This window comes from Canis lupus, chromosome X, assembly GCF_048164855.1.
Source record: "Canis lupus baileyi chromosome X, mCanLup2.hap1, whole genome shotgun sequence".
NCBI lineage: Eukaryota > Metazoa > Chordata > Mammalia > Carnivora > Canidae > Canis > Canis lupus.
This window is the reverse complement of record NC_132876.1, coordinates 37,878,037-37,950,125: the sequence shown is the minus strand read 5'-3', so window position 1 is coordinate 37,950,125 and position 72,089 is coordinate 37,878,037. Positions and strand designations below refer to the sequence as shown.

Below are 72,089 nucleotides of genomic sequence, written 5' to 3'. Positions count from 1 at the left end.
TACTTATAGAAAGGCCCACCATTGACCACCAAAACATAAACAAGTTAAAAGAGGGGGGCAGAATGGGAAGGAAGAGAGAATATAATCTCACAGAATGAACCAGCACAGTATACCACTTGGTTCTGGGTGCATGCTGGTCATGTTTTAGAAGGTATTAGCTTCTACCATTGTAGAACAAAATGAGGCAGAAAAACAAACAAATAAAAAAAACCCCACAAAACTAAAACCCATGTCTCCTATATCTACCAAAATTAAATCAAATACTTTGAAGGGAATCCAGAAGTGGAAAATATATCTAAGACATGTAATGGTTTAACTATGAAAATCAAAAGGGAAAAAACTTAAAAATGAAGAGCTGGTAAAATACTATAGTCAAGGTGGGAAAAGAGAAAAAATATTGGAAATTTTTAGTCTGATATAAAAAATGAGTCATAATGTAAAAAGAAAAAAAGAAGGCCCCTCTCATTCTATACAGTATTTTCCCCTCAGTCCTGGAGCTTTCCAGTGCTGCTTGGTCAGAACTTGCTCTTCTGCTCTTGGAGCTGGTCTTCTGGGGGAGGGGCTGCTGTGCTGATTCTCAGGTGTGTGCACATGGGGGAGCTGCCCCGACCCCTGTCGGGAGGCAGGCTCAGTGGGAACTGTTTATCTTGTGATGCCTCTGTTCCCTGGTGGCCTCCCCCTACCCCAGGCACAGGGTGACACCAGGAAGGACAACCCCACTGGTGACGACCAGCTCTCCAGCCCTGAAGTCAGCTCCCGCAGTTACTCCTGCAGCTCCCAGTCCACATTGGCCTGGATGCTCCGGGGGTGCAGGGGGGGGGGTTGCTGAGCTGCATAGCTCTGGGGTGCCCTGAGGCATGAGTGTCCTCACTGTCCTGTGCCCTCCCTGCCTCCACCTGTCCTGGGGGGAGCTCAGGATCCTGGGCTGTGTCCCCGGGCACCCTGGGATCTGGGGCCGGTGCTTCTGGAATCGCACTTCTGGTCCGTGCAGCCCCCTCCACCCGAGCTGCCGCCTGAGCTGCTCCCGAGGCCCCACTGGGCGTGGGCTGAAGCCCTTTAGGGAGCTGGGCCCGTGGGGTGCTGGGCGCTCTCCCCCGGGGCGCAGTTTCTCCATTAGTGACTCTGGGACACTGGAGGCTCCACCGCCCCTCCCGTGATTCTGCTCGATTTCCCTGCTGAGCACTTTCTGCAGGAAGAATCCGGTGCAGATTTTTAAAGTTCCCCCCCTCTCCGGGGCTGGGCTTTCCCTTCCTGAAGACTCTTGTGACAGGACCTTAGCCCGGTTCCTCGCGGGGCCCCTCTCCCATTGGATCCTTTTTTATTTTTATTTTCCACCTCCCTACCTTGCTAGAAGTGCAAACCCTTCTCTCTGTAGCGTTCTGGCTGTTCTCTCTTTAAAATCTCAGGTCGAACTCGTAGGTGTTCAGGATGGTTTGAAAGTTATCTAGGTAAGTTGTTGGGGCCAGGCGAGCTGAGGACCCTACTCCTCCGCCATCTTGCCCTGCCCTATCCCAATTTATTTAGAATGGACTGTAGTGCCCTTCGTCCTTTGTTTCTTTTAACATATCATGATGTGTTTCTGTTTACATGTGCCTAGGTAAGTGAATTTATTGGTAATATAGTCTAGTTTTAAATATATTCAATGTTACAAAAAGGAAAATCATCTAACATTCTTATAAAAATATTTGATTTTAAGACAATGCTAATAATGTAAATTGAAATGAAGAAGCAGAAATGGCAGAGCTTACAATATTAGTCATAGTGCAAACTATTTGTCAGTCATACAAAGCAATAAAAATATGTAATCATATATAAACAATATTAATCACATAAAAAGAATGACAATGTAACCAAATGTGAAGTCAGCTAAAAGAAGTTCCATATTATCAAGAAAAATATTTTAAATATAGTTTCCATCTACTGTTATAAAAAATGAACTTGGCTTACGTGTTTGTTTTGCCTTGAGATAGTAATATACTAGTATAAAGTCATAATGATTAACAAGACATTTAATAACTAAACATTGAGAACATGTAAAAATGGTAATAATAATTGCATCCATCATAAAAATTATAATCCATATCATTAAATTATTTCACTTCTTAAAATTTCTATTCTCATCAAATTTTAATATACATAATGTTTAGTAGAACCGAACTCCGATAATTTAGAAATAAATAAACAACATGTTTATTGAGGATACATGCCTAAATTTTTTTGTGGTAAGAGCAGTAGTAAAAAATTATGTAGATCGTTGTTCTAGAGGATAAATATAACTTGTTAGTACTATTTGTTAGTACTAAGATATTCGAAACTAAACATACTCTAATTTGTCATCCCTGACCTTATATCTTCATAGGGAATAACTCCCTAACTTCTGCTCTCTTCCCTCCACCCTTGTCCCTGAATGTTTTAGATTGGCCTTAATGATAGCTATTCTTTAAATATATTCTACTCCTTTATGGATTTCTTTTAAATCCAACTTTTCATCTTCTCCAGGTAAACATTTCTTTTAAGACTCCTTTCAAATACTACTTTTTTTCCCCAAAGGCTTTGACCTAGCTTTAAGTGCTATATTAGTTAATATTGTTTTCACATTGTAAGCGCTTAATGGAGGGCATTTAATGTCTTTGTTCCCTTTTGGCTCCTACTACTGGCTTGGAATTTATATATATATATATTTTATTTCTTTTTACTCACTACCATTAAGTGTTTTACATGGGACGCTTGGGTGGCTCAGTGGTTGAGCATCTGCCTTCGGCTCAGGGCGTGATCCCGGGATCCAGGATGGAGTCCCACATCAGGCTCCCTGTATGGAGCCTACTTCTCCCTCTGCCTGTGTCTCTGCCTCTCTCTCTGTGTCTCTCAGAAATAAATAAAATCTTCAAAAAATGCTTTACATGCATATTTCACTTGACATGATGTAATATTATTCAGTACTTCTACTCTCTTGAACAATACATGTCCTTAGGATGATTTAACTTAGGCCACTTATTTCTTTCATGTTATGTCTAATATTTTAGTTTCACATTGTATTTATTTATTTATTTACTTTAAAGATTTATTTATTTATTTATTAATGAGAGAGAGAGAGAGAGAGAGAGAGAGAGAGAGAGGCAGAGACACAGGCAGAGGGAGAAGCAGGCTCCATGCCGGGAGCCCAACGCGGAACTTGATCCAGGGACTCCAGGATCATGCCCTGGGCCAAAGGCAGACGCTAAACCGCTGAGTCACCCAGGGATCCCCTTCACATTGTTTTTACATCTTCTCATCTGTCATTAGATTTTTGCTCTTGTTTTAGGCAAATATTGTTTCTTCAGATTTATCTACATTTACTGATGTTTTTTAAACGTTGTTTTGAATATGTCTCTTTGTCTGAATATATCGTTTTTGGCCTCATTTTTAGATACTGGTTTATCTTGACATAAAATTATATATTAGTATTTATTTTCCTTAGCACATAAAGTTATTGTCCCTCTGTGTTCTGGATTCCATCCTTGCTGTCCAAGTCGCCTATCAGCCCAGTAAGCAATCATTTGAAATAATATGCCTTTTCTTATTAGTTGCTTTTAAGATCTTTATCTTTGAGTTTCTTTAGCTTTGCTATGATTCTTCCTGCCTTAATTCTAATCTCTGATCAAAACGTCACATTTATCTTCAATCTAAAGATCAACTTCTGGGCAGCCCCAATGGCCCAGCAGTTTGGCGCGACCTTCAGCCCAGGGTGTGATTCTGGAGACCCAGGATTGAGTTCCACATCAGGCTCCCTGCATAGAGCCTGCTACTCCTTCTGCCTGCATCTCTGCCTTTCTCTCTCTCTCTCTCTGTCTCTCATTAATAAATAAATAAAATCTTAAAAAAATAACTTTAAAAAATAAAATAAAGATAAACTTCTTAGCAAATTCTGGAAAGTTCTACTTTATCCACCACTTCCAGTTGTTTTTAGAAAGAGATTTAAAGTTGTATAATCTGCTTTATTACCATAAACTGAACTGCTCTATATAACTTACATTTCAAAAAAATTTTAAACATTTCTTTTCTGCTGGACTATGAGTTAAGTGGGGGAGAGATGTTTATACCTTTTTGTATTCTTAGCATCTGTCATACTACCATGGGCATAGTAAAGTTCAATTATGTTAATTTAAATACTGTTTATTGGGGGCACTTAAAGCAAAACAATGCTTTTTCTGTATTACCCAAATGTTTATAACAAAGCAGGCTTGCTTTTGTTGTCTATTACTTGTGCCATTTCACTGATCATACATTTTATTTTGGCCATAAAGACTTTGATTGAATTTCTTTTCTCCCCTATTTTCATTTGTATGTAACAAAGTTATTACATGGTTATAAGTAGAATTGATAGTTCCATCTCTACTTAATGATATATTTTAGCCTCACAGAGCAACTGAAACTTGTTACAAAACTTTATTGGCAAAATAACATCTTCATTTATTTTAGAGAGCAAAAAGAACACAAAACTTATCTCTAAAATAAACAAAAGAAGATAGATTTTAGAAGCATTTTCTCATACTGTTTGGAAGTTATTATCATACTCTAGTCTGTCTTTTAAAGCTGTGTTATTCTATGCATATACACAGGTATTGATAACTAGAAAAAAACTCTTATTAGTATTTATTTGAAACAATAGTTCTTCATGCCAATGTGTTCAGAAGTCTATTACATCAAATGTCATTTGTTGAACTAATGTCTAATGACCTCTCTTTATGATTCCATTAGTTATTACTCAATGGAAATTATTCATTGAAATGAAAATAAGGAAATAAAATTCATACATGGCAGCTGTTGATTCAGTACTGCATCAGAGCTTTAGCACATTTACAAAATCAATAAAGTTGTTCTAAATGGCTATATTTTCCAGAGCTCTAATAGCACATTAAATGATACACATCTCTCTTTCCTCATGCAAGCTAAGGATATGTTATTTTCCAGGTGCTTTTCTCTGTTTTCATCAGAATATGATATTCAATTTAAACTTCTATACGGGTGAACAATTAAGAAATTGGCACTTCAGTAAGTTTTTTTTTCCACAGAGTTTCTCAATTTTCTTCAGAGAAGAGCAAAATAATATATGTGTGAGAACAGACTTCATTTGTGAATTAACAAAATACAACTGGGTATCTACCCTGGACAGCAGAACCAACATAGAGGAAACTTTACAACTGTAACTTTGGTCAAAATAATCCTCTACAATCTGATTACAGAAAGGCAAGAATGGCAGTGGTATAGTTATAGAAAATTTATATGATGGCAGTAGAATCCTAGGTCAAAACAGTGGGTACTTACTAAATTCTTTCTAAATGTCCAACATACTGTTTGCAGCAGAGGAGGACATGAGGTGTTTTTTTTTTCTCTCAAAAAGATTAAGAGAAAAAAATGTTAAAGCATGCTGTGTATGTATCAACTTAAAAATATATATGTGTCAATTGGAGAAGGACAAACATATGGTCTCATTCATTTAGGGAATATAGAAAATAGTGAAAGGGATTATACGGGAAAGGAGAGAAAATGAGTGGGAAATATCAGAGAGGGTGACAGAACATCAGAAACATCTAACTCTGGGAAACGAACAAGGGGTAGTGGAAAGGGAGGTGGGCGGGGGGTTGGGGTGACTGGGTGATGGGCACTGAGGGGGGCACTTGACGGGATGAGCCCTGGGTGATATGCTATATGTTGGCAAATTGAACTCCAATAAAAAAATAAAAAAAGAATATATATGTGTGATATTACCTAGACAGTTCGGTGGATGACCATATCAAAGTGAGGTGGTAGTTGAGAAGTGGTAGTTGAGAAAAGGTATTTGAGAAAAGCTTCTTAGAGGAGGTAGTAATGCTAGGATAGAGTGAGATATTAGTAAAAGGAAAGAACTTAGTGCATTGAGTATACAATGTATGGAGCAGTTTGGCTGAAGCAGAAACATATGAATTGGAGAAATAGGATTCCTACTTAAGGGTCAGTTGGAGCAGATTATAAATGACTTTAAGCAGCAAAATTAAGAGTCAGAATATGGTTAGATAGTCAGTAGTAAGCCATTGAAGGTTTCTTTGAGGTTTACTATGTTAATGCAGAATTCTTTTTTTAAAGATTTTTTTTTAATTTTTTTAAATTTATTTATGATAGTCATACAGAGAGAGAGAGAGAGAGGCAGAGACAGAGGCAGAGGGAGAAGCAGGCTCCATGCACAGGGAGCCCGACGTGGGATTCGATCCCGGGTCTCCAGGATCGCGCCCTGGGCCAAAGGCAGGCGCCAAACCGCTGCGCCACCCAGGGATCCCCTAAAGATGTTTTTTATTCATGAGACACACACACACAGAGACAGAGACCGAGACAGAGACATAGGCAGAGAGGGAGAAGCAGTCTCCTTGCAGGGAGCCAGATGTAGGACTCCATCCCAGATCCCAGGATCATGCCCTGAGCCAAAGGCAGATGCTCAACCACTGAGCCACCCAGGTGTCCAAAACCATGAGGCCTGCTTTTAGCTGAACCTTACCTTATTTTATTTATTATTTTTTAAAGTAGGCTCCATACCCAACCCAATGCTTGAACTCAGGACCCTGAGATCATGACCTGAGTTGAAGTCAGGAGTCAGATGCTTAACTGACTGAGCTACCCAGGTGACCCTTGTCAGGATTCTTTTTTTAAGAACTGGTCTCATCTTGAATATGTGTATGCTCATGCACACACACAATTTTTCCTTCTCAATCCTTCCTCCTTCACTCACCACCTCAGAACATTGAACATGGAATGTTTGATTAGAATGATGTGGCATAGGAAAGAACGAAGTTGGAGCCAGAGCACTGGTAAGAGGGAGCAGGTCCAGATAAGGCAGACTAGACCAGTTAAGATCTTGGGGAACTAGTAAGTTGCATGAAGAGAAGAATATTATATCACCTACTGCCCAACCAGGAAAGAGGATTTAAAATTTTTAGTATGGGCAGCCCGGGTGGCTCAGCAGTTTAGCACCACCTTCAGCCCAGGGCATGATCTTGGAGACCTGGGATCAAGTCCCACATTGGGCTCCCTGCACGGAGCCTGCTTCTCCCTCTGCCTGTGTCGCTGCCTCTCTTTCTCTCTGTGTCTCTCATGAATAAATAAATAAATAAATAAATAAATAAATAAATAAATAATTTTAGTATGAATCCAGAGAATTGGACTTCTTTCTTTATCTCAAAGAAAAGATCATCTATCCTATGGAACTTTGCCTTTCAGCTCCTTTATAGGTAATTTACTTGAGTTACTCTCTACTTTATGGTGGTAAGAACATTTAACATGAGATCTGTCCCTTCATATATTTTTAAGTGTACAATATAGTATTGTTAACTATAGTCACTAAATTGTACAGATCTCTAGAACTTGTTCATCTTGTGCAACTGAAATATTATGGTCATTGAATAACAATTCTCCATTGACTCCTTCCTCCAGCTCCTGGCAACCACCATTCTGTTTTCTGCTTCTGTGAATTTGACTATTTTAGATACCTCATGTAAGTGGAATCATACAGTGTTTGTCCTGTGAGTGGGTCATTTCATTTAGCATAATGCCTTCCAGATTCATCCTTGTTGTTGCATGTGGCAGAATTTCCTTCTTTTTTAAGGCTGAATAATATTCCATTATATGTATACACCATATTCTCTTTATTCATTCATCTGTTATGGACATTTCAGTTGTCTCCATGTCTTTACTATTATAAATTATGTTGCCGTGAACATGGAGGCACAGATACCTCTTCCAGATACTGACTTCATTTTCTTCAGATATATACCCAGAAGTAGGAGTATACCTAGATTGTATGGTAATTCTACTTTTGATATCTTGAGGATCCTTCATACTATTTCCCATAATGCCTGTACTAATTTACATTTTCATCAATAGTGTATAAGGTTTCCCCCCCTTTTTTTTACACCCTCTCCAGCACTTGTTTTTATTGATGATAACCATCTTAACAGATGCAAGGTGATATCCCATTGTGGTCGTGATTCGCATTTCCCTGATGATGAGTGATGCTGAGCACCTTTTTGTATACCTACTGGCCATTTGTATTTTCTCTTTGGAGAAATGTCTATTCAAGACATTCCCTTTTTGGGTATTTGTTTGTTTTTGCTATTGAGTAGGAATTCCTTATGTATTTTGGATATTTGGACCCCTTATCAAATATAAGGTTTGTAAATATTTTTTCCCAAACCGTAGGTTGCATTTTAATTTTGTTGATTGTTTCCTATGCTGGGTAATATGATAAAACTTCACATAAAATTTGTTTCTCTCACATCCTGGGAAACACTAAGCACAACCTCTCACATTAGCATAATGTTAGGAGGCTTTAGCCACTTTACCTTTACTTTATGGAAAGTTAATGAAAATTTAGGATGCAGATAGGTGATGCATCAATTCTTATCTATCAGGGAGGTAAATTATGAAATTGATGATCAAATGGTTCAGATATATATCTCTTCAGAATTTGGCATCATATGTTACAGTATATTGTTGTAGGATAACTTTGGGAATAGGTAACTGGTATAATACATTTTACTAACAATAATCTCTGCATAATCACTAACTGTATGATTTTCCATGAGGGATAGGGTGGGCTATAAGATTGATTCCCATAGCCTAGTGTGAAAATTTTAGGAAAGGGAATTAAGGATAGCTAGCAGAGACAATATAAAGGCAAGGGCTTTTGGGGTTTTTGTTCTTTGTTTTTGCAAATTTTACTGTCAAACAAATAACCAGAAAAGCAATCTAGTATCAGAGTAGGAAGTACACCATAACACTTGTCACTTCAGAGTGTGATCTGAAAAAAAGCTTCTGATTATTTCCCCCTTCCCTTGTTTTACCTCCTCTTCTTAGTCTTTTTAGCTTTCTTCCTTCCTTCTTTTACTCCCCACTCTCTTTATTCTCTCTTACTGCTTGCTATTTACTCTGGTAGTAATTTGGACATTTATATTAACCCTTATGAAGACAAAGTTGGAAGGCATAATTAAAATGAAACACAGGGGGATCTCTGGGTGGCTCAGCGGTTTAGCACCTGCCTTTGGCCCAGGGCGTGATCCTGGAGTCCCGGGATCGAGTCCCACATCGGGCTCCCTGCATGAAGCCTGCTTCTCCCTCTGTCTCTGCCTCTTCTCTCTCTCTCTCTCTCTCTCTCTCTCTCTCTCTCTCTCTCACACACACACACCCACACACACACACAAATAAATAAAATCTTTTTTTAAAAAAAAGATTAAATTTAAAAAATAAAATGAAATACTGGAGTCAAAGCATTATTTTTTAAGCAAAACCAAAACCAAAATCAAACCAAAAAAAAAACAAAAACAAAAAAAAAAAAAACAAAACAAAACTGCAGTAGTGACTTCCTTATGGATTGCGTGCTTACATCTAATCTACATAGTCCTGGGATAGAAATAAAACTTAAAACTCAGGGTACAATCAGATTGCTCAAACTTGGCTTTAATTTGCTTTTTTCAAATGACTAAAACATTCACTAGTTCCTCTCTTACCTCTGTCTCTTCACAAAATCTTATTCCCTCTATGTTTTGACCAGGTAAGGCACAGACACTAAGGCACTGACTTACTTCTATTCTTCCAGGTTCTAAGAGTACTTTGACTTCATAAAACACTTCAAAAGGCTAAAAATTATGTTAGCTGAAGTCTGTCCATAACAATGTTGTTTGGTATTGTCTTTGGCTATATTATTCACCTTTCGTTGAATAGAATATAGCTAATATATTAAACAGTCTTTTAGTGCCTGCAAAATAGTATCAGAAGGCATGCTCTTGGAAAATATACTTTTATGAGGAAAGGAATAAAGGAGGTGGCAAATTTTCTGGATATGGTCACCAACAGTAAAATGTTTGCAGCCATATTTATGGAAATCTAGAAGTCAGTAGATAAATACTGCAGCTGTAATAAAAATTCATTATTGCACAGAAAAAGAATGGCAATGACAGTAATATTTTCCCCAAAAGCACTTTATGATACAATCTTTATCTGTACCAAAACCCAGTGAGGGAGATTGTTATAAATGCTTAAAATGCTTTTTCAAGTGGAAAGCAGAAAAGGCCCTTCTTACATCCTAAAACCTGAATGGGAAAATTCTTGGGGGTTTTTGCCGGCTATATAAAACAGAGTTAATGTGAATGGGAAGTGAGCAATGTTTTTTCTCACATATCAGTTAGAAATCTTGAGTTTGCATATCTAAATAGAAGCTCCAGAAAAACATTCCTATTTTTCAGATTAAAAAAGAAGTGGGCTGGGACGCCTGGGTGGCTCAGTGGTTAAGCATCTGCCTTCGGCTCAGGGCATGATCCTGGAGTCCCAGGATCGAGTCCCACATTGGGCTTCCTGCATGGAGCCTGCTTCTCCCTCAGCTTCTCATGTGATTCTCATGAATAAATATAAACTCTTTAAAAAAATTGAAAAGTAGTGGGCTATTGAGCCCTTTTCTACCATGGATGTTTCAAGGAAATATTTAGTCCCATGTGGGGAACTAAAGGTGGCAACTTGCAGGGGCTGCTTTTCTTTCTCTGACCTTAGCTTGGTTCATTGCCATTAGAGACCCATCAGAAATTAGCCATTAAGGTGCCTACTGAAGTTTTGGAGAGTTTACCTGAAGTGATTATTTTACATGCCATGTGTGGTGCTTTAGGGGAATTTAGATGTTAAATGGGTTTGTTTGATTTTCTTTTTTAAAAAAGATTTTATTGGGGATCCCTGGGTGGCGCAGCGGTTTGGCGCCTGCCTTTGGCCCAGGGCGCGATCCTGGAGACCTGGGATCAAATCCCACGTTGGGCTCTCGGTGCATGGAGCCTGCTTCTCCCTCTGCCTGTGTCTCTGCCTCTCTCTCTCTCTCTCTCTATCATAAATAAAAAAAAAAAAGATTTTATTTATTTATTCATGAGAGACAGAGAGAGAGAGATTGAGAGAGAGAGAGAGAGAGAGAGAGAGAGAGAGAGAGAGGCAGAGACACAGGTAGAGGGAGTGGCAGGCTCCATGCAGGGATCTCGGGTCTCCAGGATCACACCCTGAGCTGAAGGTAGTGCTAAACTGCTGAGCCACCAGGGCTGCCCCTGGTTTGATTTTCAATTTGTGAACTTTTCTCCTGAGCTCTTATCTTTGGGTTCCAAGGCACTGAACAAACTGCTTAGGGGAAACAAACACCTATGCTATTGCTAATCATATCTAACAATGTTGCCTAATAAAAAACCTCTCTGAGCTATCAACTAGTTATTAGGTATGCAAAGTTATTATTCATCAGAAATTCTTTTTGAGTACATGAACAGTAATGCTGACATAGGACTGTTTTGAAGGCTTATATAACTCTATCATTCATTTATTTGTTTACTTAACACCTACCTTGTGCCAGGCATGGTGTTAGAAATGGAGTATAAATCAGTGAATCAGACATTTTTAGTGTCTGACCTCATGGTGCTTGTAGTTTACTGGCAGAGACAGGCAATAAATATGTGATTACAATAATGTTTGATAGTGTAACACTACAGAAATGACACAGTACCCTGGGAGCACATAGCCAGGGAGCTTAAGCTAGTATAGAGTACAAAATATATCCCTAAGGAAGGAATCTTTAAAAGAAACCTAAAGCATAAAAAGGTGCTAGCTATATAAAGAAGGAACAGGGATAGTATTTCAGGTAGCAACAAGAATATATGTAAAAATCTCGAGGCGAGAGAGCGCAACCTGTTCTAGTGACTTGTGATGTAAAAAATGGCAAGAGGTAGTTAGAGACTAGATTATGCAGGAAATTGCCAGCCACATAGAGAAGTTTTGACGTTTTCCTAATACTGGCTGCTTTTGTGGTTGTCATCTCTCTGACAGTGGTATATATGCTTAATGACTTTGGAGCCACTTTTTTTACAAGGGCTGTACAAGGGCTGTCAGAGGATGATCTACTCTAATTATCTTGCATAATACTGGGCTAACTGCATTTTTTAAAAGAATTAACTGTTTTTTAAATTTATTTTTTAGATTTTATTTATCTGAGAGCGAAAGAGAGAGAAAGCACATGTGCAGGGGGGGAGGAGCAGAGTGAGAGGGGAGAGAATCTCAAGCCGACTTTGAGCTGAGCGCAGAGCCTGACTTAGGGCGCAATCTCAGAACCCTGAGATTATGACTTGAGCAAATATCAAGAGACAGACCCTCAACTGACTGAGCCACCCAGGTGCCCCTGGGCTGGAAACGTTTTGAGGTGGTGGTTAGAAAACGCCTAGATGGCTTCAAGGTTTTTGGTAGAAATATGGACATTGAAATAGATTCTGGTGAGAGCTCAGAAAGAAAGGAGAACAGTGGAGAAAGTGTTTTTCATCTGAGAGAATCTCTATTTCATTCATTATCATGATCATAATCATGAACAGAATGTTGCTAAAAGTAGGATTGTTAGAGGTGCTTCTGGTGAGGTCTTAGAAGGAAATGAGAAACATATTTTTGGACACTGGAAGAAAGGCAATCCTTATTGTGAAGTGAGAGAATTCTTGTCTGAACTGTGTTTTGTTGGAAGGAGGGTATCCCTTGTAAGCAGTACACTTGGATATTTAGTGGAGGAAATTGATTTCTAAGCCAAGTGGTAAAGGTGCAACCTAGGTTCTCCTAGCTGCTTACAGTAAAATTTGAGAAAATATAGGTAAATTGAAGAGAGGATTGTTAAGCAAAAAGGAAACAGAACTTGAGGAGTTGCAAAATTCTTGGCCTATCCACATCACAAAAAATGAGAAAGCATGCTTTCCAGAGAACTCCAGTTCAGAGGCCAGTGTGGCTGCCCATGCCACCAAAGGCCGAGAGTGCACAGCTGGGGGCTAGGACCTTCTCTGCCTCAATTCTAGATGGCAAGGCCACCTTCTTGGTATGGTGTGCCCAGAGGACAGAGCCTCAACCCAACAAGGAGTATTTTTGATCCTTAAAATCTAATGGAATTGCCTCGCTAATTTTCAGACGTGTTTGAGACCCATTACTCCTTTCTTCTTTCTGATTTGTCCATTTTGGAATGAGAATGTCTGGCCTGTCCCACCACTGTATTTTGGAAGTATATAACTTCTCTGCTTTCACAGGTTGGTAGATGGAGAAGTATTTTGCCCCAGGATGAATCATATTTCAAGTATCACCCATACGTTATTTAGATAATACTAAATTTAGAGTGGACAATGGAATGGGTTATCTTTAGGGGATGTTGTGATTAGGTAAATGTATTTTGAATGTGAGAAGGAAATGAAATTTGGAGGGTCCAGAGGGCAGACTGTTGTAGGTTGAATTATGTACCCCAAATATATATGTTGAAGTCCTAACACCTGTGCCTAAAGACTGGTTTTATTTAGAAATGGGGTCATTGCAGACATAATTAAGATTAGGTTATACTGGAGTAAGGTGGGCCCCTAACCCAATTCACAGGTGTCTTGACAAAAAATAATGCCAGATGAAGAGACAGATGATGTTAAAACATAGAAGAAAAATATAAAGACCAAAAGATGCCTGAGGCTACCAAAGGCCAGGAGAGAGGCATGGAACAGATTCTCCCTCATAGCCCTGAGAAGGAACCAACTCTGCCAACACTTTGAATGTGGACTTCTAGCTCCTAGAACTTTGAGACAATAAATTTGTTATTTTAAGCTACTCTGTTTGTGGTACAGTTATATACCTCTAGGAAATTAACACAGGTGGTATTTGGCCACAAATCTCAAGAATGTTTGATTCTTTTCCAATTGCATCTTTTCTAACCTCCCATCCCTATAAGGTTCCTGCATAAGAGCTATGTACACACAGTAGTACTACTTTAAAGGTATACCAGGACCTTGTACCCCAATTTTGAGATTTCTGCTGAAGATGAACCAAAGTGTTTAACTTAGCAAAAGTTAAGCAGAATTTTCACATATCCCTAAAGGCAGAATCCACTTTGTTGCATCTTGCCATCTTTTGGCTAGCTACATGGGTAAAGGGGTTAAAACAGCGACAGGACCTGATAAGGATAGGCTTCATTTCCATTTATTGTGAAGTCAAAGAAGAGGAGACATGAAAGATTGTGAGCTAAGAATAGAGTCCTTGCCTTTAAACATATTGGGATCAGTGCTAGAAAATCTAAGTCTCAGCAAGACCCTCAATCTCAGGAGCGGAGAAAGTTGGCAGGGAGGTATGTAGAGAAATACATCATATGGATAAAGTGGTGTTGCTGACAGTTCCTTTTTTTTCTATATTCCATTAATATTTTTTTCTCTTCATCTGTTGGGATTTGTAATCAATTTTATGGGAAAACAAAGATTTGACTCTTCCTCTCAGAGAATGAGGCCAGCAGATAATTTCTTCAGTTCTAGGCTGGCTTAGTTCTGGGCTGGCTCCCAGAGGACTCTAAATGGAACAAAGCAGGACTTAAGTTTAAGGCCATGCCTTAAAAACCAAAACCCATCACCAATTCTATTCCCCTACTAAAATTTTGCCAAACCATTATTGTCCAGTTTATTTCACCATAGATTTTACAATGATCACCACATGATAATGTAGCCCTATTCACGCACTCACAGCATTATAAAGAGGCCCACAATGTGAATGTGTACATTTTGAATATGAACCACCTTGATCTATTAAAAGGCTACAGAAATTACGGTGACAAATATAATTTTTTTTCCCCAGAGAGAAATTGATATGCCAATGAAATTAGAAGAAAATTCTCTCATCACAATTTATGATTCTGCTCAGATTCAGCCAGGAGAGTCTTTTCATAGATATTTGAGTGGAGTCTAGATTTTCCTTTTCAGCAGTCACAACTTTTATTGAGATGGATAGCCCCGTTAGTACCTCCAAAGCTGAATTTGTTCAACTCTAAGTTTCTCATTGTGTTCTACTCTTCCATAATTCCAAAAAGATGTTGGTACAAAGTAACATCACAGCCAGGATGTGTGAAACCTCCAAATGGATTCTTCTTTTCATGACTGTTCAGTGTCATGAGTTTTTTGTTTTTGTTTTTTTTCTTTTCAGGGTCCCTTGAGTTTCCATGTGAGTTTTAAGTTCAGCCTGTTAATTGCTGAAAAAAAAAAGCAGCTAGGATTTTGATAGGGATTGTGTTGAATCTGTAGATAAATTGGGGTCTATTGAAATCTTAACCATAAGTAACTTTTCCAGTTCGTGAACACAGGATGTATTTCCATTGATGTAGTTCTTCAATTTCTATCAGTGATCTTTTATAGTTTTTATTATTTTTATTTATTTTATGTTTTTTTATTTTTAAAGATTTTATTTATTTACTCATGAGAGACAGAGAGAGAGAGGCAAAGACACAGGCAGAGGGAGAAGCAGGCTCCATGCAGGGAGTCTGACGGGGGATTCGATTCCGGGTCTCCAGGATCACGTCCTGGGCTGAAGGCAGGCGCTAAACTGCTGAGCCACCCAGGCTGCCCTCTTTTATAGTTTTTAGTATACAAGACTAGCACTTATTTTGTTAAATTTACTTTTATGTATTTCATTCTTTTTGATGCTATTTTAAATAGAATTGCTTTATTTTTTTAGTCTAAAATGATTTTTTTAATTTAAATTCAATTAGCCAACATGAAGTACGTATTTAGTTTCAGATGTAGTGTTCAATGTTTTGTCAGTTGCATATAACACCAAGTGCTTTCTTACTTTCTTTTTCAGATTGTATATTTCTGGTTTATAAAAATATCAATAGATTTTTAAAAATTGATATGATATTTTGCAATCTTGCTGGGCTCATTTATTAGCTCTAAGTAGTTTTGCGTGTATGTGTATGTGGAATTCCCTAAGATTTTCTATGTACAAGATCATGTCATCCACAAATAAAGATAGCATTATTTCTTCCTTTTAAATCTGGATGCCAAAAAAAAAAAATCTGGATGCCAAAAAAAATTTTTAAAAAATCTGGGTGCCTTTTATTTCTTTTTCTTATGCCCTGACTAGAACCTCCAGTGCTGAATAAGTAATGAGAGCAGACATCCTTGTCCTGATTCTGATCTTAGGTGGAAAATGTCTAGTCTTTCACCAGTAATTATATTACCAGTGACTTTTTCATAGGTGCTTTTTATCAGGTTAAAGTTCACTCTATTCTTCATTTTTTTACTGTTTTTATCATGAAAGGTGTCAAAATTTGTCAAATGCCATTTCTGTATCTCTTGAGGTATTCTTGTGTTTTAAAATGAGAGAGAATTCACATAAATAAAACTCACCATTTTAACTAATTTAAAGTGCACAATTCAGTAGCTTTTAGTATAATCACAATGTTTTGCAACCATCACCACTATCTAATTCTAGAACATTTCCAACACTTCAAAAAGAAATCTTGGGATCCCTGGGTGGCGCAGCGGTTTGGTGCCTGCCTTTGGCCCAGGGCGCGATCCTGGAGACCCGGGATCGAATCCCACGTCGGGCTCTCGGTGCATGGAGCCTGCTTCTCCCTCTGCCTGTGTCTCTGCCTCTCTCTCTCTCTCTCTCTCCTCTCTCTCTCTCTCTGTGACTATCATAAATAAATAAAAAATTTAAAAAAAAAAACAAAAAACAAAAAGAAATCTTGTACTTGCCAACTACCTCTTTTCATCAATCCTTGAAAACCAATAAACTACATTCTTCTTCTAATGGATTTACCTAATGTGGGACATTTCATATAAATGGAATCACAAAATAGGTGACCTTTTGTGTCTGGCTTCTTTCACCTGGCATATTTTCAAGGTTCATTTATGTCTTAGCATGCATTAGTACTTCATTCTTTTTTGTGACTGAGTAATATTCAGTTGTATAGACACACTATATTTGTTTTTCCTTTCATCTATTCATGGACATTTGGGTCATTCCACACTGTTATGAATAAATAATGTTATTAGAAACATTTATATGCAGGTTTTTGTGTGAATGTGTTTCCAGTTCTCTTGGGTATATACATAAGAGTAAAATTGCCATGTTGTATGGAAAACCTACTCTAAATTTTTGAGGAACTGCCAAACTGTTTTCCACAGTTGCTTCACCTTTTTGCATTCCCACAGCAATTTATAGGGTATCAATTTCATTACACCTTTGCCAACATTGACTATTTTCCATTTAAAAAAATTATAGCCATTCTGGTGGGTGTGAAATCTTGTGTAACTTTGAATTACATTTCCATAATGACTAATGATAATCATCTTTTTGTGTGGTCTGGGACATTTGTATATTTTCTTTGGAGAATTATCTATTTGAGCCATTCCTTGCTCATTTTAAAAATTGAGTCACTTATATTTCATCATTGGGTTGTAAGAATTCTTACTAAGCCCTCACCACATATTTGCCAGAGTTTTCTCAATTCTGTGGATTGTTGTTATTTACTTTCTTGTCAGTGTCTCCTGACATGCAAAAACTTAATTTTTTAAAAAGATTTTATTTATTCATGAGAGACAGACACAGAGAGTCAGAGACACAGGCAGAGGGAGAAGCAGGCTCCATGCAGGAAGCCCCCGGCATGGGACTCGATCCCGGGGTCTCCAGGATCAGGCCCTGGGCTAAAGGCAGTGCTAAACCGCCGAGCCACCTGGGCTGCCCCCAAAACTTAATTTTTAAGAAAACATTTATTATGTATGTATTTTAATTGGTTTCTTTTTCATGTTTTTATTTAAATTCTAATTAGCACACAGTGTAACATTAGTTTTGTGTGTAGAATCCAGTGATTCATCATTTACATACAACACCCATACGCATCACAAATGACTCTCCTCTTAATACCCATTACTCATTTAACCCGTCCCCCTGTCCACCTCCCCTCCATTAACCCTCAGTTTATAGTTAAGAGTCTATTTTCTGGTTTTCATCTCTTCTTTTTTCCCTATGTTCATCTGTTTTGTTTCTTAAATTCCATATATGAGTGAAATCATGGTGTTTGTCTTTCTCTGACTTATTACTCTCTAGCTCCATTCATGTCTTTGCAGATGGCAAGATTTCATTCTTTTTTATGGCTGAGTAATATTCATCATATACTACCTCTTTATCTGTTCATCAATTGATGGACATTTGGGCTCTTTCCATAATTTGGCAATTATTGATAATGCTTCTGTAAGCATCACGGTGCATGTTTCCCTTTGAATCAGTAGTTTTATATCCTTTGGGTAAATACCTAGAAGTGCAATTGCTGGATATAGGTTCTATTTTTAACTTTTTGAGGGACCTCCATTTTGTTTTCCAGAGTGTTTGCACCAGTTTGCATTCCCGCCAACATTGTAAGAGGGTTCCCCTTTCTCTGCCTCCTCACCAGCACCTGTTGTTTCTTGTGTTAATTTCAGCCATTCTGACTGATATGAGGTGATATCTCATGGTAGTGCAAAACTTAATTTTGACTAAATTAACTTATCTATATTTTCTTTTGTTGCTTCTACTTTTGGTGTTCTATTTTAAAAATCATTGACTATCCAAGGTCGTGGATATTTATAACTGTTTACTTCTAAGAACTTTATGAATCTAATTGTTCTCGCATTAAATCCTTGATCCAATTTGAATTACTGTTTGTAAAGAGAGTAAGGTAGGGGTCCAAATTAATTATTTTACCTGTGGATTTTTGTTTTTTTTTAAGACCATTTATTAAAAAGACCGTTTTTTTTCCATTAAATATCTTGACACTCTTGTTGAAAATCAATTGACCATTAATATGAGGATTTAGTTCTTAATTCTATTCCACATATGTATCAGCATCTTATATATGTCCTATATAAATATATGTATATTTATAATACATATGGCATATATAAGATGATGTATATAATGTATCTAGGTCTAGATGTAGATGTGTATCCTTTGCCTGATCCATATTATTTTGATTATATTGTCTTTATAATAGGTTTTGAAATTGGGGAGTGCGAGTCTTCCAACTTTCTTTTTCTTTTTCATGATTATTTTGGCTATTTGGGTCCCATGTGAATTTTATTATCAGCTTTTCCATTTCTACAAAAAAGGCAGCTAGACTTCAGTAGAGATTGTATTGAATGCGTAGATCAATTTGGGAGAATTGGTATCATAACATTATTAACTATTTCACTCTCTCTATATATGGGATATCTTTGCATTTATTTAGTTCATCATTAATTTATTCCATAAACTTTGTAATATTCAGTGTAGAAATCTTGGTTATATTTATTCTAAAATATTTTATCTTTGTTCATTCTAATGTACATAGAATTGTTTTCTTAATTCATTTTTAGATCGTTCATTTCTAGTATATAGAAATAAAACTAAATTTTGAGTGGTGATCATATATCCTGCAACCATAGTGAACTTGTTCTTTATTTCTTTATTTGTAGAATGTATAGAGCTTTTTATAGAGATCACAAAATCAGCAAATAGAAGTAGTTTTCCTTCATCCTTTCGAATCTGGATACCTTTTATTTCTTTTTCTTATTTCATTTCTCTGGCAAGAACTTCCAATACAATTTTGAATAAAAATGGTTATAGAAGACATCTTGTATTGTTCCTGGTCTCATGGGGAATGCTTTCAGTCTTTCACTATTATGATATTAACTATGGGATTTTGATAGATGTCCTTTATTAAGGTGAGGAAATTCCCATTTATTTCTAGCTTGTTTAGTGTTTTTATCATGAAAATGTGTTGAATTATATGTAAAAAATTTTTTCTACATGTATTAAAATGATAGTGAGTTTTTTCATTATTTTATTAACATAGTGTATTATATTGATTGGTTCTTATATGTTGATCTGTTTTTGCATTCCTGGGACAAATTCTAATTAGTCATGGTATATAACACTTTAAATTTGCTACTGGATTCAATGTGCTGGTATTTTGTTAATGATTTTGGCATTTATGTTGGTAAATAATTTTCATCCATATTTTTCTTTAAGTAATATCTAGTTTGGGAATCAGGGAAATACTGGTCTCATAAGTTAGGAAGTGTTTGTTTTCCATTTTTGGAAGAATTTGAGAAGTATTGGCATTAGTTCTCTTTAAATTTTTGGTAGAATTCATCAGTGAAGCCCTCTGCTCCTATGCTTTTCTTTGTTGGAATTTTTTAATTACTGACTGATAATTACTTTAATTACTGACTTTAATTACTTTACTTGTTATAAGTCTGTTTGGTTATTAATATACTCTTGAATCAGTTTTGGTAGTTTTGTTATTTCTTGGAATTTATTTTATCTAGGCTACTGATTTATTATCAAACAGATTCCATTTTATTCTTATTATCCTTATTATTTTTATAAGGTAGGTAGTAAGTAAGGTTCCTGCTTTCATTCTCAATTTTAGTAATTTGTTTTTTCCTCTCTTTTTCTAATTGTCAGTCTAGTTAATTTTGTAAATTTTGTTGATCTTGCAAATAATCAAATTTTTGTTTTGTTGATTATTCGCTTTGTTTTTGTATTTTCCCATTTCATTTTTCTCTGTTCTAATTTTTACTATTTATTTCCTTCTTGTTTGCAGTTTACTGTGTTCTTTTCTAGTTTCTTAAGTTAGAGGTTAGGTTATATATAGACTTGAAATATTTCTTGTGTTTTAATGTAGACGTTTATAGCTTTTAAATTACTTCTTAGAACTCATTTCAACCATTATTTCTCAAAATATTCCTTCTGTCCTGTTCTATCTCTCTTCTGTTCCTGGGACTCTCACTATGTGTATATTGTTAGATCTGATGGTGTTCCACTAGTTTCTGATGCTCTGTTCATTTTTCTTATACTTTATAATCTCAATTTAGTATCTTCAGACTCATGGATTCTTTTTCTGCTAACTCAAATCTTCTGTTGAATCGTATTATGAACTGACTTATTATCCCCTCCAAAATTCATATATCGAATCCCTATTACTTTAAAATGTGATTATATTTGGAGATAGAGTCTTTAGAGAGGTAATTATGATTAAATGAGATCATAAGGCAGTACTCTGATCCAATATATCTGTTATTTTTATAAGACAAAGAGAGCATGTAAGAATATAGTGAAAAGACCAACTTTGCTTACACTCGATCTTTGGCTTCTAGCCTCTAGAATTGTAAAAAAATAAATTTCTGTTGTTTAACCCATCCAATCTGTGGTATTTTGTTATGGCAACCCTAGCAAAGTAATATAAACCCCACTAGTAGATTTTTCAATTGCTGTAATTGTATTTTTGATTCCAGAATTCCTATGTCTCTTAAAAAAGTAATTTGTGTCCTCGTTGATATTTTCTATTTGGTGAGACGTTATTTTCATACATTCCCTTAATTATTTAGGCATAATTTTCTTTAGTTCTTTGAATATATATACTTCATTTAAAATTTCTGTCTAGGGGTTCCTGGGTGGCTTAGTCACTTGAGTATCTGACTCTTGATTTTGGCTTCGGTCATGATCTCAGGGTTGTGAGATTGAGCCCTGTGTTGGGCTCCACCCTGGGCATGCAGTCTGCTTAATATTCTCTCTCTCATGATCCTAATTTTATTTAAAAAAGAAAAAGTAGTAGGAGCGCCTGGATTGCACAGTGGGTTAAGTGTCTGCCTTTGGCTCAGGTCTTGATCCCAGGGTCCTGGGATGGAGCCCCACATTGGGACTCTGCCTATTGCTTCCCCTGCATGTTCTCTCTCTCTCTCTCTCTCTCTCTCTCTCTCTCAAATAAATAAAATGTTTTTTTTAAAGGATTCTCTCTCTCTCACTGCCGTGTCCCTTGCTCTTTTTCTCTAAAAAAATAAATAAAATATTTGTCTAGTAAGTCCAACTTTTGGGTTTGCTCAGATATAGTTTCTGTTGGCTGCTTTTTCACCTATGTATGGACATACTTCCTGTCTGTCTGCATATTACAGAATCATTTTTCATTGTTAAAAACTGTACATTTTAAATAGTAAAATATGGCAACTCTAGATCTAGATCTTCTCTGTGTTTGTTGTCATTGGTGTTTGTTGTTATTGTGGCTGCTCTTTTATTGCTGTTGTTTAGTAATTTTTATTAGCTAATTCAATAAGGTCTGTATTCTTTTTCAAGTGTGGCTACTGAAATCCCTGCTTGGTGAGTTTAATGGTCAGTAATGATTGGAAAGATATTTCCTTAAGTCTTTGCAATCAGTAATTCTCCAAGTCTTCACCAAGAGGCTTTGTGTGTGGGTTGAGACAAACTTTCAATGCTAAGGCAGACAGGTTACAATCACACCTTTGTCCTTCACTTTCTAATTGTACATTACCTCAAGGTCAGCCAAATCTGAGAGGTTAGGGCCTCCTCAGGTCATTCCTGAGCATACACACAGACTTGCATATGTGCATGGATTACTTCATCCACAAGAATTTGCCTAAGCTTTTTCTTTTCTTTTTTTTTTTAAGATTTTATTTATTTATTTGGGAGAGATTGAGAAAGAGAGAGAATGAGAGAGAAAGCACAAGTGAGGGGAGGGGCAGAGGAAGAAACAGACTCCCTGCTGAGCAGGGAACACAATGTGAAGCTCTGACTCCAGGACCCTGAGATCATGACCTGAGCCAAATGCAGACGCTTAGCCAACTGAGCCACTCAGGTGCTGCTGCTTCAGCTTTTGCAACATCTCATTCCCCATGATTTCTTAAGATTTTCAGTTAGGTTAGTGTTTACTCCAACTGTTATCACCACCTCAGGCAGTGCTGTAGTTAAACAATCATCACTGCTTGTCTCTCTTTGATAGACACTCTCAGGAAAAGGCTGTTTCCACTAGGTGACCTGTGGGTCAGATCAAATAAAGAAAAGTTTTGTGAGTGAGATTTGTCAGGGAACTGCCAGACAGGTCCAATCATGTCAAATAACTGGAAATCAACCTTTGGAGGGGGTCGAACCCCATTTGGCCCCCTCGAGTGGCTACTAGACTGGTCATTTTATACTGTGATTGTAGAGTATTGGTTTTTAAGGCTACCTCATAGCCAAAAGAGGGAAATAGGACTTGGACAGTGGAAAACACCACAGGGCTTGCTTTTCTTACTGAGATTCAGCTGCTTCTCTTGAATAACCACTCCCTGGGTTTTTGCAAGCCTTTCGTTTATTTCTCTAACTTTAAAAATGTTCATTTGGTATATTTTGGGGGGCCAATGTCCTTGTTATTTTTATAAGGAGAGAGTTTTTGCATATGTGCATGGTGCATAGGTGTTCTTTGCCACTCCTGCTGACATCACTCCTATTGATTTCTAATTTAATATATTTGTGGACATAGAATTTATTCTTTATCCTTTCAATCATTCTACAATTCCTGAGAACTAGTTTATGGCTTCTTATATGATCTATATTACTGAATATACTGTGGATAGTTGAAAAGAATTTGGAATTTTGCAATCAGTTCTAATGCTCTTTTATGCCAAATTGATTGTTAACATTGCTACTAAAATATTCAATATTGTTACTAATTTTATCTAATTATATCAGTTCATGAAAAAGGAATGTTAAAATTCTTATAATTTTAAATCCATTTGATTTTCCCTTTAGTTTCATATATTTTTTGCCTCACATATTTTAAAACACTGTTATTAGGTGCATACATTTGTATGTATTCTTGATCATTTGATTCTTCTATCATTGTAAGATGTTCCTCTTTATCTCTAGCAATGCTATTTCTCTTGAAGTGCATTTTTTCTGATAATGACATAGCACACTAGCTTTTTTTTGCTTAGTGTTGCTGTGCTATAAATATTTCTACCCTTTTACTTTCAGCCTATGTGTGTCTTTATATTCAAGCATGTTTCTGTAAGCCCCATATAGTGTTTACTCTCTTAGTGAATCTCACTATCTCTTTTTTTTTAAAAGATTTTATTTATTTATTCATGAGAGACACAGAGAGAGAGAGACAGACAGACAGAGATGCAGGCAGAGAAGCAGACTCCCTGTGGGAAACTTGATGCAGGACTCGATCCCAGAACTCTGGGATCATGACCTGAGCCAAAGGAAGACATTCAACTGCTGAGCCACCCAGGCATCCCTCACTATCTCTTTTTTAATTACAGTGTTTAATTCATTCACACTTAATGTAATCCTCTGCTTGTGTTTCAGGCTACTACCTTGATATTTATTTTATTTAAGCCACCTGTTTTTGTTTCTCTGTCCTTATCTTCCTTCTTTAGCATTTCTCAAATGTTTAAATAATGTTTTCTTTTATCTCCTCTATTGACTTTATTTTGTATTGGTTTAGTGGTTGCTAGAGATTACAGTATCTAACTTATTACAAGATACTTCAAATAATTTTATGCCATTTCATGAAAAATGTAAGTACAACAGGATAATGCGATTTAGATTTTTCTTCATGTCCTCAAAGTTTTACTAGTTTATATTATATATTTGTTATTTTATAAACCTTCAATGCTTAGTAGCTTTTTCATCTGAATGAGTTAATCATCTTTTAAAGAAATGTCATACACACATATAAAACACAACAATAAACAACTAAAAAGATCTTTTGTAATTATCCACATTTACTCTTTCTGTTCTTTTTCATTCCTTCCTGCAGATTTGGATTTCCGTCAGGTTTCATTTCCACTTAGCCTAAAAACCTTCTTTTAGTATTTCTTTTATTGTATGTCTAGAAAAGATGAATTATATTAGCTTTTATCTATCTAAAAGTGTATTTACATAGCTGTCATATGTGAAGGACATTTTTGCTGAATATAGAATTCATAGTTGACAGCTTTTTCCCCTTAGGACTTTATATTTTGCTTCATTTTATTCTATGCTTGGTCATTTGTATCAAGAAGTCAGCCAACATTCTTGACATTGTATCCCTTTATACAATGTGTCTTTTTCTCCTATTCCGATGGGTAAGAACTTCTTTTTATCTTTAGTTTTAAGCAGTTGGCTATGAAGTACTTATGCATGAGTTTCTTTGTATTTATCCTTCATGAGTTTAGCTAAGATTCTTAGTTCTGTGGTTTGATGCCATTTATCATTTTTAAAATATGTTTTAGGTGCTTTATCTTCATGTATGCCTTTTGCCTCATTCTACTACCCTCTGCAACTATAATTACACAAATGTTATGTCATATAATATTTTCCCACATATCTCATTTGCTTGGTTTGCTTTTGTTTCACCTTTATGCAGATTCAATGATATTTTCCTCTGCTGTATCCACTCTGCTGTTAGGCCCATCAGATTTACTCTTCTTTCTGATATTGTAATTTTCACTGTTAGTATCCTCATTTGTTTTTTATTATTTTGTGTTATTTTATGCTTACAGTTTCCATTTATCCAGTTCAATTCCCTCTCTGTTGTCTACCTTTTCCACTAGATTCTTTCACATCATATTTATTTTAGAGGCATTTTTTGGTGGGTTGGACATGTTGGCCATCTTTTTTTTTTTAATTTTTATTTATTTATGATAGTCACACACAGAGAGAGAGAGAGAGAGAGAGAGAGAGAGAGAGGCAGAGACACAGGCAGAGGGAGAAGCAGGCTCCATGCACCGGGAGCCCGACGTGGGATTCGATCCCGGGTCTCCAGGATCACGCCCTGGGCCAAAGGCAGGCGCCAAACCGCTGCACCACCCAGGGATCCCTGTTGGCCATCTTTTGATCCATTTCTCTGAACTATTTTGGCGTTGTTTCAGTCTTGTTTAGATTTAGTTTACAATTAGATTTCATTGTTTTTAGGATGGGGTGATGTTTTTCTCCTCAGAATTGCTGGAAATATGAGCAGTGGTATGACTCTAGAGTTCTCTTAATGCTTCACAGCTTTGCTTACAGTGTTTTGGGTCTGTGCAAAGTTCCTTTTGCTTTGTAGGACCCTCCCTCCCTTACCTGTGCACCTTGCATTCACCATGATAGAGAATCTCAAGATGGCCCATTTGCTGCCAGTCTTCAGAGTCACCACACTTCACCACCACTGAAGGCGAGTGCATCAGAAGGCTTGATCTCAGCTCTCACCTTGCCTCTGCTTTTAGCATATTTCCTTTGTGTGATCAGCGAAGGTCCATAGAAAAGAATTGGTGGATGACTAGGGCATGATTACAAGTTTACTCAGTGTTTGTTGCTTTTTGTAAGACATGCTGATCTATCATGTGTGCCTATGCTTTGTCACCACAGTTTTTTATAAGTCTTGCTGGCTTCTCGTTACCAGTCTATGTTTGATTATGTCTGCCTCCTCTGGCCTACTAAGGATAAATGTAGTTCTAGGTTTTTTTTTTTTTAAGATTTTATTTATTTGTTCATGAGAGAGGCAGAGATATAGGCAGAGGGAGAAGCAGGCTCCTCCCAGGGGGCCAATGTGGGACTCCATCCCAGACCAGTATCATGCTCTGAGCTGAAGGCAGATGCTCAACTACTGCCACCCAGGCATCCCATAGCTCTAGGTTTCTTCTCTGCTTGCGAGTACTTGGCACTTCCTGGAGATTATTTAATTTAGCTCTATTTTTGTTCTTAGATATTCAGTGAATTTTAAGTATTATGATTTTATGGCTTACTTGTATTGTTTACCTTGTTAGGGTAGAATAACAGCTTTCTGCGATTTTCTATATTGTAAGTGTAAACCCATTATATTATATTTTAATAAAGGATTTGCTAAGCTTAAATTTACTTCAATTTATAAATATATTAAATTTATTATTTATTGCTTCTCTAACTTGTGAAATCTGTGGTATCTATAAGACCACAAATGGTATAAACCCAGGGATCATACTAAGTAGACCTACTCCTCAGCTCAACCCTGTATATTGTAATTTATTTCCTAGATTGTGAATAAAATATACTGTGTTAAGTGAATTATTCATAATGTTTTCATAACTGCAAAATTATGGTGAAGTGCAATGAAAAGTTTATGTTAGACTTCCAACTTTCTGATTTGATGTCAAAGCTTTACTGTTACAATGAATTTTGAATGAGATTCAGCTCATAATTACTCTCAAGAATTAAGTCACAAATTAGAGCTTGAATAATATCAAGACTTGAATCAGACACCCTTTAAAGGAGGAAAACAATAAATAAAATTACATTTTTCTCTTTGCCTCAAAGGCCCTTATAGCTATTAGAAGTGGGTCTATGAAACAAATCTGTTATTCTTTTCCTTTTAATTTAACATTTGTAAATGAGTACACACCTAATTTTCATTTAAGTTCCATTTGATTGTTTGCAAAATTTAAGAAATCCCTAGCTCAGAGACAGTAATGTCCACTGAACATATAGTATTCACTTCTGCCTCTCTGCTTATCTAGAACTTACCTTTCCCTCAAGATTCAGTGGACTGTAGCCCACATGAATTTCTTTATCACTAGTGTACTACTCAATTACAAATTTCACTCTTTCTTACATGGGCATGTTTCCAAACTCCAAAAATATTTCTTTGTTGAAAGTAGAGATCTTCCCATTTTCTTGATTTGGGCCAGATACCCCTCTTTGTACGCATGTGCACACACATACACACCACAAATGCTTGCTTACCTTACATGCCAGAGTCACATATTTAGGGTATAAGAATTTATGGGATTCCATGAACTTATAATGCATTCATTATAGTTATAATAATATGAAATTTTAAAAATCTATCATTCACATTATCTAGGCATATCTGTAATAATAAAATATCAAGCTAATATTAGAAATTTCATGTTTTCCTTACGAATTTCTTTAAACTATGACCGTTATAGTTTAAATACCATCACATAGATTCTCAGTATAAATATTTAAAATTGGTTTGTCTTTTATTAACTTTAACACTGAATTGGGTTTCTGAGTTGCATATTTAAAATTTTAAACAAACAGATGTAGATGAATAAAATGATGAAATATGGTTATAGTCTTCTTTTAATCATTTTCAGAATTAATATTTGCTTTCCCAAGTCCTTTATACATCTTTCCTTCTTATCTTGACATTATGATCTAGCATGGTTTGTGTTTTGCTTGGTTGCTATAGAAATAGAGTGTATTCAAAATCCGCTATTATTTTTGCATTCAGTTTGATTGAAAAGGGCAGAAAGCAGGTCTTTCTGGATGCGTTAGGACAAGATGTTAGGTTTGTTCATCACTTTAACATGCTCACCCCCAGACATTGGTTGTGCTTCTATAAATGAAAAGTGTTCCTGGTGGCTGCTGCTAATAATTGGACTCTGGCTGCTCTGGGCAGAGAAAAATGGGTTGGTAGTTGATTAACAACTCAGACTGATATCAAGAGACCTTTCTTTTCCCTGAAGAGCAAGAACTCATTTACAGAAACTAGTTTTTTTTTAATTTATTTTTTATTGGTGTTCAATATACTAACATACAGAATAACCCCCAGTGCCCGTCACCCATTCACTCCCACCCCCCGCCCTCCTCCCCTTCTACCACCCCTACTTCGTTTCCCAGAGTTAGCAGTCTTTACGTTCTGTCTCCCTTTCTGATATTTCCCACACATTTCTTCTCCCTTCCCTTATATTCCCTTTCACTATTATTCATATGCAGAAACTAGTTTGGAGGGTAAAGGAAAGGCGAATTGTGTCAAACTGGCCAATATGGCAGTAGGTCTTTGAATTGATTCTGGTACTCAGTTAGTAGTGGGTTGTTTTCAAAATGGCCAGTTGTTTGGATAGAATTTATCTAGTTTTAAATGAGCTCAGTCTCAAGATACATTTGACTCCTGATGTCCAAGACGTTTTTCCAGGGATGCTTTAGGTCAATATTGGCAGATTGAGTCCATTCTTTCTTTTTTTTTAAAGACATAATTTATTTATTTGAGAAAGAAAGAAAGCATGAGTGGTGGGAGGGAACGGCAGTGGGAGAGAGAGAAGCAAACTCCCCACTGAGCAGGGAGCCCAATGTGGGGCTCGACCTCAGGACCCTGGGATCATGACCTGAGCCAAACCAGATGCTTAACTGGCTGAGCCACCCAGGCAGCCTGTGTTCACTACTTCTTGAGGGACTCTGGGTTTTCTAAGAGGAGTCACCACGAAAAGTAGCTTTACGTTTTGTAAGGAGAGGTAATTTGACAAGGCTGACCACCTCTATCACAAAGATAATGAGAATTAATTAGAAAAGACACCAATCTTATCTAAATTCTCTTTTTTTTATAGGAGAGCAAATTTGCTACTAACAATACTGAGAGAAGCCTTTTGAAACCTTCTCTTGATGTAAAGTAGATCAATTAAATTAGTGTTTAAGATTCTTTATTTTAGTACTCCACTGGTCTTACTTTCATATAGTCTTATAAAGAGGTATTAAACAATCTAGCGATTTTATAGAATTAACACATAGAATGATTACATTGTGGGGCAGTTCCTAGTTTTGATTTCTACTCGATTTTTTTTGGCTTATGTAATCAGGTGAGTGATAACTTGGCTGAATGTTAAATTATCAATATTAGTAAATGTGACTTTGAGGATATTTACTTTCTCCTACAGGATCCTAAAATTAAGTCACTTTGCTGACCTTATTGATTTCTGGAACTGAAACTTGTAAGTTCTTAAAGTGTCCAGAAGCAGTGATTTTAGGTGCAGAGGCTCCAGCCTTCCTACAATGGCTGCCTAAGGAAATAGAACCATGAGAAATGATTGTGAAGAACTCTGAAGATTACAAGCAATTGCTATGGCTGCTGAAAATGACCAAGACAGGCCAGAAAATGTAACATCTATATGAAAGATATTTGCCATGGGAATGAAAAAAAATCATGTATTTTATTTAAAAAATAGTGGCTTGAGCTCCCACAGAATTAAGACATAGCCCACTTCTTTTTTTAAAGATTTCATTTATTTATTTGAGAGAGAGAGAGCAAGCACAAGTGAGGGGGGAGGCAGAGGGTGAGGGAGAAGCAAATGGGTGAATGGGGGGAGAGGCAGAGGGAGAAGCAGACTCCCTGCTGAATAGGGAGCCTGCCAGGGGGCTCAATCCCAGGATACTGACCAGGACCTGAGCTAAAGGCAGGCACTTAACCAACTGAGCCACTAGGCACCCCATACCACACCTTAATTCTTGTATCTGACTTGGTGGGCTTTGGACCTGACAAGCCTGAACCAATTTGGTGAAGATACTGTCACACTAGTACCATCATAAAATAAGAATACGTAAAATAAAAGCCAGGGAAGATGGAATTTCCCTGAGGAAAAAGCGCCCAGTGGATCTCAGTGAGTGTGCTACACATTTGGAAGGGCAGTCATAGTTTAAACAAGAAAGAAAAGTTATTTGTTAAAGCAACTTTTCTTTCTGGATCTCACATGTAGCCTATAATGTACTAACAACATTGTTTCATTTTTCTTTTGGTAGAGGATCAGGCCAACGATTTTCATTTCTTATTTAAAATAATAAAAAGAAGATAAAAGCAAAGTTTTATTCTAAAGGCGGAAATGAAATTTACAAGAGGCAAAATAAATAAAAGAATATTTTTTTCCAGTGGCTTAAAAATATCCCTAAAGACCCTTTAGCAAAGGCTTGCTAGCAAATTAAAACAATTAAGAGAGCTTGCTAACCAGATGCCAAGCACATGTCTTGTTCTTTAATCAAGAAGAAACCTCTCAAAGGTCTGGTTTATGGGTTGAGGAAATCCCACAGAGATCCATAGGCAGAGAGATTTTGTTCCTTAAACCAGGGATTGAGAGCCTTTATCTGTGAAAGTCCAGGAAGTAAATATTTTAGACTTTGCAGGACACTATAGTCTGTATCCTGTGTGACCCTCCCATTGTGGTAAGAAAGCAGCCATAGACCATACATAAACAAATGGATGCAGCTGTGTTCCAATAAAACTTTATTTACAAAACCAGGCTGTGGTGAGGTTTGGCCCGCTGTAGCTAAGTGACTTCTACCTTAAACCAAAGGCCTGGGGATAATTTGCTGTAAACAGGCAGGAATATGTTCAGCATATAAACCAGTCATACCTTCTCCCATGAGCAAATAAGCCTTTCCTTACCTTTCTCTTCTCTGTAGCCCCATCCTTGATTCATAGCCTAGAGGCAATTTTAGAAAGCTCCATGGACAGTGCTGAACTGTAATCAGGACTCTGCAGCACTTAAAAAAGAAGGTGCCACTTTTGAGTTTTCAAAACTTGGGTGTGTCAAATTACATAAGGCTAAAGAACCCACTAATTATCTTTGTGTGAAAAGCAAACCCATTCCTTCATAAGTGACTCACAGTAGCATTACATTCAACACCAGTTTGAGCTTCAGTGGCTTTCCTGAGCTTCTACAAAAAAACAAAAAATGAAAAAACTGGGTTCATAAAGGCTTCTGCCTGCATGCCTTTGATCTATCTTCATCTTCTTGTGTTTGGCCCAGCTGACCTTGAATTGTGATGCAATGAGGGTAGCATGAGCTCAGATTTCAGCTTTAAACTAAGTGACTTGGTTACTTAGGCTTTAACCAATCTATATCCAAGTTGCCTCATCTGTGAAAGGGGAGAATAGTCATGGCCATTTCACAGGATTACTATGATGGACAAATAATACAAAATAGGTGAAACATGAAAAGACCTGTGTGTGTGTGTGTGTGTGTGTGTGTGTGTGTGTGTGTGATATTATATATATATATAATAACATTTTATATATATAATAACATTAAATAAGAGGCCTATTTTATTCAGTTCTTGCTTATCTTTGTAACCATGGCAATAACTGAAAAATAAACTACTAGAATATTTACAAAGTTACTATGTAACACTATTTGTACTCATGAAGCAGTGGGTCAAGATGAACCAGTAGTCAGCATTTTTAAGTTAAATATGAAGGTTCATGATGTGTACCTGGTTTGGGGTCCACATCATGGCTGGCCATATAACAGTTGTGTGCCTACATGAACAGCTCTCTCTTAAAAAAAAAAAGATTTGGGCAGCCCTGGTGGCTCAGTGGTTTAGCGCTGCCTTCGGCCCAGGGCGGGATCCTGGAGACCCGGAATCGAGTCCCACGTTGGTCTCCCTGCAGGGGATTTAAATATTTTAATTTATTTACTCATGAGAGACATAGAGAGAGAGGCAGAGACATAAGCAGAAGGAGAAGCAGACTCCCTGCAGGGGACTTAACTGATGTGGGACTCCATCCCAGGACCCCATGATCATGGGTCATCATGATCTGAGCCAAAGGCAGATGCTTAGCCACTGAGCCAGCCAGGCACCCAAGGAGAGGGGCCAGCTGCTGTCACGATAAGGTGACTTTTCTTTTTTTAAAAAAAGATTTTATTTATTTATTCATGAGAGACACAGAGAAAGAGGCAGAGACATAGGCTGAGGGAAAAGCAGGCTCCCTATGGGGAGCCTGATGTGGGATTGGGATCACAACCTGAGCCAAGGGCAGATGCTCAACCACTGAGCCACCCAGACATCCCTGAACATCTCTCTTTAAGAACTGTGAACTCTAAGACTCAAGTGAACTTCCTTGGGTAAAGATATTCTCTTACATGTCCCTGAACATCACAGTTGGAGAGAAAAAAAACCCTGTAATCCTCAGAAAGGGAAAACAAGAAACTTATTTTTTACCTCTCTATCCTTTAGATATCTTTTGTCTGCTGTTGTTGTACTGTACCCTTTCCTCTAAAAAATCTTAGCCATGAGGGGCACCTGGGTGGCTCAGTCAGTTGAGCATTCAACTTTTGGTTTTGGCTCAGGTCATGATTTCAGGGTAGTGAGATCTAGCCCCTGGGTGGGCTCTGTGCTCAGTGGGGAGTCTGCTTGAGATTCACTCTCTCCTTCTCCCTCTGCCCTTCCCCCTGCTCATGGTATCCCTTTCTATCATAAATAAATAAATAGATAAATAGATAAATAAAAAAATAAATAAAAATAAAAAATAAATAAATAAATAAAATCTTAAAAAAATATTAGCCATGAGTATAACTGTATTTGAGTCATTTGAGAATAAGTGGGTGATTGTGGAAACCCTGAGATTTGAGACCTGATCTAATATTATCCATCTACCTACATACCTATCTACTTACACATACATATACATTTTTCTCTTTTATACCCTGAAAACCCAGAATGTGATGATGTGGTAAACAGTTTGTTTATAGAACATCAATAGATTGAAAATCCAAGGGAAAGGGACTTTCAACAATTATAAATCTGCTTTGCCAAGTGTATTATAATGATAATAGTAATGGATTCTAGTACTGTGTAAGTGATAGAAACTGGGGTTAAAGGGGCCTAAATAAAAAACAAAAGAGATATAGGTCATATTTAGATACTGCCTCTCTATCAAAGCAATATTCAGAAAGTTTAGAAAAAAGGTAAGTATGATCTCATGGTCAGAGACTGTGAAAACAAAAAGATGGCTCAAATGGGATATTATATTCTGGAAATTATAAATTTTGTGAAGGAAAGAGAAAGAAGAGGAAACCAGAATTTTTAGCCTAGATTTAAAGGGCATAAACGGAACAGATGAAGTGAAATGGATGGTAGTAACACATAATCAAGGATGTGTTCAATGACGGTGTGGATTTTTCATGGGAGTTAAGGTTCAGAATCGGTTCAAGATCATATAAAGTGCCAAAGACAAAATAAAAAACAGTGATTTCACCTATGTTTATGGATACAAGATGGAAAGGGCCAGGTCTTCTGCTTGGGGCAGATGATATGATGTTAGCAGATAACAGAGAAGGAATCTCTTATGGTCAGCTCTCTTATTCTTATCTGCATTAAGGCAAATGTTTTTCCAAGTGTAAAAATATATGAATGACATCAGAGAAAGGAAGTGATTAATAAGTGAGAAAAAACTAATATAAGAGAATTTAGAGTTAAAATTGATGGCAACTTTAGCTGTGCCAGAGAATATATATTAAGTAAATGTTGAAAACAGATTTATATTGCTGTACAGAAAGCAATTGACAAATTGTCCCACTTGCCTTTGGAAGATGACCTTGGCTCATCTTCAAATGATAATTGTATCAGTCTCCTATCTCCAGACTTATCTGTACTCTTCCTAACTTCTGTTTCTTCTGTCTCAGCTGGTATATTTTTGTTCCCATTCTACTGATGATATGTTCTCAGTTTTCTCAACTAACTTGTTTTATTAACTTATTCATCCATTCACTGATTCATTCAATAGATATTTATATTTGCCAGGCACTGTTCTAGGAGCTGAGAAAACATCAGCCAACACGACAGGCAAGGATCTGTCTCTTTCAGAATTTACATCTAATAGAGGGAGAAAGACAGTAAATAAGAAAGCAAAAAAATATACAGTATGATTTCAGATTGTGGTAAGATTCATAAAGGAAATAAAAAAAGGAGATATACAAGAAAGTGATTTGAGTTTGGTGGACTATTTTAGATATGCTGATCCAGAAAGGCCTGTCTGAGAAAATGACATTTGAGCTGATACACAAGTAGCTAAATATGTGAAGAGCTGAGGGAAATCACAAATGTATAAGTCAGGGGTTAAAATGAGCTTAACAGTAATTGAACAGAAAGAAGACCAAACCCTTGGGAGAATGGTAGAAGATGAGATTGAAGAGGTAAGTCGCAATCCTATCAGATGGATCTCTGCAGACCACGAAATATGAGTTCTATTACAGTGCTTTAGAAAGACATCAGAGTTACAATATTTTACAAAGAGAATTTTAATCCCTATGTGGAGAATGCATTATAAGAGAGTGAAAAGGGAAAAGAGGTAGCCCCATCAGGAGGGTATTGACATCAGGAGGTGTAAGATGTGGGTAACGTGGACACAAGTGAGTAGCTACATGGAGTGGTTGGATTTGGATTTTACTTTAAATGTTGGAATGTTACAGTTGGAGTTGATAGGACTTTCTAATGGATTGTATGTCTTTCTAGATTTTTGACTTGAGCAACTGGAGCAATGGAACTCTGTGAGATGGGAAAGATGGCATGAAAGTGGTGTGGGGAAAGAGGAACAGTATAGAAGAATAAAATAAGTGTAAAGTCTTAGACATTCTCAATTTCTGTCTCTCTTTTGTACTTTTAGCTTTTCTAATGATTTCTCCATCATTAGCCTAGGAGCATGCTAAGTCTTTCCCACCCTAGCTCCCCTAATCTTCCCTTAACACTTTTGGCTCTTGGAGTATTGTGCTCCTCTTCTTCTTTTCATCAATACATCTCCTAAAATAATAACATTTATTATCACCAATTCCTCTCACATCATTTCTTCATATCCCATTTGTAATCTGAAGTGTGATACAAAAGTATAAAGAATTGACTCTCTTCTCCTACTGCTTTACTGACATAAAGATTACCATGGATCTATACTGTATAGGCAAAAGATCAAGATGCTGATAAGGTCAAGCTCATAGCTATGTTCCACTGAGTCAGCTTTGTCCTATGTTGCTGCTGTTGTTGCTGCTTCAGGTGACACTCCAGACTCTAGAAAGAGTGGTCTCAGAGACATCTGTGACTGTCCCAAAGGAGGCTGAGTGTGAGTGTACTGCCGGGCCATCACAGATAAACTGTAGAAGAGGCATACACATGCTCAAAATATTAATAAAGGACCATCAGCAGGATTTGTTGACCATTTGAGTCCTTATCAACTCTTAGTGGTTCAGTTCTGTTAAACATTTTGGATTGATTTGCACTGTCTTTGCTCAAGAATACTCCCTCTTTTTCTCTTTTTTAAGTGACAGTTCCCCCTTCTGCCTAGGTAACAAGGTAATTCTCAAGACTGACATTACAATTGCATGCTGTTTGCAAACAGCCAGAATGTGTGTTTCATAAAATGTAAGGATAGGTTAAGTAGAGATGTTCATCAATGGTGCAAGAAATTTCGTCAAGAAGAACGAGGAAAGTCGAGTTTTTGAAAAGAAACTACGTGGTTAATCTGGGTCACTCAGACCACAGAAAAGTTGTGAATGTAATATATTGCTGTATTAACATGTCCACTCTCAAATTTTTCTAATTCAAGTCGTTTTTACATCAACTTTTTCTCTTACATCAAATTTTAACGCATCTTTTCTCAGTGGCAATATCACAGCTCATGAAGTTTATCTGAGGCACAATTATTGCTGATTGAAACTTTGAGAGTAATGATTTTCCCCATATAATGTTAATTATTTCCATAATATAATTATGCATTCTGCTTTAGGAATTGTAATGAATGTTCGAAGGAGAGATGTGACTTGGAAGTTTATTAGCTATCTAGCTTTTCAAGACCTGTTCAGAGGAAGCAGAGACTGAACTTGTAGTTGAAAGAACATAGTGCTATGAGACCGAGCCTGTGGACCCTACCAACTAGGGTCTCTTTTCCCTAGGCTTCCTCTCCTCCATCTTCCTAGGCTTACATTTTTCTCAACTGAAAAATGGAGAAAACAATGCCCATCTTTTATTCCTCATGAAGTTGGATTTTCAGAGACAGTTACAATTTCAAATATTCTAACTTCTTGACAGGATATTTGTCTTACTTTCTGGCTCACAAAGCGCAGTTATATCCGATATATGTTGTATAACTAAGGTCGTAGGGAACTAGAAGCTACAATTCAGCCTGGATTTTATGGCTCTCATTTTATGTGCAATTATTGTTCTCTTTTGTCTTTATGGCTTTTAGGCTCAAGATAAAAGTTCCAAAGCATGAGAGGTGAAAAAGCAGCCATTCACATCTCCTAGTAACCTTTAGTTTGTCATTCTTTTTGCAGTGTTCCAGAGAAATATGACAGTTGCCAACTCTCGCAACGACAGAGAGTATGGTTGAGGGAATCACAGACTTACGGATTTTATGGTTGGAAAGACCACCTTGCCTTCAGGTGAGTGAAAGTAGTCCTGACACAATTCATTCACGGCTGCCCTTCCTATGTCCTTTGTAAAGGAATAACAATTGGTAGAAGAAAATGACAGAGGGGATTCTTGTCAGAAATTGACAAAGGATAAGAAAAGCTGGCCAGTGTTAGGGTTTGTGCAGGCACATTACATAGAAAAACAGAAAAGTTGCTTCTCAGAGTGCCTGGGTGGCTCAGTCGGTGGGGCATCTACCTCCAACTCAGGTCATGATCTCTGGGTCCTGGGATCGAGCCCCTGATCAGACTCCCTAAGCAGGGAGTTTGCCTCTCTCTCTCTCTCTCTCTCCCTCTGCCCCTCCGTACTGCTTGCTCTCCCTCTCTCTCTTGAATAAATAAATAACATCTTTTTAAAAAAAAAGGAAAAGAAAAGTTGTGTCTCCTATGGATCCACAGAATCTGGAAGCAGGAACCAAACACGGGAGCCTGGTATTCACGTGGAGAAATAAGCAGAACAACGAAAAGGCCTATTTGGAAAAACAATGATGTAACTACTTCCTATTAATTTAAGGAAAAAAAAATCCCTTTGAACTATCACACAACAGACTTATATCTCTAGAAATGCAGTTCTGAAAAATAGCCTGACATCAAGGTATGGCTTAGTCCAACAAAATTTCATAAGTTTCAGTGGCTGCAAAACTTAATAGGCTTTTCTAGCAGGATTACAATGGCCATGTTAGAATGAGGTGAAGAGGGACAAGCAAAAGTAGGAGACCAGTGGACTCAAGTAGGGGCCAAATTAATATATTAAGGGTCACTCAGGACTGATCTTAGAAAACTGATTTTAATTGTGAATGCAGGGAGACTGAATTGGTGATATACAGAGATAAGTAGAAGTTTCTCATCTGAACAAAGATATTTTTATGACTAGGAAAAGTTTTTGGTGGTTGTAACATTATCAAATGATGTTTTGATATCCCTCCAGGATGCCCAGGGTGATGAAGATATGGTGGTCATTGATAGCTTGATTACAGTTTTATTTTTTACCAGTGGATGATCATTTATTTGTTCAACAAACATATTATATTTATTGAGTTTATGTCTGATATAATATAAAAATAGAGCTGAATATAACACAGTCACTTGTCCTTGAACTTTTGAGTCATAAGCACGTGTAAAATTGTAATTCATTTGCAAGAGTTTTTTTTTCTGTGAAAATAGACCCAAATTACCCCAAGATGACTAAGTTAAAAATCATCAGGAAGCTATCTTTTGATACTTTTGCCAGATAGTTATCTTGGGAACTCTGTTTTTTAAAACATCAAATTATTTTCCTATCTATGCAGAAGATAGAAACAGGGCTTCATATGATTTTCCATAAAAATCCAAAGTTTACTATGGCTATATTTTGTTGCATGAATCTCTTGGGTGCAAGGACTTTGTTCTTTGTAATAATGGTTGTTTACTTAGCTATAAGCAGAAGATCTGCTTGAATGTTTTTCCATTGATTTTGTTTTCTATACACTTTCTATTTGTGATGAGAAATGAATTATAATGCGTATGCTGTACCAAAATGGACAGCAATGGCAATCTGATTTATATACACCAGACTATTTCCACTGACAAAACAAATAGGACAATAGAACAAAAGCGCTAGAAGGAAATTTGTAGTGTTATCAATTCACTCTTGCCACAGTCCATAGCTATTCAAAAGATAGATGAATCACTAACCATCTTAAGGATGTTCAATGAAAAATTTCTTACAATTTCCTTTTGTTATCTGTGCCTAACATTTGTTGCCAACTTCATTAATTATATAGCTAAGGTAAATGTGCAAACTCAAATGTTTTTCTTTCATATTACAACTGTATGTGTTTAAGTAAATGGAATAAAGTGTGAACAGGCAGCAATTCCTTATTGTTGAATATGATTTTAGAATATGCAACCCTAAAGAGAGTCAACCCTCTCCCTGAACAAGCTGAGATGAATGTACTTTTTACTTAATAACCATCAGTTAGCATCAAGAGATCATGCTGGTAGTGTTGTATGGTGACAGTAGCTAGTTGTGGTAAGCATAGCATACCGTATAGAGTTGTGGAATCATTATGTGGTAAGCTTGACACAAATGTAACATTGTGTGTCAATTCTACTTTAATAAAGAAGTTTTAAGAATTTAAAAAATGGATTTTGCTGAAACAACAGCTAATCAGAGTAAGAGTCTTCTGCCAAACCAATATGGCAGAGTTATCATGATCACAATATCTAGTCCAGGGTAAAGAACATCAATATTAAACCACAGAGCAAAAATATAATCAGGCCAAAATACCAGATTATTGAGAAGAGAAATTAGAAATCAAGGTAGAGTAAGCAGAATAGAAATGTATTAGAGACACATTCCCAAGTTGAAGTTAAGACAGTTAGAAATCCTAAACTGGAAAGAGAGAATGAGAAAAAGCAAATTGTCAATGTAGAAAATAAGGTCTATAAAGCTAACTGTAGTAGTGGTTTGATGGAGGCAGTGGTAAGTTATTTTCTTTGTCTTGATCTTGCATTTCAGATCAACCTCAACATACTCAAGTATACTTACCTAGCCATCTTCCCTGCAGAGTTCAGGCAGCACCCAAAGCAGTAAAACCTATGACTTTTGATCCATCAGAGAATTAGAAAGCATACCCATGTGACACATCTACATTTGCTATTAGTTAACATAGTGAAACATAAAGTCTAGTATGATTTGACACTGGTCTCTAGACATAACCAAGGGTTTTTTCCTATGCTATGTCAAACAGAAGAATAATAATTATTTTAAATGGATTAATCTCTGGGAGTTTTTCCAACTATTCAGATTTTTGGTATTCCATAATCTTGATAGCTGACCTGTATCCTGAGGTCTACAGTCTGGTAAATCAAATACAAGTTAGTGTATGATGGTAGTGGCAATTGAAAATGTTTCTATCAGCAATCAGAAATGTGATACTTAGTCCATGTTTTCAGAATGTAAAAGGGAAAATTCATTTAATCAGTGGATTAAAGACTGACCCAAAGGATACATGTTGGCACTTGGACCTTAAAAACACAAAATCTTTTTACTCAATATTGACTTTTGCCTTTAAAAAGCAAATTTAGTAGTTTAACTTCCAAAGCAAGATTAAGATACTCATGTACTTAATATTTCTAAAGATTTCAGATAAATGTGTTTTTATAATTTTTGTCACAAGAATGCCAGTATCTACAGAAATAACTGTGATATATTTTCTTTCAATCAAGGGTTAAACTAATATTTTATTAATGTAAGTATAGGGCTAATAGATACATATGAACCTTGTTTTGTAAAAGTTGTAGAAAAGGTCGATTAATTTTGACCGGCTTGATGTAATCTTAGTCATTTTTAGACTCTTAATCTTACTTAATCATCTGCAAAATGTTTTGTCTAGTGAGCCAGTTTAGTATATAATAAAAATAAAACCCAATTTAGATGGTCTGTATTCTGTCCCCACTTACTATCATTGTGACTCTGGATAAGTCAACTAATTATTCATGTCTTCAGTTTACTCATTTTTAAAATGGGAATAATAATAACAAAATGTGTGGCAATTTGCATGTCAAATGAAGAGGATGCTGATGATGTTGATAAGGATAATAATTGAAAGCTTTTTCAAATTTTAAGTGTTAATATTGTTGCTCTTTTATTCCTAGGTGTTCAACGTGAAGATTTCTCTTCTTTCACTAATGTGTTGATAATATACCAATTGTTGATTGAGAGAGGGAAATTAATTACTAGAGACTAGTATAAGATATAATGTTAGTTTCTATGCAATCCACATGATTCCATAGACAAATACACGAATGTAATATTTCAAAGTACTGCCTGAACTACCTGAATAGCCTTTGGGATAGGAAGAAGATATTGGGACTAAATGAAAATACAAGTTAAGTGGGTCTATAACCAGTTGAATGACCCTAAAGAAAGATAATTAAAGAGTTAATATTAACCTAGAGAGAGAGGTTTCCTTTAAGATGATCCTGTGCACTTTTCCTTAATGATTGTTATGGGGACATTCACGACATGATAATTACATATGTGGAGGGGTAGCTTGGAATAAGAATCTCAAGACCCTAAGCATCTGGATTTAGGGGCTGAAACTATCAAAATGAAATTTGGTAAGGAAAAACATAAATATCTTCAATTAGTTTCTTATCCTAACTGTTCAAGTACAGAATGAATATGACAGAGCTAAAGAGTAGCGGGCATGAAAAACGTCTGAGTGTTTGAATTGACTATAAATACTGATTATAGATACTGAGGTAGCTGGAGAAAGCTAATATAAAGAACCCAAGAACATCAGAGTTGCTTGAAGCCCAGGAACTCTTGGGGGAATGGTATAGTAGGGTTACCTTTCTGCTGCATAGTAAGACTATGTAGAGTAACTCTGCTTCTTTCTGTTCTCCTTCCATTCTCCCATATTTCCACATTGAGGTTGAAAGAGAAACTGGCAGAAGACTCAAGAGAACTCTGGGGGGAGCCTAAGTGGCTTAGTTGGTTAAGCATCTGACGTTTGATTTTGGCTCAGGTCATGATCTCAGGGTCTTGGGGTCTTGATTGTTTGATATCAACATTAAAATCTCATCAGATTATGTGATTTCATTATGGAAGCAACTGATGTCCATTAAAAAACAACAACAAATGTCAGGCTCATGCAGTTCTGAGAAAAAGTTTCTATTGCATCCAACTTCTAAAATAGAACTCACTGGTGATTTTACCTTTCCTTCTGTATTAGTTAAGGTTCTCCAGAGAGAAATTATTTTAAGGGATCAGCTCACATGATTGTGGAGATAAGTCCAAAATCTGCAGTGTAGGATGGTAGGCTGAGGACTCAGGGAAGAGCTGCAATCTGAATGCAAAGGCAGTCTATTGGTAGAATTCCTTCTTTCTCAAGAAGTCAGTCTTTGTTCTACAAAGGCCTTTAACTAATTAGATGAGGGCCCACTCACAGTGCGGAAGATAATCTGCTTTATCGAAATCTACAAATTTAAATGTTCATCTCATCCAAAAAACACCTTCTCAGAAACATCCAGAATAATATTTGACCAAATATCTGGGCACTGTCGTGCAGCCAAGCTGACACATCAAATTAACCAGCATGACTTATTTGTTTCAAAGTCCTAAAGCTCTTATGCTTAAATCCTTGAATTTGCTATCTAAATAAGATGCACAAAATCACTTGATGGATATGACTATAATTGAAGGCATGGCATGGAAGCAAAATTAATGAAAGCCCCCTTAGGACACACTATAAAACCTCAAATTTAGGCAGCAGTTTGTTAGTTCATTCAATAAAATATTTTCGAGTGCCTAAAATGTTCTGGTCTAGGATTGAGCTCTACACTGAAGATACAATGGATAGCAAAACAGGTGTGGCTCCTGCCCTAATGGAGTTATAGTCTGGTAAACTAAGGCAACCAGGTGTTGACTGAAGGATACCTGTTATTAAAAGTAACTAGGTATTGACTGAAGGATAAATATTGAAATATTTGAATGAAATATTTGGATGAAACCTCAGTCTGAGTGGTTTGGAAATGACATTTGCACTGAGATATGATGGATGATTATAAGTTAACTAAGCACAAGGAGAACCAATATGTGGTAACACTTATTTGTGAGGAGGGGTCATAGTGAATATGAGAGTCTGAGAGTTCAGTGTGGTTAGGAAAGAACAAATAAAAGAGAGCATGATTCAAAAGAGAATGTAGGTATACTTAGGGATGAGGTCATAGGAAGTCTTGATTAGCATCTTAAGGAATTTTGCCTTTATCTCAAGTGTTCCAGCAAGGCACTGAAGATTCTTTAGCAAAGGGAAGACACAATCAGATTTTCTTTCAAACACCTCATTCTAAGTGTGAAGAACCATCTGGAGGGAGAGAAGAATGGATGAAGATTAGACCAATTAATAACGTAGTGATTTTTAGGGCAGGAGAAGATGAAAGCATAGAACTCAGGGGTAGTGGTAGACAGAAAGTAGTAGATGGGGGCAGCCCAGGTGGTTCAGCGGTTTAGCGCCGCCTTCAGCCCAGGGCCTGATCCTGGAGACCTGGGATTGAGTCCCACGTCGGGCTCCCTGCATGGATCCTGCTTCTCCCTCCGCCTCTCTCTCTCTTTGTGCCTCTCATGAATAAACAAATAAAACCTTAAAAAAGGTAGTAGATAAATTGTAGAGATATTTAAGTGGACTTGGTGATGGATTGGGTATATGGGGTAAGGGAGAGAGAGTACTGAACTGAATAGATGGTGATATCACTTGGAAGTTTAAGTGGCAACATAAGTAGGACTAGGTTGGGGAGGCAAAAAAGAGTATCCAGTATTTATTTATATTTTCCAGGTGCCATTGAGACATCTAAAAAAAAGTATAAACTAGACAGTTGGATATACTGCCTTGGAGCACAGACATGAGATTTGTTCTAGAGACAAAATTTTGAGTAAATTTCCTACAGGTGGAAAATATTTCAGCAGTTTTACTCTCTTCATTTTCTTTATCAGAAAAATCAAGATAGTTTTACTGTCTTCATTTTCTTAATTAGAATAATCAAGAAATAGGTGGATTGACTTGTCCAAAGTTACACAGCTTAAACAGCCTTCACTAAGATTCTGTGTCTTTTGAATCCATACATGGTAAATACATATACATATCATGTTTTTTTTTTTAAATTTAGGAATCTAGTTCATACTTCAGGTATGGATAAAGTCTAAGGAGGGCACTTGTGATGAGCACTGAGTGTTATAAGTAAGTGATGAATCGTTAAATTCTACTTCTGAAACCAATATTTTACTATTTATTAACTAACTAGAATTTAAATTAAAACTTCAAAAACTTAAATAAATAAAATAATCTTTTCACCAGAAATGAAGTATAAATTAAGTAGTGGAATGTCTCTTTTATAGTTTTCAGAATACAAATCCTTTACCTCTTTGGTTAGGTTTATTCCTAGGTATCTTACAGTTCTTGGTGCATTTGTAAATAGGACTGATTCCCTAATTTCTCTTTATTCTATCTCATTGTTAGTATATAGATATGCAACTAATTTCTGTGTATTGATTTTTATATCCTGCCACTTTGCTGAATTCCTGTATGAGATCTAACAATTTTTTTGATGAATGGATAAAGAAGATGTGATATATATATGTATATATAATGGAATATTATATGATATATATTTTATATAATATATTTTAATACATAAATTTAATGTAATATTTATATATAATATATAAACATTACATTTATAATATAAATATAATATAATAAATAATATATTTATAATAAATAATATATGATATTTATATTATAATTAATATATTTATAATAAATGTATTATACTTATATATAATATATCACAATTATTCATATTATAATTTATATAATAGAATTTATTAAGCCATCAAATATACAGTCTTACCATTTGCAATGTGTAGATGGAACTAGAGGGTTTATGCTAAGCAAAATAAGTCAATAAGAAAAATAATTACCATATGATTTCACTCATGTGGAATTTAAGAAACAAAACAGAGGGTCATAGGGGAAGGGAGGGAAAATAAAATATGATGAAATCAGAAGGGAGACAAACCATAAGAGACTCTCAACTATAGGAAACAAACTGAGGGCTGCTGGATGGGAGACGGAGGGGGGTATTGGGTAACTAGGTGATGGGCATTAAAGAGGGCACTTGATGTAATGAGCACCGGGTGTTAAATGCAACTGATGAATCGCTGAATTCTATCTCTGAAACTAATAGTACACTATATGTTAATTGAATTTAAATAAACTAATAAAAATTTTAAAATACCTCTTTATATAATGTAACATACTGATTCTATACTAAGCTATATAATAGATAAGAATCTTTTACTATGAAAACTATAAGGTCTTTATGTCACGAAAATAATCATGTCATTAGCTTTGGTATTAGGCTGTCTAAATGAAAACACAAATTATTTCACACGATCTGACATAAACCTCAGGGGAAATCTCTTCAAATGGAATTTTTCAGTTTTCTTTGAACTGACTCTTCTAATTTCCCAGGGGAGAAAAAATGAATAGTGAAATCTACCTATAGAAGAATGATTTAATTATACACCCATCTGTTCAATATTTTGACTTATGCAATTTGTTTTGAGATGAGAATGCTTGTTTTTCTCCTTAGCCTGAAAATATAATCACATTATAAATTCCATCCTTTTAATATCAATAAATGCATTACGCATTACCTATTTACTGAGTACCCAACATTGTGTTAGCTATCATGAATAATTACAAAATCCAATAAAAACCAAACAAAAACCTATGACATGGCTTGTACTTAATGCCTATTCAAATTATTAGTTATATGAGGTGAAACTTTGATTAAAAATTAGGAATAATCTGTAAATATATATTCTAAAACATAATAAGTGATATTGACTACCCATTGTATTGTAATTTCCAGAAGGGAGATTACCTTCTCATCTCTAGTTGTAGATGGCTTCACAGAGGAAGAGGGACTAGAGCTAGATAGTAAAGGAAGGAGAGTTGGCAGTTTTAATCTCATGGCTTGCCCTTATATCCTGTGAGGGAAACTTGCCCATCCATATTTTGTTCTATGTATCCCCTCTGTCTGTCACTTTAGCTTGCCACTTGGCTATCTGATCCATGATGAATCCATAAACTGTTAAGTGACTGTTTTTATTGTGGGTTGATGCAAAAAGATCATTTGGGTCAGCCAGATTCCTGGATTCTGAGTTTTCACTTAAGAAATATTGAGAAATTGATATGAATAGTAGTAGAAGTCTTGATCTATAGGGCAGTAAAGGAGGCCATAATGGCCATTTCCAAGGCAAACTTACAAGGAGCAGAAAATGTCAGGGGGGGGCAGAAATTTTGAGGAAGCAGAAAAAGCTATTTGATAGAAAAAAGAAAAAAGTAAATGCAAATCTCAAATGATGTTGAGAGTAGATGAGAAGTAGAAAGATCATTATAACCCATGAGAGATAAATGGAGAAAATTGCCAATTTCTAGAGCTTCCTCAGTTGTTAGAGGCTTTCCAGTTACAATGTTAATTTTAGTGTACATATTTCCTTACAATAAATTCCACAATGCTTTATTTATATTAATTGGATAAGCTACATAAAGAATCTAATTAGAATAGGAAGTTTGGATTAAGGTGAATAGAGAGGAGGGGCATTTCAAGTGGGAAGGACTGGTACATGACATAGGAGGGAATAGTGAATATAGTATGTTACAGAGCATGATGATCATGCTGGCAAGTGTTCAAAATACTAGCTGGAGGAATGATGATATAAGATTAGATATATAGGATGGGCTCAAATTCTGGTGGCATCACAGAATCAGTTGAATAATTTGATTGAGAGCTTATAGGCTGTCTAATAGCCAACCCAGTGTTAAAAGATGGCTAATTTAGAAGATGAATTGGTTGGAGCAATGGTACCAGCTCAGAAACTATTGCAGCAATTCATGCACAAGATAAAATATGGTCCACAGCAGCAAATATGTAGCAGGCATTCCTCTGTTTCCCATTCCCAGGTTATGATACCTTGTTAACTGGTTGTGGCATTCTTCATCTAGTGAGCATGGATGGTACCTTAGCATCATTTTCTGAATGGGACTCCAAGCAATGAATGGCCTTTGATTGTAGTTACCAAGCAAAATCAAATTTACTTGCTGCCACTGGACTGTCACATCCTACTATTTTGGACAAGAGAGTTTTGATAGGTTTTAACATTCATAATGTAAACCTAAGCCTACAGAATATCTATATATATCCTGGTAACTTTGTTTCCCTGCATATGGAGCTCAAATCTCACTATATCAAGCAATAAAGAATGGTTCAATGGTTTGTACTGGAGTGTACTTGCTTGAAATACTATTCTAGTAAGTAGAACATTAGTGGAGTGTGGGAAGTTTTGGTTGTTAGGTTAATTGTATTGACCAACATCATTTAAAATGAGCAATCCCTACTGTTTTCTACTTCTTGGGACAACTTTTACTATAAACATTCATAAACTCATAATAGTAATTGTGCTTTTGGTATACGTTAATTGAAAAAATACATAAAGATAAATAACTATAGTGACCTTAGTGAGCCTTTTATAGAAATTTATATTTTATTCATTACAAAAGCATATATTTTTCAACTTAGAGTTAATGCACAGAAATGACTTACATGTTTATTCAGCTTACTAACACTACTTGGTGCATGCGATCTTAGAGCCACAGCAGAGAAACATTGAATAAAAGTATGTTCCCCAGAGAGCTTAGAGGTCAAATCTGAGTCATGAACAAATGGGAAGGCAGTGTCACATGAACTCTGGATTGTGGAAAACAGGCCAACAGAAAGACCATAGGTGAAGTTTCTCTTGAAAGATTATAACATATCTGCCTTTAAGTGGTATCCTCTTTCCCCTGCTTGTCCTGGAAAATCTTGTCACACATCCTCTATTTCTGGCTAATTAAAATATATGGGCATGATTATAGTATAATAGACAGCTTAATACTCTAGATCCTTTCACTTAATAAATCTCAATTTTTCATGAATTAGCAGGAGTGGGTTTGGGAGAAGTCCTGGCAGATATGAGATGGGAGACAGAATGAGGAAACCAGCCATGTCATGTCATGTATTCTATTTATAGGCAATGCTTGGTCTTACACATTTGCAAGCTCTGTTTAAAACTGTACACTCTTTCCATCGCCTTTATCCACTCCACTGCTGCCAATGAGTCTACAATTCATATTCAGAACCATTGACCTAAATTGTCTTAAAAATATCTGGGGCTTTTTTCTTTCCTGATTATTCTATGTAAATATTTGAATTAAGTAAAAATTACTGACAATTTAAAGGCAGCAAAATTTACTACCACATGGTATAGTGGATGTTCTATTTTTAAAAAAACAACTCATTTTCTGGAGTGCCATAGCTAGGTAGGTCAAGGATCAGAGGTCTAATTCAGCAAAGGCCTGAGCACAACCAGACAAATAAAAGCAAATTGTGACTTAAGCATCTTAGGAAAGAAAACAACATGTAACTAGAAAAAAAAAAGACAAAGTGGGAATAGGTTCAGCTGAAAAAGAAACTGGAATAGTATAAATATGAATTCAAATTATTACCTTGTGTAAAAGTCAGATATTCACATAAGCCTGGGATTAGGACAGAATGTTTTAGCATAAACTGAGTCAAAAAACAAACAAACAAAATCATATATTTTGGTTGAAGGTATTTATTACTTTGGAGACCAAAGAAATGTAAAGCTCTGATACATAAGACTGCATATGAAAACAGAATGGAATTCAGGATGACAGACACTTTGGATAGCTAGTTTGACCTGGACCTCAGATAGATACAAATGATATATAATTAAAATCCATTTGTTTACAGAGGCCGAGCTGGACCTCGTCAGCCGCCTTGCCAAAGAACATGGGGCTTTTGATGCTGTGAAATGCACTCACTGGGCAGAAGGAGGTATGGGCGCTTTAGCCCTAGCTCAGGCTGTCCAGAGAGCAGCTCAAGCACCCAGCAGCTTCCAGCTCCTTTATGACCTCAAACTCCCAGTTGAGGATAAAATCAGGATCATTGCATAGAAAATCTATGGGGCTGACGACATAGAATTGCTTCCTGAAGCTCAACACAAAGCTGAAGTCTACACGAAACAGGGCTTTGGGAACCTGCCTATCTGCATGGCCAAAACACACTTGTCCTTGTCTCATAACCCAGGGCAAAAGGGTGTGCCCACAGGCTTTGTCTTGCCCATTCATGACATCCATGCCAGCGTCAGGGCCAGTTTTCTGTACCCCTTGGTAGGGACAATGAGCACAATGCCTGGACTCCCCACTCAGCCCTGTTTCTATGATATTGATTTGGACCCTGAAACTGAACAGGTGAATGGGTTGTTCTAAACAGATTGCCTCTCTTCAAGATGCTGCTCCAAATGTTTGGCCAATGTCCATTCAGGCCGACTGTTGGTTAGGAAGTGTGGGGAAGTCGAGAAAAGTCAGCCCCTGCCCTGAAGATCTTAGGAAATAAAGAGCAGGAATTCCCCCAGAAGCCTTTCTTCGGTCTTAATCCCCACCATCATATATAAATTAAGACAAATCATGCACAAGTCTACTTACTTTATTGAAGTGCCACAGAATAAAAGGAAATGATTTTGCAGAAAAAAAATCCATTTGTTCATTGATCAGGCAAAAATAAGCATGTGTCAAACACTCTGGGGGTTCTCAGACAATAGACATCATCCTTGGGTTCAAGGAGTCTAGAAAGACAAATGAACATGTTAGGAAAATAATTATGTCTCAGTTTCCTCATTGAAGAAATATTTATTGAAAACCTACTATATGCCAGGCACTCTATTATTCCACAGAGATATAAGGTTTAGTGATGAGCAAAACAGGCATGATTCTCATTCTTTTAGAGCTTGGAATATATCGTGCTATCATAGAAAACTCTTGTGTATTGAAAAAGTTTCTAGGGATCCCTGGGTGGCGCAGCGGTTTGGCGCCTGCCTTTGGCCCAGGGCGCGATCCTGGAGACCCGGGATCGAATCCCATGTCAGGCTCCCGGTGCATGGAGCCTGCTTCTCCCTCTGCCTGTGTCTCTGCCTCTCTCTCTCTCTCTGTGTGACTATCATAAATAAAAAAAAAAAAAAAAAAGTTTCTAGAATTAAGGAGACACACATAAAACTTAACTACTAAGCAGCAAATGGGTTGCCGATTCAATTCTTAATTTTGTGTAACTTCTTCCTTACCACCAAAAATAAAAATCCTTTTACATATGCAACCATCCTTTCCTTCTTTCTCTTATAATAGAATATCTCTAAAAGTACCCTGCCATGTACCCTGGCCTATCTTTTGGAGAAAAAATAGACTCTTGTCATCAGTGCCGTATTGCCAAGGAGTAGAAAAAGGAGTGAGAAAAGGTCTATGTTCATTAGGCTGTCATTACCTTCTTAAAAAGTCTAATCTTGAGTTTTTAGGGGTGATTGTTGATGTGTTTAGGAGAACTGACAACTTAAGGACTGTCAGTAAAAGAATACAATATTATCTCCCAAACTAAAAGCATGAATATTATTAGGATGTATGTGATTTGCCTCCTCTTGGGATTTTGGCTCTATTTAGAGTATAATTTCTTGGTAGAATGCAAAACGTAATGATGAAAACAGAAGAGTGGGATTTCTTCAACGATCTTCTGATGCACGTTTGGGTTCTTAATTTTGGAATCAGAAGAGTTCCAGTTGAGATGTATTGTATGGAAGGCAAAAGGACAGGTTTAGTAGGCCTATGATACTAGTTAAAACTGGACCTTTGTAGAGACAGAGATCCTGGTTGAACCCGCCCCTCTCATTAATTTGGTGATGAGGGGGTGGGGCAAGATGGCGGAGGAGTAGGGTCCTCAGCTCACCTGGTCCCAACAACTTACCTAGATAACTTAAAAACCATCCTGAACACCTACAAGTTCGACCTGAGATTTTAAAGAGAGAACAGCCAGAACGCTACAGAGAGAAGGGTTTGCACTTCTAGCAAGGTAGGGAGGCAGAAAATAAAAATAAAAAAGAATCCAGTGGGGGAGGGGCCTCCGCGAGGAACCGGGCTAAGGTCCTGTGCAAGAGCCTCCAGGACAGGAGAGCCCAGCCCCGGAGAGGCAGGAACTTTAAAAATCCGCACCGGATTCTTCCCAGATGAAAAGGCGCTTAGCAGGGAACTTGGGCAGGATCTCAGGAGGGACAGTGGAGCCCCCAGGTTCCCCGGGTCACTAACAGAGGAAGTGCACCCCAGGGGAGAGCCCGCCACACTCGGCGGCCGAGCTCCCGAACGGGCTGCAGCCCATGCCCGGCGGGGCCCCGGGAGCAGCTCAGGCGGAGGCTCCCCGCGGAGGGGGCTCTGTGGCCTCGGGAGCGCGATTCCAGCGGTGCAGGCCCCGGAGCCCAGGGCACCCCAGGGACACAGCCCAAGATCCGGCGCTCCCCCTGGGACAGGGGGAGGCCGGGAGGACACAAGACAGTGAGGACGCTCTTGCCGCAGGGCACCCCTGAACTGGGCAGATCAGTGCCCCCGCCCCTGGAGCATCCAGGCCAGTGAGGACTGGGAGCTTCGGGTGTTACTGTGGGAGCTGACTTTAGGGCTTGAAGCTGGCCGCCGCCAGTGTGGTTGTCCCTCCTGGTGTCACCTTGTACCTGGGACAGAGCGGGGCCACCAGGGAGCAGGAGCCTCACAGGATAAACATCTCCCACTGAGCCCGGCACCTGGTGAGGGCGGGGCAGCTCCCCCAGGTGCACACACCTGAGAACAGCACAGCAGCCCCTCCCCCAGAAGACCTGCTGGAAGGACAGGGGAAGAGCAAGTTTTGACCAAGCAGCACTGGAAAGCTCCAGGACTGAGGGGAAAATACTGTATAGAATGAGAGGGTGCTTTTTTCTTTTTCCATTATGACTCATTTTTTATATCAGACTAAAAATTTCCAATATTTTTTCTCTTTTACCACCTTGACTACAGTATTTTACCAGCTCTTCATTTTTAAGTTTTTTCCCTTTTGATTTTCATAGTTCTACCATTACGTCTTAGATATATTTTCCACTTCTGGATTCCCTTCAAAGTATTTGATTTAATTTTGGTAGATACACGAGACATGGGTTTTTGTTTTGTGTTTTTTGGTTTTCTACCTCATTTTGTTCTACAATGGTAAAAGCTAATACCTTCTAAAACATAAAAAAAAAAAAACATAAAAAAAATACCTTCTAAAACATGACCAGCATGCACCCAGAACCAAGTGGTATACTGTGCTGGTTCATTCTGTGAGATTATATTCTCTCTTCCTTCCCATTCTGCCCCCCTCTTTTAACTTGTTTATGTTTTGGTGGTCAATGGTGGGCCTTTCTATAAGTAGTGCTGGTTTATATAAATTTGGGACTGAGCATCTTATAACATACAGAACAAAACACACTCAGAACCAAGAGGATCACCATATAGGACCCCTCAGGTAGACTACATTCTCTCTCCACTACCACTTCCTCATCACCACCACCACCCCCCACATTTTTTTCCTTTTTCCTCTTTTCTTTCTTTTCTTTTTCTTCTTCTTTGTTTTTGTTTTTGGGCTTTTTATTTTTACTACTTTGTTTTAAAATTGTTTTTCACTTTAGTGGTCCTTTTCCTTTATTTTGTTCTGTTCTACTTTTCTTTCATTTTCTGGTCTCTGGCCTCTTTGGAATCATCTAGGGTGTATTTTACTTAGGTCGTGGTTGATATTTTTGACTCAGCCCACTCAAACAGCCACTCTGCACTGGACAAAATGACTAGAAGGAATAATTCACCACTAAAGAAAGAACCAGAAGCAGTACTCTCTGCCACAGAGTTACAGAATTTGGATATCTGACAGAAATTCATACAGAATATGATGTCAGAATGTCAATTCAGAAGTACAATGATAAAGCTACTGGTGGCTCTGGACAAAAGCAAAAAGGACTCTAGAGACTTCATTACTGCAGAATGGAGATCTATTCTGGCCAAAATTAAAAATAGATCGAATGAAATGCAATCCAATCTGGATGTCCTAACTGCTAGGGTTAATGAGATGGAAGAGAGAGTGAGTGACATAGAAGACAAGTTGATGGTGAGGAAGGAGGCCTAGAAAAAAAGAGAAAAACAATTAAGAGCCCATGAGGAAAAGCTTAGGGAAATAAATGACAGCTTGAGAAGGAAGAATTTACGTCTAATTGGGATTCCAGAGTAGAGATTCCTTGAGACAGAGAGAGGACCACAAAGTATATTTGAACAAATCTTAGCTGACAACTTCCCAAATCTGGAGAAGGAATAGGCATTCAGATCCAAGAGATAGAGAGGTCCCCACCCCCGAAAAATCAGTAAAAACCATTCAACACTTCAGCATTTAATAGTGAAACTTACACATTTCAAAGATAAAGAGAAAATTCTTAAAGCAGCATGAGACAAGAGATTCTTAACTTATATGGGATGAAATATTAATAGCAGACCTCTCCACAGAGACTTGGCAGGCCAAAAAGGGCTGGCAGGATATATTCAGGGTACTAAATGAGAAGAACAGGCAGCCAAGAACACTTTATCCAGCAAGGCTGTCATTCAGAGTAGAAGGAGAGATAAAGAGCTTCCCAGATAGGCAGAAACTGAAAGAATACGTGACCACCAAACTGGCCCTGCAAGAAATATTAAGGAGGACCCTGTAAAAGAAAGAGGGAGCCCAAAGAAACAATCCACGAAACAAGGACTGAATAAGTAATACCATGACACTAAACTCATATCCTTCAATAGTTACTCTGAATGTCAATGGGCTGAATGATCCCATCAAATGATGCAGAGTATCAGACTGGGTAAAAAAGAAAGATCCATCTACATGCTGTCTACAGGAGACTCATTTTAGACCAAAGGCATCTACAGCTTGAAAATGAAGGAGTGGAAAAACATTTACCATTCAGATGGTCTTCAAAAGAAAGCTGGTGTTGCAATCCTCATATAACATAAAAGTTTATACCAAAGACTGTAGTAAGACATGAAGAAAGACACTATATCATACTTAAAGGGTCTATCCAGCAATAAGACCAAATAACCATGAATATTTATGCACTTAACGTGGGAGATGCCAAGTATATCAATCAATAACCAAAGTAAAAAATACTTAGATAATAATACATTCATAGTAAGAGACTTCAACAAGGCACTTTCAGGAAATGACAGTTTCTAAGCACAACATCACCAAAGAAACAAGGGCTTTAAATGATACACTGTACCACTTGGATTTTAGATATATACAGAACCTTCCTTCTGAACCCAACTGGATACACATTCTTCTTAAGTGCACATGGAACTTTCTCCAGAATAGACCACATACTGGGTCACAAATCAGGTCTCAACTGATACCAAAATATTGGGATTGTCCCTTGCATATTTTCAGGTGACAATGCTTTGCAACTAGAACTCAATCACAAGAAGAAATTTGGAAGAAACCAAACATGTGGAGGTTCAAGATCATCCTACTAAAGGATGAATGGGTCAACCAGGAAATTAGAGAATTAAAAAGCTTCATGGAGAGTAATGAAAATGAAGATACAACCATTAAAAATCTTTGGGATACAGCAAAAGCAGTCCTAAAAGGGAAATACATCAAAATACAAGCATCCCTCAAAAAGTTGGAAAACCTCAAAAACACAAGCTAACCTTGCCCCTAAAGGAATTGGAGAAAACACAGCAAGTAAAACCTACACCAAGCAGAAGAGAGATAATAAAGATTTGAGCAGAACTCAATGAAATAGAGATCAGAAGAACTGTAGAACAGATCAACAAAATCAGAAGTTGGTTCTTTGAAAGAATAAGATAGATAAACCATTAGCCAACCTTACTAAAGAGAAAAGACTAAAATCAATAAAATCATGAATGAAAGACGAGAGATCAGAACCAATATCAAGGAAACACAAAGTTTTTATTTTTATTTATTTTTTTACATTTTTTACATAAATACAAAGTTTTAAAAAACATTATGATCAGCTATATGCCAACAAATTAGGCAATCTAGAAGAAATAGATACATTTCTGAAAAACTACAAATTACCAAAACCAGAACAGGAGGAAATAGAATGCCTGAACAGGCCAATAACCAGTGAGGAAATTGAAACAGTCATCAAAAACCTCCCAAAACACAAAAGTCCTGGGCCACATGGCTTCCCTGGGGAATTGTATCAAACGTTTAAAGAAGAAATAATATCTATCCTACTAAAGCTGTTTTGAAGGCTAGAAAGGGATGGAATACTTCCAAACTCGTTTTATGAGGTCAGCATCACCTTAATTCCAAAAGCAGACAAAGACCCCACCAAAAAGGAGAATTATAGACCAATTTACCTAATGAAACAGAAGCAAAAATTCTCAACAAGATATTAGCCAATACAATCCAACAGTACATTAAGATTATTCACCATGACCAAGTGAGATTTTTCCCCGGAGTTCAAGGCTGGTTCAACACTTGTAAAGCAATCAATGTGATAGTTCATATCAACAAGAGAAAAAAACAAGAACCATATGATCCTCTCAATAGATGCAGAGAAAGCATTTGACAAAATACAGCATCCATTCCTGATTAAAACTCGTCAAGGTGTAGGGATAGAGGGAACATTCTTCAATTCTAAAAGCCATGTATGAAAAGTCCACAGTGAATTTCATTCTCAGTGGGGAAAAGCTAAGAGCCTTTTCCCTAAGATCAGGAACACAACAGGGATGTCCACTCTCCTCACTGCTATTCAACATAGTACTAGAAGTCCTAGCCTCAGCAATCAGACAACAAAAAGAGACAAAAGGCATTCACATTGGCAAAGAAGAAATCAAACTCTCTCTCTTCACAGATGACATGATACTATACGTAGAAAAACCAAAAAACTCCATCCCAAGATTGCTAGAACTCATACAGCAATTTGGCAGTGTGGCAGGATACAAAATCAATGCCCAGAAATCAGTGGCATTTCTATACACTAACAATTAGACTGAAGAAAGAGAAATTAAGGAATCAATCCCATTTACAATGGCACCCAAAACCATAAGTACCTAGGAATAACCTAACCAAAGAGGTAAAGGATCTATATCCTAAGAACTCCATTACACCATTTAAACAAATTGAGGAACACACAAAGAGATGGAGAAACATTTCATGCTCATAGATTGGAAGAATAAATATTGTGAAAATGTGTATGCTACCTAGGGCAATTTACACGTTCAATGCAATCCCTATCAAAATACCAAGGGCTTTCTTCACAGAGCTGGAACAAATAATCTTAAGATTTGTATGGAATCAGAAAAGACCCTGAATAGCCAAAGGGATATTAAAACAAGAAACCCAAATGCCAGGGGTATCACCATGCTGGATTTCAAGCTGTATTACAAAGTTATGATCATCAAGACAGTGTGGTACTGGCACAGAAACAGACACATAGATCAATGGAACAGACTAGAGAACTCAGAAATGGGCCCTCAACTCTATGGTCAACCAATGTTCGACAAAGCAGGAAAGAATATCCACTGGAAAAAGGTCAGTGTCTTCAATATATGGTGCTGGGAAAATTGGACAGCCATGTGCAGAAGAATGAAACTAGACCATTCTCTTACACCATACACAAAGATCAATTCAAAATGGATGAAAGATCTAAATGTGAGACAAGATTCCATCAAAATCCTAGAGGAGAACTTGGTCACAGCAACTTCTTGCAAGATACATCTATGAAGGCAAGAGAAAGAAAAGCAAAAATGAACTATTGGGACTTCATCAAGTTAAAAAGCTCCTGCATAGCAAAAGAAGCAATCAACAAAACTAAAAGACAGCCTACAGAATGGGAGAGGATATTTGCAAATGACATATGAGATACAGGGCTAGTATCCAAGATCTATAAAGAACTTATTAAACTCAACACCGGGCAGCCCAGGTGGCTCAGCGGTTTAGTGCCGCCTTCAGTACAGGGCCTGATCCTGGATACTCGGGATCGAGTCCCACATCAGGCTCCCTGCATGGAGCCTGCTTCTCCCTCTGCCTGTGTCTCTGCCTCTCTCTCTCTCTCTCTCTCTGTGTGTGTGTGTGTCTCATGAATAATTAAAAAAAAATAAATTAACTCAATACCCAAGAAACAAAAAATTCAATCATGAAATGGGCCAAAGACATGTACAGAAATTTCACCAAAGAAGACATACACACAGCCAACAAGCCCGTGAGAAAATGCTCTGCATCACTTGCCATCAGGGAGATACAAATCAAAACCACAATGACATACCACCTCACACCAGTGAGAATAACGAAAATCAACAAGCCAGGAAACAACAAATGTTGGAGAGGATGTGGAGAAAGGGGAACCCTCTTGTACTGTTGGTGGGAATGTGAATTGGTACAGCCACTCTGGAAAACTGTGTGGAGGTTCCTCAAAGAGTTAAAAATAGAGCTACCCTATGCCCCAGCAATTGCACCGCTGGGTATTTACCCCAAAGATACAGATGCAATGACATGCCAGGACACCTGCACCCCAATGTTCATAGCAGCAATGTCCACAATAGCCAAACTTTGGAAAGAGCCACGATGTCCTTTGACAGAAGAATGGATAAAGAAGATGTGGTCTATATATACAATGGAATATTACTCAGCCATCAGAAACTATGAATACCTACCATTTGTTTTGATGTGGATGGAACTGGAGGGTATTATGCTGAGTGAAGTAAGTCAATCAGAGAAGGGGAACCATCATATGGTTTCACTTGTGGGGAATATAAAAATAGTGACAGGGATTATAAGGGAAAGGAGGGGAACTGATTGGGAAAATTTAGAGAGGGAGACAAACCATGAGAGACTCCTAACTCTGGGAAACGAACAAGGGGTAGTGGAACTGGAGGTTAGAGGGTGTTGGGGTACTGGGTGACAGTCACTGGGGAGGGCACTTGATAGGATGAGCACTGGATATTATACTATATGTTGGCGAACAGAGCTTCAATAAAAACAAATAAAAAATAATAAATTAAAAAAAATTGGTTATGCTACAGATGTATTTGCCGAACAGCGAAAGCCAGAGATTTGAAGCTGTGACAGCTCAAAACTAAGGAGACTTAAATGGACAGATGCTATGAATCATTCCTCGATTTTAATTATCAAGGCTATTCATAGCAGCAGACCTCTCTGATATGATACAAATTCCCTTCACCACCAGAAGGCCGCTCATATACTTTTGACATCCCCAAATCCTGAATGGGCACCTTTTATTTTTATTTTTTAAGATATTATTTATTTATGAGAGACGGGGGCGGGGGTGGGCAGAGACACAGGCAGAGAGAAGCAGGCTCCATGCAGGGAGCCCGATGTGGGACTCGATCCCGGGACTCCAGGATCAGGCCCCGGGCCAAAGGCAGACACTCAAACGCTGAGCCACCCAGGGATCCCCGAATGGACACCTTTTAAAATGGACTAACATAATGGGAAGTTTATTAGATGGGCTCAAATCGTAGGAACATGGGGATTTAAAAGGGATGGGATGGAGGAATGAGAAGGAATTTTTGAGTGGGAATCATCGTCAAGGAGGATAAAGCAGTTCACAGGGCTATAGTGGGGGGATCTTTGAACAGCATTGTCAAATTGTAGATCGGGATGACCAAAAGTCTTCATGGAACGAAGTGAGAACTGAGAAGGATGGTAGCTAGCAACTAGGGTAAAACTGCAGAAATTATTGCATAAAGATAAACTTCTGTGGTTTTGCAGGAGGTACATGATTCAAAATTTATTTTTCTTTCTGTGCTTGCAGAATAATATCCCTGCCAAATGATATCAAAGATATGTAATTTTGCCAAATGTATGTACATAGCATTTTCTCTTTCCTGACCTTAGGATATCAGACAACAAATTGTTTATAATTACTGTTTATTAGGGTAGAGGGGAAATATATATCTTGCTGAACACCTCTTGAAAGGATTTTTCAAGGACATCTTTAGGCAGCCCCACAAGTGGCCTATTCTCCCTGGACTTTGGGGCAGAAGTGAGACAATCAAATATTTTATTCTCAATGTTGTTTGGGCCTCAAGCCTTTGTCTTGTAAGAATAAAGGGACATTGAAAATTTTCACCATTTGAAACAATGGAATACACAAGAGTTTATTCCTATAATACCTCTATTTCATTGCTTTGGCTGTTAAATATTCTACTTAGATGTAACGGCATTCATTTGCATATCAGTTATCTGGAATATGTAGTACATTTTTAAAGAGTGCCTGGATTGAAAATTCACCCATTGATAAGAGAGAGTGAGCAGGATATTATAAGGTGCAACAATTGTATAATGTACTCATTGTAATGAATGTAATAAAGAAAGACTTTATAGAACTATTGCTATATAATTATGTTTCATCAGAGCCTACAAAGTGTCTACACTGCTCTGGCACTTATCTAGAAAAGCCAGCTAAACAATAACAAGTGCCAAGAAAATTAAAGCCTTCTGTCTTAGGAATACACACTTGGAGCCCATATGTTAGAAAAGTGGTCTGAGTTTTGTTTACCATAATCAATTACTTTGCAACACTTAAACATGAGACTTAGGATTCCAAAGCAACTAAAACAAGCATTTTTCGTAGAACTGATTAGTTAATATCTTTATGGAATCTTTAAGAAAATAACACCACATTTTACTTGAGAGTTTACAAGGCTAATGTTGATGGCAGTGTTTCTTTCTGTCTTTGTTTTGTGGGTATCAAAAAGTTTTTATTTTCTTTCCATCATTATTGAAACTATTTACCCTCTTAATTTTTAAGTGTACATTCCAGTATTGCTAAATATATGCATATTGTAAAGTATATGCATAGAAGATCTTTAGAACTTTTTTTTCTTGCATAACTGAGTCCCATTGAACAACAGCTTTCCATTCCCCCTTCCCACAGCCCCTGGCAAACACCAACCTACTTTCTGTTTCTATGCATTTGATTATTAGATATCTCATATAAGTGGAATCATGCAGAATTTGTTTTTTGTGTTTAGCTTTTTTTACTTTGCAATACAATCTTCAAGTTTTATCTGTGTTGTAGTATATGACAGGATTTCCTTTTTTTAAAGCTGAGTAACATTTTTTTATTGATTCATCCATTGGTAGACATTTAGATTTTTCCCACATCGTGGCTATTATGAATAATGTTGCTACAAATGATAATGGCCATACAAAAAAAATACTGTTCAAGATCTTGATTTTAATCCCTTTGGATACATACCTAGAAGTGGGTCATATGGTAGTTCTATTTTTAATTTTTTGAGGAAACTCCATACTGTTTTCCATACAGGCTGTTTAGAAGACATATTTTGCAATCCAACTAACAGTGAGCAAGTTTCCAATTACTAAGTGTCCTCTCCAACACTTATTATTTCCTGCTTTTTTTTTAAAAAAAATTGGTCATCCTATGGGAAAAACACTAAGCTTTTCTCTTAAGGACAGGAAGAAGACACAGATATCCACTCTCAGCACTTTTATTCAACATAGTGCTAGAAGTCCTAGCGACAGAGGTCAGACAAAAAAAAAAAAGAAAGAAAGAAAGAAAGAAAAGAAAAGAAATTAAAAGCATCCAAATCTTCAAGAAATAAGTCAAACTTTTATTATCTGCAGATGACATGAAATTCTGTAGAAAACCCGAAAGACTCCACCAAAAAAATTGCTAGAACTGATAACATAAGTCAGTGAAGTCACAGGATACAAAACCAATGTACAGAAATCTGTTGCATTTCTATACACCAATAATGAAGCAGCAGAAAGAGAAATTAAAAAAAAAAACAATCCCACTTATATTTGCACCACAATAATAAAATACCTAGGAATAAACCTAACCAAAGAGGTGAAAAATCTGTACTCTGGAATCTATAAAACACTGATGAAAGTAACTGAAGAGGATACAAAGAAATGAAAAGACATTCTATGCTTATGGATCAGAAGAACAAATGTTGTTAAAATGTCTGTACTACACAAAGCAATCTATACATTTAATGCAACTCCCATCAAAATATCAATAGCATGTTTCAGTCCTAGAACAAACAATCCAAAAATTTGTATGGAACCACAAAAGACAGCCAAAGCAATCTTGAAAAAGAAAAGTTGGAAGCATTACAATCTAGTTTTGTTGACTGTATCTTTTGCTGTGCAGAAGCTTTTTAACTTGATGAAGTCCCAATAATTCATTTTTGCTTTTGTTTCTCTTGCCTTCATAGATGTATCTTGCAAGAAGTTGCTGTGACCAAGTTCAAAAAGGGTGTTGCCTGTGTTCTCCTCTAGGATTTTGATGGAATCTTGTCTCACATTTAGATCTTTCATCCATTTTGAGTTGATCTTTGTGTATGGTGTAAGAGAATGGTCTAATTTCATTCTTCTGCATGTGGCTGTCTAATTTTCCCAGCACCATTTATTGAAGAGACTGTTCTTTTTCCAGTGGATATTCTTTCCTGCTTTATCTAATATTAGTTGACCATTCCTCTTTCATTTCTTTTTTTATTTATTGAGTCATCTCTGTCTCTTTTTTTAGTCTAGCTAAGGGTTTGTCAATTTTATCTTTCCAAAAAGCCAACTCTTAGTTTTATTGACCTTTTTCTGTTGTTTTTCTATTCTAACATGTCATCTATCTTGGAGAATGTTTTCACATGCCCATGAGAAAAATCTATGTTCTGCTGATGTTAGGTGCAATGATCAATATATGTAGGTCCAATTGGCCTATAGTGTTTTTCAAGTTCCTTCTTTCTTTATTAATCTTTTCAGTTGTTCTATCCATTATAGAATGTTCTATACATTATAATGTATCTTGATGTAGGTCTCCCCATTATTGAAAGTGAGGTATTGACATCTCCTACTATCAATCACTGTGTTTCAATTTATTTCTTCCTTCAATTCTGTCAATGTTTGCTCCATATATTTTGGTGCTCTGCTGTTAGATGCATATATATTTATAATTATTATGTCTTCCTGGCAAATTGATCCTTTATCATTATATGATGTCTTTTTTTGTCTCTTGTGACAATTTCTGACTTAACATCTATTTTGTCTTATATAAGTATGGGCACCTCTGTTCTTTTGTTTGCTGTTTGCATGGAATATCTTTTTGCATAATTTCACTTTCAGCCTATGTGTATCTTCACATCTTAAGTGAATTTCTTGTAGACAGAATATAGTTGCATCTTTTCTTTAAATACATTCAGCCATTCTCCCTCACTAGATTGGGGAGTTTAATCCATTTATATTTAAAGTGATTCCTGATAATGAAGGGGCTACTATTGCATTTTTTATTGTTTTCTGTTTGTCTTATATCAATTCTGTCCTCTTTTCTTTTGTTACTGCTTTCCTTTGTATTTTTTTTTACATTTTTTATATTGACATGCTTTGATTCCTTTCTTATTTTATTTTATGTATCTTTGATAGGTATTTTCATTGTAGCTACCATAGGGATTTCATTAAACTACATAGAGTTATAATAGTCTATTTTAAGCTGATAATAAATTAACTTCAATTATATAAAAAGACTATTCTTTTTATATCATGATTCTCCTTTGTTATCAATATCATAATTATATTTTCACATATTCTGTATCCATTAACACCATTATATTTTTATGCTTTTTAAAAAAGATTTTATTTATTTATTCATGAGCGATAAAGAGGCAGAGGCAGCAACATAGGCAGAGGGAGAAGCAGGCTCCCTATGGGGAGCCCGATGTGGGACTTGATCCTGGGACTCCAGGATCACTCCCTGAGCCAAAAGCAGACACTCAACCACTGAGCCACCCTGACGTCCCAATGCTTTGTTTTATGTTTTATTTTATGCTTTTAATGTCTATACCTCAATTTAAAGTGCTTTATGCTCCACCATTATAGTTTTCTATACTTGTATATGTATTTACCTTTACCATTGAGCTTTATATTTTCATAGGCTTTCATGTGACTGTAAAGTAGTTTTTCATTTCAGTTTGTAAGACTCCCTTTAGCATTTATTATAAAGCAAGTCTAGTGGTATTGAACAGATTCATCTTTATCTGGGAAAGTCTTTATTTTCCCTTTTGAAGGACAGTTTTGCGATATAATATACTTGGTTAGGTTTTTTCATTCAACACTTTGAATATATCATCCCATTCCCTTTTGGCCTACAAGATTTCTGATGATAAGTTCACTGATAATCTAATGGGAGCTCCCTTGAATGTTATGAGTTGCTTTTTTCTCTTGCTGTTTTCAAGATTTTCTCTTTTTCTTTGACTTTTGCAGTTTGATTATAATGTATCTTGATGTAGGTCTCCCTGAATACATTCTGGTTGGAATCCTTTGAGCTTCTTGTATTGGGAAGTTAATTTCCTTCCTCAGATTTGGAAAATTTGCAATAATTATTTCTCAAATAAACTCACTCATGTTCTCACTTTCATTCTTCTTCTAGAACTTTGAAAATGTGTATATTTTCCCACTTGACAGTTTCCTGTAAGTGTCTTGGTTTTATTTACTTTTCTTTATTCTTTTTTTTCTTTTGTTTCTCTACCTTAATAATTTCAAATGATCTGTCTTCACATTCAGTGATTCTTCTAGTCAATCAATTCTTCTGCTCTTAAATCTCCCTAGTAAGTTTTTCAATTTAATTATTGTATTCTTTGGCCTCAGAGCTTTTTTTTTTTTTCAAATTAAGTTTTTCTCTTTGTTGAAATTCTTTGTGTTCATGCATTATTTTCCTGGTTTTGTTGAGTTGTCTATATGTATTCTCTTATAGGTCATTACGCTTTTTTAAGACAAATAAATCATTTCCCAGATAATTCATAGATCTTTTTTTCTTTAAAGTTGGTGTTGGGGGTTTGTTTTGTTCTTTTTACTGGGCCGTATTTCCCTGTTCCTTCATGTGCCTTATGTTTTGTTTGTTTTTGTTTTGCTGAATTTTATATATTTGAAAAAAACAGTTATTTCTCCCAGTCTATACATACTGTCTTCATAGAGAGGAAGACTTTTACCCCTAATGAGTCTTGCTAGAGATTCTGGAGCCCCTTGAAGCTTTTTGCAGCAATGCAGCTTTTCTAGGTTTAAGTGTGTAATTTCACAATTGGAAAGGTTTGCTGTTCTGTTTGTTTTGTTTTTTCAGGAGCTCATAATCCCTTGCTCTCTCTTGTTTGTCTGTGGTACTGAAGGCTTTTTAGTATACAGCAGCAAGCTGCCTGGCTCTCCTTTGGTTTTCATGGCCCCCAGGAATCCAAAGTATGCTGACTTCCCACTAATTCCCTAAATCAGGATAGATAACACTTTTTGGTTGCTCCCTGAAAAGCTGGAGTGCTGGACTCAAGCTCCACTTTTATTTCTCCCTCCTAAAGAAGAAGCCATGAGCTGAGTATATTCTCTTGATTGTGGCAAATTATTCCAGCCTCTGTCTGTGGTACTGCAGGCTCTCTGACTTTTCAGCAAACTGATTCCCCCCTACTTTGGTTTCAGAGGTCCTGTGGCATTGAAACTGTGCTGACCCTGTCAGCACCCCGAGCCAAGCAAGAATGAAATCAGTGTCTTAGGCAGCCCTCCAAAAAGCTGGAACAATGGATACAGATGCCACTCTTCTCTTTCTCCCACCCTCTAAAGTTGAAGCTATATGTCAAGATCAGCCATGCCAGCTTGGAGGTAGGGCTATCACAGATCAAGTTAAAGCAGTTCTTTCCTGCTTCGATGTGGCTCTTTTCAGTTTTGTACTTACTGTAGGTACTGCAACTTTAACTGTTTTCTGGAGTTGTCATTAAGATATTTTATTCTGCATATTGTTAATTCAGTGTCTCTAAACAAGAATGAGAGCTGAGGCTTCCTCCTCTACCATCGTACTCTATTGACACTGCTTTGGAATTTTTTTCAAAAGAAATATCTCTGAGAAAGGTTTATTATGAAATCTTTAATTCAGATTAAAGCTGTTTCTTCATTTTGCCAAAGCCATTGTGTGAAAAGTAAACATCTCAGACCATCAACCAGCTGGTTTCTCAGGTTACCAAAATTCTTCTGTTAGGTTCTGTCAAATTTACATATTGGAACAAGTAACTGGGCCTTTCCTCTCTGCTATTTACTCCACAATTCTTCTCATTCCAATTGCCACAAAATTTTTTTCTCCACATCGCTCTTTGTCCTTTATATGATTATATAAACCACCAACACACACAAATATATCCTTATGCTTTCTCATTCCATATATCTCACGTAATCCCAGTGCTATTTAAGATAAGCTCAAGAAAAGAAGATAGCCAAGTTAGTCTATTTAGTCAGGCCTGTCAACACTCAATGTATTGCCTCTCTCTTCACCACACATATCCAGTGCCTAATTCTGCTGCTCACTCAATATTTGCTTCTAGCCTAATAGTGTGTCATAGTGTTCAGAATGAGCAAAGACATTGAAAACACTTGCCCTCTGAAAAATAGGTTCATTTTATTCAGTCTTCTGAATACTTCCAAATTTCTCTTTATGTTGTACTTGGAAAATGTATGAAAGGCTTATAATTATGGAATGTTTATTATGTGCCAGGTTCTCTCTTCAATATTGCATATGTATCGTGTTATTTAACTATGTAAGTTAGCTGCTTTCAGTATTCTTATTTTACTGATTAGAAACCTGAAATTAAAAGAGGTTGTGTCTTGCCTGAGGATACATAACCAGTATGGGGCACAGTCAGATTTAGAAAAAAAGAGGTTCATCCATGAACCAATAAAACAAGAATTTATTAACCATGAAACATGCATTATTATTATTCTGAGTCTGTGCATCTAAAGGTAAAAAAAAAGCCTAGGCTAAGCCATTTCTCCAGGGAGATCTAGTTTATTTGTTTAAAGAATAGAGTTAGAAACACATATCTGAGCAATGATGTATTCATTGCTACCAGAGTGTCAATGCTTTTAGACAACTTTGGCTGACAGGAAATGTACACGTGTAAACTAATCCATGTATATACACATATTTACAAACATTTTTATGTGTAACCATCTGTATCTATATTAAGCAAAACGTGAGTTCATAGTGATATCTTTTACTGTAATCTATTGCCATAGTTAATCATTCTAACCTCCTCTCTTTGCTTATCTATAAACTCTCATACCAACAGCAGGAAATATATCTCTAACTGACTGCCATCCCTTGATTTAATTTTTTATTTAATTTTTCAACTCAAGTCCACAAGTATACCAGTATCAGAATTGCAAACCTATGCCCTCATGTGGAAAAAAAAAACCTTATTGACTATAGTTGAGTGTTTATGGACAGTTTCTTTGCCATTAGTCTTACAAGCTCCACTCATTTTCAAAGTTACTTTAGTCAGTAACTTTCCCCCCAGCATCCTCTAATGAGATTATTTCATGCATTTATAATCCAGTCAAATTGATGTGTCACATTCTGAATTTGATCCTAGAATCCTCTGGTCTCCTAGATAATGTTTTAAATTTTGCATATATTAAGTTTTATTCTTTGTGCTATAAATGTTTATGGATTTTGACAAATGCATTGTGTCATGAATCCATCATTACACTTTCATAGAGAAGACTTTCACTGCCTTAAAAAAAGTTCCCTGTGCTTCGCCTATCCAATACTTGCCTTCTCCCCCTGAGCCTCCAACAACTATTGATATTTTTACCATTTCTATAGTTTTGCTTATTTCAGAATGACATATCATTGGGATCATAAATATGTAGCTTTTTTAGACTGTCTTCTTTCACTTAGCAATAGGCATTTAAGTTTCATCCATACCATTTCATGGTTTGATATCTCATTTCTTTTACTACTGAATGATATTCCATTACAGGGATGTGCAACTGTTTATCTATTCACCTATTGAAGAACATCTTGGCTACTTTCATTTTTTTCAATTAAGAATAATGTTGCTATGGCAGCCCGGGTGGCTCAGTGGTTTAGCACTGCCTTTGGCCCAGGGCCTGATCCTGGAGACCCCGGATGGAGTTCCTGCATGGAGCCTGCTAGCCTGCTTCTGTCTCTGACACTCTCTCACACGCTCTTAATCTCTCTCCCCTCCCCTCTGTCTCTGTCATTAACAAATAAATAAAATCTTAAAAAAAAAAAGAATGTTGCTATAAAGCTTGCATACAGATATTGTGTGGATATAGCCTCAACTAAGCCTTCATAGGACTGAAGCAGGAAATATACAAGATGGGCCAGAAGTATATCATAATACCAGAAAATAAGGACTTGCTCAAAAAAACCAAACCCTACAATGATGGGGGTGTGTTAGAGGGACACAGGAGCCATTTTGAAAGGGCTCCCAGTGACCAAGGCTAGAACAATTTGAGTAAGAAAATAAATAAAATAGTAGTAGATTATAATACAAGGTAAAAAAAATTCATGAGCCAATGTTGACAGAAAAAGTTTATTGAACATAGAAAAGATAAATCTTCTATCTAGAAAAATTTCAAATACTTTATGTAGATATTCCTCCATCAAGGAGGTGGAGCATAATTCACCACTCCATAAGTGGGACCTGCACATAATGAATGCCTTTCAAAGAGTACATTGTGGAAGGAGAGAGTCATTTCACAGTGCAGAAGCCAGACAAACACTACCTCAGCCAAGTGATCAAGTCATCATCAATAGTGGTAAATCATGTTGATACTATGTACCTTTGGTATGATGTGACATAAATAGCACTTCTGTGTTCATTATTCTTCCTATTCTTATAATCATAGACTAATCAGAAAATTCTCGTATATGACCTAACTAAAGGACATCCTTACAAAATACCTGACTGATAATCTTCAAATCTTTTAAAGTCATCAAAACAAGGAAAGTGTAAGAAATAGTTTGTTTCTGTTACAGCCAGAAGGAGCATAAGAAAACAGGATGACTAAATATAATGCTTTAATCTGAATGGGATCCTGAAATAGAAAAACGACATTGGGCAAAAGCGGAGGAAATGTGAAGAAAGTGTAGACTGTAATTAATAAAATTTGTCAATATTTGGTTAATTAATTGTAACAAATGTACCACACTAGCATATTAACAATAAGGGAGCTGGATGTAGGTTATAAAGGAATTATTTATACTGCTGCCATGATTTTTCTGTAAATCTAAAACTGTTCTAAAATTTTAAAAAGTTAGTTTTTTAAGAAATGCCTCAGCTTGGAGACACCATTTGCTGATCATTGAAACACATGGGTTAGGTCTCTTTGAAAAAGAGAAGAAGGTGACTTGGTAGCTGACCAGGTAGTGATGTTATTGGGAGGCACTGACCATCTATAATCTTTGATCTTGGGCTCCTTTTATGCCTTTTTCCTTCTCTCTCCTCACAGTATTTATTTTAGCCTGACTTCCCCCAACAAAGGAGCTACCTGTGACTAGGATATAGATGAGATTCTTTATCTCCTGCTTGGATTATAGATTTAATTGTGTGACAGAACTATGTTCTAATTTCATTATCAATATACTCCAAAGCTTAATTCCAATTTAGGGAGAGGTCTAGTCTTCATGTGGTTTGAGTAGTGGAATATAGCTTCCAATTTTTTCTGCCATTGCTAAGAATTGGACTTAATTTTTAAGTTGTTTTTAGCCACCTTCAATTGCTGTTCTCTTAGTAAAAAAAAAAGTACCAAATATTAGCAATTACATTTTCTCATCCTAACATAACATCAAGAGTAAAAGAGATCATTTAATCCTCATAACGATCCTATAAGATGAGTAATATTAGTATCTCATCCATATGAGGTAAATAAGTCTTAAGATGGTTGTCCTATGTCATATATATTGAAAGAAATATGATTCAGATCCACTTCTGATGCCCAAACTGATTTTCTGTTGACTATAGCATGATGCAGGATGAAGACCATCTATATTTGTTTTATGTACATATACTTCTCAAGGTCTGTTAAACTGAGGTGCTGCCTGTTGGCAATAGGTACACTAGGCTTTTTTAATGTAATGGCCAGCTCAGGATTAGCCTACCCAAGTATAGAAGAGTATTAATTTTGAAGGCTATACCTGCTTTTCATTGGCATGCTCTTGAGAGTGACTTGAACTATAATGTAAAAGGATTTCATGGTGATACATGGGGTATCTCATTACCCCTCTGGTACATGGACTAGTATAATGAGTGTTAGGCTAACCATATTTTGTCACCTTTTATCTGGTCCATTGGCTTGAGAGTACACAGGGAGGATAGGTACACTTATCTTTAAGGGTATAGAAAAGGTTGAATGCCAGGTCCCTATGTGCAGCTCCTTGCTTGACATCTTCATTAGGATGTTGAATAAGCACCTTAAACTTGACAAATCCAAAAATATTTCCATCTCCTCTCTGCTTCTCCTACCGCCTCCCACATTACCATCTTCTCCTCAGTCTTCCTCATCTAACTTAATGAAAATAGAATTTCCTCAAGTTCTCAAATCTCCTATTTAAGAATCTTGATCTATCTTTTTTACCTCATTCACTATATCTAATCTATCAGCAATTTTTATCAACTCTGTGTTGAAAATACTTTCCAAATCCAACTACAGTTTACCAACACTACTCCAGGCCACCATCACCTCTCATCTGTATGATTGTCTTCCACCTGATTCCCCTGCTTACACAGTTGCCCACTTCATCTAGCCTTCACATGAAATCCAGGAGAATTTTAACTTTTTAATGTGAATGAAATCATAACTTCCTTTTTTTTGAAATCATAACTTCCTGTTTAAAGTCCTCTTATGGTTTCCCATCACAGTATAAAATCCAAATTCCTTCTCATGGTTTACAAGACCCAGGATAATATATCTTTGTCCCTTATCACTCTCTTCTATATTCAATTACTAGCCAAACTGACTCAATATTGCTAGTTCTCAAAAGCAGTAAGACTGATTTTCCTCAGGAGATCTACCTTTGCTTTCTGCTATATCTTCCTTAAGCTGACCCCTTTTGATGGTTTGTTTTAGTTCAAATGTTACTGCCTCAGAGAGGTTGTCTTTATGTGATGTCCCTCATCTCCATCCTGCAGTCACTATTATAGTATTTGGTTTCATTTTCTTCACTGAACTTTTTAAATTATAATGTATATTTATAACACCTCTAATGAGATTAGGAGTTGTCAACAGCTAGTACCAAACATCTTTGAACTTCCACAGAGGGAAAATGACATAATGGAAAGATCAAGGTATTTAGAATGAGATAGGCAATTTTAAATATGTTTTGTCACCATCCGTCTTTCTTTTTTTAAAGATTTTATTTTTTTAAAGTAATCTCTATGCCCAATGTGGGGCTCGAACTCACAACCCTGAGATCAAGAGTCACATGTTCCACCAACTCAGCCAGCCAGGCGCCTCATCACCATCTGTCTTTCTGACTTTGGACCTGTTACTTATTTTGCTGGCTTTCTGTTTTCTCATCTGCAAAATGGAAATTAAAATTATACTTACTTCAAAATGTCATTTTGAGGATTAAATAAGATAAGGCTAGAGTCTTAGTATAGTACTGATCCATAGTAGATGCTCAGTTTTCCTCTCCTCGAGGTTCTGCTACCTTTCATCTTTACACATCTGCTCTTTGCTCTCATGTGATGGCCTAATCTCATTTCCTTATGCTAGATTTAAGGCCACTGGAAAGTTTTCTAGTGGTGGTGATGTCCATTGAAATGCCCTCTACTTTCCTTTTTAAATATTCAACTTTTATACTGTGTTTGAAATAGAACTGAAACTACAAATAAAGCACAGACTCTCTTGTGAACTAGTTTTTTCAGTGAAGCTTTTTTCATGATTTCTATAAAAATAATTTTGATAGCCACAAGAGATGGCTTAAAAGACCCACAAGGTTTCTTAAATTCTTGACTACTACTAAATGTGGTATGGATCCCAGGCTGTTGGTTAAATTTACTCACCAGCTATGAGATTTGCTCCCACATACCTGCCTCCCAGTGAATCATACTTTATGACATTACTATTTAATATTCACAACCATATTAGAAGTTTTTGTGATCTTCATTACAAAATAATACATGCCATGATCCTACCTGCCTGCCTGTAAAGAGACAAAAATGCAAATGTTAAACCGATGCATATGAAGGGTCTACTGTGCTTTAAGTTGGCACCTGTCAGCCCCTGCTTTGTTAGTTCTCTCAGCAAAGTTTTTTCTATTATAGGTGTTATTTTTTGTTAGTGCAGATGAACTAGATGTCAGCCCCTTATCTCCTGTACCCCTAGCTACTGAATGGGATTCTGTTTCAAATCATATAAAGCATCTAAGAATTAAAACTTACTGAATGCTTCCTTTGAACATTTTAAACTTTGAGTATCTTCATATCCTGGAGATTCCTACTTTTATGTCTCCGTTAGATATTTGTATATTTGGAAGCAAAATAAATTATGGTGAAGAGAGTCAGCTCAGTCAACCACTTATGTTCAAATACTATTTCCACCTAGTATTAGGGCTGTGACCTTGGGAAACTTATTTAAATCACTGGATCCTCAGTTTCATCACTGTACAGTGAGGATAACAGTAGTCCTTACCATTGATTCAAGGATTAAGTGAGGTAATTCATATAGAGATCATAAAACAGTACCTGGTATATAGGAAGTACTCAGTAATTTGTGCTTCTATTTACCATTAAACATATTCCTTTTGAGAATGGGGCTAGAAAGAAAACTATGGTTTTCTATATCTCATCGTGGTTTCTTCAAAGGGATTCATGTGGTAATTCTCATTCAGTGCATGAGATTCTTCTGGGGGACCTTGGTAAAAATACAGACCCTATGGCCTTACCCTTAGATTAATTCTGTAAGTCTAGGATGTGGCTTATTTATCAACCCCTTGAGTTGATTCTAATGTTTATAGTCTGTAAATCACATTTTGGAAAAGCAATAAAAATGGACATACCTTATTTTGATTATCCTTAAGAATTTAAAAGAATTTGTTTTGTCACCAATAAAAAATGAGAGGTATTTTAAATCTTTCTGATGCTCCAAAAAGGTCGTAGAGTCTTGGTTTATTTTCTGTTTTATGAATTTGAAAGAGTCAGTGCTACTACTATTATGTATCATGAGTGAAGAAAAAGCCATAATATAGAATTGAAAAGCCAAAAGGGACATGTGAAAATGGTAGTTGTCATAAATTTTCCAAAATCACACTGGGGGGTGTATATGAAAGAATTTCAACAATATGAGTGATGACATGGTTTGCCTATGTGTACTTATATCTGATGTCTCCCTGGCAAATAAAGAGCAACAGTGACTCTTAATGCATCACATTTATTTTTAGTTTAATAATTGCTTTTGAGGTGCCTCTTTATAAGCAAAAACATCCCAACATTTGGAAATAAAAGGAGACTGGTTGAAAGGTGAAACAATTAGTAAAATTTGTAGGAAGACAATTGTGTTCTAAATTGCCATTATGATTTCTGTGGCTTTAAAATTGATCCATTTCACATTCTTCCTCCTCAAACAGACTTGGTAGGTGAAAACATCAATTTCATCTTTACTGCACTTTTTCCCACCACAGGCTCCCAGGCATACTATCTGACTGGCTCCTTGGTGGTCTCCATTATTGACACAGATTCTCTATTTGGAAGCTGCCTTCCATGGTTTCTTAACCTGAATTTCACTTCTGCTTTTGTTGGGGCAGTTCATGTTACGGTAGGCAAAAGTAATCACAATCTTTCTCTTTCTCTAGAACAATTTTATCCTCTGGCAGCTTCCATTACTGAGAATGTATTAAATGGACAAAGTGTGTGTGCGTGTGTGTGTGTGTGTGTGTGTAGCTTCCCAGTTGCAAACAAATTATGGAGTATTTTGATAACCTTGTAGCCATTCCTTAGGATAGAAAGCAAATAGAGGAAGGAAGGGGATTAACTAACATCCCCTCAATGCATATTATAGTATCTATAGTGTTTAAGATCATGGATTTTGTCAACCTCTTGTAGACCCAGATTCAAATCTTGGCTCCAAATTCTTCGTGACCTTGGGCAATTATGAATATTACTTAAAGTCCATTTTTTCTTGATCTGTTAAAAGTGGTAATAAGAGAACCTTTCTTATATACTTGGAGTGTACAATAAATGGGATTATGCATATATGTAATCATATTATAAGCATGCATATACATAAACATATTTA

General features: G+C 36.7%; 2 pseudogenes; both read left to right on the top strand.

Annotated features, from left to right (window-relative positions):
* Nucleotides 1-34,211: 34,211 nt before the first annotated feature.
* LOC140628444 (C-1-tetrahydrofolate synthase, cytoplasmic-like) lies at nucleotides 34,212-48,666 on the top strand (annotated as a pseudogene).
* Nucleotides 35,727-35,850, top strand: LOC140628986 (U4 spliceosomal RNA; annotated as a pseudogene).
* Nucleotides 48,667-72,089: the final 23,423 nt, after the last annotated feature.